This window comes from Manihot esculenta, chromosome 5, assembly GCF_001659605.2.
Source record: "Manihot esculenta cultivar AM560-2 chromosome 5, M.esculenta_v8, whole genome shotgun sequence".
Classification (NCBI taxonomy): Eukaryota; Viridiplantae; Streptophyta; class Magnoliopsida; order Malpighiales; family Euphorbiaceae; genus Manihot; species Manihot esculenta.
In genome coordinates, this window is record NC_035165.2 from 29,500,656 (window position 1) to 29,568,005 (window position 67,350).

Here is a 67,350-nt window from a genome sequence, read left to right on the forward strand (position 1 = left end):
TTAAATTCAATATCATTGATTAAAACTTATTACACTAAATACCCTCTTAAATTAATTTTTGAAATGAATTAAGTCTGTTTTAAATTTAACAGCGAAGAAATATATTTTTTTCATTCTATTTTTTCATATATTAATTATTAAAAATAAATATTAGATAATTTATTTAAACTTGGGTCTTAAATTTTTTTTTTAAATGAAGTGATTTTAATAATTAATTTTGCAATCATAGTTTGTCAAAATTTATTAGAGTAAATGCATTTTTATAGCAATTTCAATAAAAATACAAACAAATAATATAACAAATTCATTTAACTGTCATTAATATAAAAATATGTAGACGATGAGCTTTGTTACATCAATTTCAAAGTCTAACTAGATTGAGCCACGATATTACTAGCCATCTATCTAAAGAATTATTTTGCTCGTGACCATACAAGTCAACAAATCAAATTAAAAAAAAAATCCCTTCTTTCTAATAAAAAATAACAAATTACTAATAGCAAGATCATATACTTGGCGACAATAATAGGACTCAGTTTCCCGGACCACGAGGGCTTGGACCAGAGTGCTTGATCTCTCCATATGTTCGAGAAGCACCAGTAGTGTAGCAGTTCCCCTGGCCAGGACTTGGACCCGAGTGATTGATCCCTCCGAGTGTTCGAGGAGCACTAGAGGTGTAATAGTGACCCTGACCAGGAGTGGATGGACCAGAGTGCTTAATCCCTCCAAGAGTTCGAGAAGAGCCAGTGGTGTAAAAGTGTCCCTGACCAGGAGTTGATGGACCAGAGCTCTTGATCCCTCCAAGACTTTGAGCATTAGTAAACTTGTGCCCTTTTCCTCCAGGGCTAGGACCTCCGCTTTTAATATAGAAACCATCAAATAAGACCTCAGTCTCTTTGTCGCCAAAGGCGTGCGGCTCGGCAACATTCAGAGGACGAGCTTCAGATATTAAAAACGAAGAGCTCAGGAGAAGGAGAACAAAGGAAATGAAACTTGGAGCCATTGCTGCAAAATGATATATGCTGCTGATCGAGAGAGAAAATGTGGATGTTAAGAGAGCTTGCAGGGAGATTTTGTAATGGGGAATGTGTCTGGTCCGCTATATATATATATATAGAGAGAGAGAGAGAGGAAATTGCATGCAACAAGAAGGTGATGTTTACGTGAGATTTGGGATTGAGGATATTGACTAGTAATACATATGATTTGTGTCGCTGTAAGGTGCCGCCGCCAGTTGCCCTTTTGACGGGTAGGACAACGTTAGTGCAGCTGTCTGGGAAGAACGCAATCTATGAACACAACACCTAAAAAGTGAGACGGACACTTCCTAGAATTCGTCTCCTGCCTTTTGGTTTTGGCTTTGGGCTTTTCTGCCTGCGTAACTGCAAGCGTAATCTCTGATTCAAAACGCAACATATTGTAAAGTGCGGGAGCCAAAACCCATTTCCCGTTTACTATTTACTTTAACAATGCTGGTATATGCTATTTGCCTATTTCCGTGAAGTTTAATGCTCTCTCTCTGCTTTTTTTATAGGTCATTGTAGATTTTTTTTAAAAAAAATAATTGTGGTTTTGTTAACTTTATTAAATATAATTAATATAAATTATGGATTGGTAAACTATATTTAATTCCACCCTTGCATAAAATTTACAGATCGAAGGTATATAAATTGTCGAGTCAGCATCGAAGGGATCAAAACTTCAACTTTAACAGATTAAGGTAACTTTACACTTAACGGGCCCACTAGGCCTACAAATCTGAAATCCTAAGTCCAGCACTGATGGAGTCTTCATGGCTTGCACTGATGGAATCCCAACTTTCATGCTTGCCATTTGTTAGAGAGAAATATTTTAAATTTGATTTAAATTATCAAAATTAAAATATTTAATTATATCTCAGTTTTGTGTAAAAGTACGCTATATATATTTTTTCGCTAACCGTTGAATTTTAATTTTTTATTTATTGGGAGGTAAATTTAAACTATTTTTAATTTATTGTCTAAATTAATTTAAAATTTTTTATTTAAATTTAGTTTAATTAATAATATTTTTTTATTTATTAATTTAAATAAAAACATAAAAGAAAGCTGAATTTCTTGATTTGATTACATTTAGCACAAAAGCAATAAATTTAATTTCTTGGTTTTCTTAATTCCTATTAACTTAGATAGAAAAATAAAAATAATTAAACTTTCCAAGGGAAAATTGAACATTAGTCCAATGTTGGTTTGAAACGGTCCAAATGTTCAAATTTTGCGGGGCTGCGGGACGAGGGTCTGCAGCGTGACAACAAAGTATATGAATTATTTTGACCTGCTTGGAATTTTCCTTCCAACAGACAGATGAATTAATTTAAAGCTCGACAAATCAATTAAATAAATCAAAGTAAAATTTATATAGAATTAATAATTTTGTTAAAAATATTATAATTTCCATAATAGTCTAGTGTTATCTCTGAATTTAGTGTGTATTTTATTTTTGATAAAAAAAATTGCAAAATTTTAAATTAAAATAGAAATCTATTGTACTAAAAACCATAAGTTTAGTATGATAGCGAAAGTTGACAACTTTCTATCATCTTATTGCCATACTTTAAAATGAATTTAATAGTAAAAAAAGTTTTTTTTTTTCTTTTTTTTTTTGTATAAACAAAGATATTGCATTATAAGGTTGCAAGGAAAGGCAGCAACACAAAATTACAAAAGTCTGTGCAACTCAGAAAGTTAATAACTAAGCCATCTTTAAGTTAAAAGAACCTTTCGGACAAAACTTAGCACCACATCGTATTAGCAGAACATGGATTATGTATAAGAACAATAGAGGAAAAGTAAGAATTAAGATGTAAAATAATCTTCATCGAGGCCTTAATATTCCAAGACAAGGTAGCATATTGTGCATTAGACAAGGCATAATGTAATAACAAGGACTTTATATTACATTAAATGGAAAGTAAACCCTCAGCGGTAGCCCACTGAGCTACCCATACTTCTCTGGCAAAAGGAGAGGAATACTAAAGTTTTCTAGCAAAACCATAAACTAACTGTCCCATAACATTAAAAGCAATAAAAGTGATAGCAGCTTGGAAGAACTGATTCTTCTAAATAACATCATAATAACATATCATGGTACAAGGTGGAGGAGGACGAGATACCACCTCCTGTAGTCTATCAAAAGAAGACACAGGTGGAGGTACAAGATCAGAAAAAACACCATTTTATGGGAATTGTCAAAGATCAAAGAAGATACAAAGAGAAATAAGAATAAAATCATATTAGGACTTGTCAAATATACATCTGATTCTCTCTTTCCAAATATACCATAAAGTAAGCAATACAACAATTAACAAATAGAAACCATTTGAATCTTATTGGGAGTTGATAATGGTGAGATCTGATGAGGCGTCCAAATGAGGATACCTAGCCAAAAGTCTGATTTGCTAGGTTGATTATCATTCTGTGATCGATCCGTTAGATCCTTATATGTTTATCTTTAAGGAATGGAGCTTATAAGATGAAGAAGACAGTCAAGGGACCACCAGGGAAGTTTCCTGGTGGAGACCCTCCGACGCTCAAGTCAAATCTGAAAACTTCATGGAGTTAAGAGAAGTAAAACAGATAAGAGAAAAAAATGGTGATTCTCCCTATGTACTCGCCAGAGAGAGAGAGAGAGATTCCTTTTTAGAGAAGGAGAGTCCCTTCTTTTAGGGTTAGTTCAGTGTATAAATATATTTGAATAAAGTTGATACCCCTAGTGTCGTGTCATCTTTTGATGGGGTAGGGATGTTTTTATGCAGGTGTGTCAGGTAGTACATTAATAATGGGTTATAGGACAATAAATGCGGAGTTGGCCAGTCGTACCCTCTATATGTGCGCTTACGATCCATGTGTCGTACCAAGGAGGCGACCAGCTCATAGGAGGTCGGCATCTTTACCCTAGTTTCATCAGGTCGTGTCGGGTTCATCCAACCTACATAGACATGAGCTCCTTCCAGTTACAGAGGTCAACCATGTCGGCATTCAAAGCCTTATTATAGTATGAGCTTTTGAAGAGATCAGTCTATCCATTCTTTCTGGTCTTTATGGAGGTCAGTTTGTCCGTTTCAAGCTTGGATAAACTCAAGAGTGTTGCTGGTCTGATTTTTTATACTTAATAGGTTGGGTTTCTTAATGCCCGGTCTGAACAAATGAAAAGACTTTCGATTCACATATACACGTATTACGATCTTGGAGGTCCTATTTTTTATACATTATCAGGTACAATTTAACACAACACTCCACCACATAAAAAACCTAGAAAAAACAACTTCAGATGGTTGATATCCACAAGGGAAAAGAAACAAAATCACACAAACATAAAAACACCGCACCAAAAAAACATACATTTTAAAGTTTCTAGGTGAGAATGACATATATATAAAACAAATAGAACTATCCATAATGCCAAAGAAAAAAATTATAGCTTAAGCGTAACACGAAGAGACCAAACAGAATGCCAAACCTCAGGAGCAAGAACAACAAACAAAAAAGGTCGATCAATGAATACAAGATAAATCCTTTCTCGCATAAGAAACCTATGTCTTGAACAAATTGTGTATTAGCCGTTATTTATAAAGTGCCAAACTCATAAATCAAGTGTGCCAAGGGAAGCCGCGGGTATGGAGAGGATAGCAGAAACATATGAAGGAGAGAATAACCGAAGAACAGGATGATGCTTCTAATCAAAATTACGATAATCAATTAGATCAGTGACTCGCTCAATATTCGCAGGGTAAGGAACTAGTGGAGAAACTCGAAAAATATAAACTTAAGGAATCTATAGATCAGTTCAGACATTAGTGCTAGTACCATCACCAATATTTAATTGAGCCCCCTTAGAAAGAACATCTTTGCCTGCAAACAAACTCTACAAAATCTAGAAATTACGTTGCTTATTAGATGCCTGCTAAAAAGAGGAATGTGGAAAGTAGATACCTTTAAGGAGTCGAACCATAAACTACTAGGGTTATAGAGAAGTCGCCAATACTGTCTAGTAAGACATGCCATATTAAAGCACCTAAAGTCTCGAAATCCCAATTCTCCCCAAAACTTGGAAAGACATAATTTCTGCTAGCTCCCATAGTAATCATCGATGACCTTCATCACCATCCCACCAAAAGTTGGAAATCAAACTATTCAATTAGGTCATAAGCTGTTTGAGATATAAAAAAATAGACATTGAATAAGTCGAAATAACATATAAAACTGACTTAATCATAGTAGTTTGCTAGCCTTTAATAGTAACTTCTACCGTAAGGATTGAGTCTTGAAGCGAATCCCATCCAATATAGCTGAAAGAGCTTACCAATGTGAACATCCCAACAAAATAGGTAGGCCTAAATGACAATCAAAAGTAGTTAACTCGATCATTTTAAATATTTTTAAAATATATTGCTTAAGAGAAATATGAGTGCGCTTACTTAAAAAAATAGAAACTTTTAGCAATTAATAGTTTGTTTTGTGGCTAGCATATAAGTCTAAAGCAAATGAAACAAAGTAGTAGACTCCTGGCTTGTTGCACGGACAAACAACAACTTGGCATATGCAAAGAGAACATCAACAAAAAGGAGGCGTTTCTTGATGCCATGAATAAGACCTTAGAGTTTTAGCTTAAGACAAAAGATAGGATAAAGTTTGAGAAACAAAAAGAAATAAATAAGGAGAAAGAGGGTTTCTTTATCTGATGCCACGATAATGATAAAATGGAGCAGAGGGACATCCATTCTAACGTGCTTTTTCAATTTTGTTAATTGAAAAAAAAAAAGTTGTGTGCTTTTTCAGGGTTTATTATTAAAATAATGTGAATTAAAAAAACTTTTTATAAAATGAATATGGTTTTAAAACAATTTAAAAAATTATTGTTACTTTAAGAAAACGCTATTAAAAAAATTTTTTTGTTATTTAAATATTTTTAAAAATATTATTAAAAATAATATTTTTAAATTTAATTTGATTTGATATGACATAATATTTTTAAAAATATTAGTGAAAATGATATTTTTAAAAATAATTAAATGCTTCTGAAAATGACATTTAATTAACATTTTCAAAAATAAAATAAAATAATTATTTAGTATACACAGTTTAGTAACATTAATTAGTTAATTTTTTTATTAAAAACTATATTAAATATTATATATTATTTCATATCGTTCATTATTTAATCTTTTTATTAATTGAATAGTTAAATAATTATTATTTTTAAATTATAAAAATTAAATAATTATTATTGCGAAATTATACTAATTGAATAATTATATTTTAAAATTATAAGTACTAATTAAAAAATATTTTAATTATTTTACATATGATTAACTTACATACACATAAGGATCATGATTATTTAAAATAAAATAGACTACATGATAAATAATTTAGAAAAAGATAATATCTGTTATATTACGTTATATATGCTGTAATAAAAGTATTAATATTTTATAATATTATTATTTTTTCTCTTTAAAATTTTTTATGTATAATTTAAGTTATCGATGTTTAAGCATTTATATAAAAAAAATACTTTTTTAAGTAATTTTTTTAAAAATAATAATTTAATTCCTATAATTTTAAAATATAATTTTTTAATCTCTATAATTATAAAAAAATAATTATATAATCTCGTAATTTTAAAATAATAATGATTTTGTCTTTATAAATTAAAAATAACAACTATTTAGTTTATAATTAATCCATATAACAACTATTTTCTAAGTAACATTTTTTTAAATCAGTGCTAATTTTATAAATTATTTTAAAATTATATTAAATTTGTAAAAAAAATTTTAATTTATATTATTTTAATAATAAACCCGCTTTTTCATTCTAACAAAAAATTTTCAATTTTTATTAATTTACTCAAAATTATAAAGTTTGAGTCAAATTTCCAGTTGAAATAAATTAATTAAGATAGATTTATAACAATAATAATGTTATATTCTTACTTATTTTGAGTTTTTAACTCTCACCTTCCACACACTCAATATAAAAAAAAAATAAGAAAATAATAATAGAATTCTATTCTTTATTTTTAATTTTAATTATTTTTTAAAATTCATAATATATCAGCAATATATGCCGTTAATTTTTTTTTTAAATTATTAATAATATAACTAATTTATATTGAATTTGGCTAATTTATGTTTAATTATTATGACTTTTATAAATTTGAACGGTGAATAAATCATAATTTAAATTTAAATTTCAATAAGTTAATTATAATTAGTATAAGGATATAAATTCATATTCAACCTTTATATTTTTTCAAAATATGCTTTTAGCTTTCTCATCTAAACCTACTTGAGGTGAATATATACCAATAAAATACTAATTTGAATAGTACTGTCCAAATGGATTTGAGCTCGTGAACGGTTTGAGATTACCTCTATTTTTTTAGATTTGAATAAAAAATTTAAAATTTATTTTTAAAATAGATTTTTTTATCCAATCCATTAACTTAGTATAAGGATATATATTTTGCCAGCACTAATTTTGGGGAGCTTAGCTCCCAAAACTATTGGAATTCTGCTCTCTTCTATTTTGGTGAAAAGAAGGGGGCTTAGCTCCCAAAACTACACAGGAATCTCTCTATTGGACCGTTATTTTTTAAAAAAAAATTGCAAGTATTATATCACAAGGCCAAGGCGGTATTAAAAAGTGATTTGCAACTAATTCCTGGAGGAACAACAGTAACCCAATTAAAGTGAAGCTTGTTGCTAAGACAGTGCTTTGCTGCACAGTCGGCTACTTTGTTACTATTCCGATCAATCCAGTCAAAGACAGCCACAGGCAAACTAAGCATCTTAGTCTGAATTGCCTTCTCTAAGCCAAGAGGATCACAGAGGAAATTATTTGAATTCTTTTTGATACATGTTGAAAATAGGGAATCTTGGATGCTTGACACGTGGATATGAAATTACAAGGGACAAAAAAGGCTACAGTAACTATGGTGGGTTCTCCCTCCTCTAGTAAAACCTTGATGCTTAAGTCAATTCGCGATGATGAGATGGCAAAAATAATATAGAAGATGAGTTAAAAGGAGTTAGGATCCTTGTCATCTAGTTCAAAACTAGAACTTGGTTATTATTGTATGTTAATACCTGTGACCCTATAAACCAATAAAATCAAATTAGAGTGATGTTGATGTTCACGAAATCTGAGAATTTTTTAAAAAATAATGTACAAGGTTTAAAATTCAGAAATGAGGAATTTTTTTAATGGGATATCCTCAAACTGCAGCTTACTAGTAAGGACAAGAAGCAGAAAATGAAGAGCATTAGCATATGATACTCTAGTAGAAGAAATGACCATGATTCAACCTAAAGCACAGGATCAGGTCATGGTTCTTCCCCCAACAAAAAATATATATTCATGTCTCATGTGAAACAACAGTGCTATCCAATATTAAGAATTAGATTAAGAATTCAATTCTACTCTGCTCCTACCAGACACAATGTACACAGGGCTCTATCCACCACAACCAACCATTTTGTTCCCCAACAAGAAAGGAGGCTTCAATTCCAAAATTAACTTACAAATCAAAGGCCAACTTGTATACTAGTGCTCAATCACCTTCTAACTACTACAGAAACGACCGAGCCCGGCTGAGAAACTGCACTCTAAAGTGAGCTCAACCAAGCCAACCTACTAGAATGGTGGGCATACTAAAAAGCAGTAGCAAACAACTTCACCTCCAATAAAATTGGAACCTTTCTGGTTGGAAACTTCAACAAACACTGACTTGCATAGTACACTTGGTTTATGCCTCGAATCACATGTCATGTTTCAAGGCTCAACATTTCGTTAGCCAGAGGGGATAAAAAAAAAAAACACCAGCAAGTTTTCAGGGGAAAATGTAGAGAGAGATACGGAAGAATGAAAAAAATACAGTGTTTCAATTTATGCACATAAAGTCAAGGCAGGCCTCTTAGTTGCCTAAAAGGCTAATGTGCATTTTCTGAAAGGAATAAAGACTCCAAATACGACAATCCAATCCTGTCATAGACGACTTTGGCTTTTAACAGATCTATTCTTCAATAAACCCAATCTCTGTGCCTGTTACAATTAGGCCATGACAGATTGCCAGAAAGAGTAGGCACTAGCAGACATTTATTACAACTGGATCCTTTTGGTTCTGTCTATTTGTGCCTATTCATCCAATCAAATACCCTACCCACTTCCCCTTCCCCTTCTTCTCTCACATTCATATACAAAATTCTTAACCATTAGAGCTAAAAAATGAAACAGAAACAGACTCGGAAACAATCCCAATTACCATTACCAAATTAGACATGAATTTGGCCAACAAGCAAACAATAATTGATTCATTACAATATGATTACATATTACAGATCTAATTAGAAAAACCCATATTAAATACAACAAAAACAAACAAGCAAACAAAATCCCAAGCCAAATTTAGACATACAACAAAAATAAAATCTAAATAAAACCCGAAAAATTAGAGTTAATAAGACATACTCCTATATATTTTAGTTATTAATATCATCTGATAATTCTAATTCATCTCCCTCTGTTACTGAAATTCATCTTTTCATAATACCGTATCGAAAGCAGAGACAGTGAGAGATGCACCTCGTCCTTTCCCCACTTAGCCGGGGGCTTCGAGCCAATCATTGCCGGGAAAGGAGACCAAGACGAGGACGACGAACTTGAAGCCGTGGAACTTGATTGTGGCTTAGAAAGAGGCAATAAATACTGAGAGTGAAGACGACGAAACCCACCAAGAGCTAGAACAACAGATCTCAGTTGTTGGATACCACATCCAATATTAGCAGAGTGTCTAGTACAGATCAACTCCCAAAGCCTCTCATCCTGCGCAGTCCGATGCCACTGCTTGCTCACACAGGCGGCCCTCCCCAGAGTTCTCGCATCCACGTGTTTGAAGACCTCAAAAAGCAAATTCTCATCTAAATTAACAAACCCAGTTCCCGTATTAACTCCATCCTCCATTTTTTCCTCTTCCTCTTCCTGCTGATGCTTTATCTTCTTCATTTTGACATCGTCTCCGACAACCGGAGCAGCGTTTTGGGGTTGAGCATCAAGAGAGCGCTTCATTGGAGAAATTAATCACAGAGAGAGAGAGAGAGGCAGAGGCGATGAGGAGGGGGAGGTTGGAGGTGGAGGGGATGGGTAAATGTGGGAATGGGACCTGGTTTTGGTGGTTATCGAAGAGGACAATAATGGAAATGAATGCGGGTCTGATGCTCTTAGCTTTTTAATATTTAATTGACGAATTTGTCCAGCTTTGTTTTTCTAATTATTTTATTTCCAATTTCGGTGTGCTTTGTACTTAACTACCTAAATGCTTCCCCCTCTACAATTTAATTATTATTATTTTATTTTTATAAAATTCTAATTTTATTTTATTATTTTTTAATTATATAATTCCTTTCAATTTCATAGCTAAATGGAATACTAAAACATATATTAAAAACGATACTTTAAAGAATTAAAATATAAATTAATCAAATATATAATACTCTCTTTCAATAAATATAATTAATGAGATTTGAAAAAGAAATAAAATGGAATAAAAATATATAACAATAAAATAATAATTACTAATTAAATAAAATGAAAAAATCTCAAAGAAAAATGGTCACGTCACGATCACAGCACCATAAGAGAGTTTGGATATATATGAGATTTTATTGTTATAGAGAGTCCGACATCTCTGTTCCCACTACCCTTTCTCTCTGCTTTTCCATCTACCAAAAGCCAGGGAAGGAGTATACAGACAAAAATCATAAATAAAAACTATATTTTTTTAAAAAATTATATTATTAAAATATGCTCAAATAAACTGTTTACTTATTTAATTTTTTATCCTCATTTTTCATTTTTATTTTTTTAAAAAATTATTATTTAATTTTTATAATTTTTTAATTTTAAAAAATCCGTTAAAATATTTTTAATATTTTAAAAAATTTATTATTTAATCATTCTATTAATTTTATAGTTAAATATTTTTATAATTTTAAAATAATTATTAATTTATTTTTAAATTTTTTAAAAATTTTATTAATTAATCACTTCATATTAAAAATATTTTATTTTTTTTATAATATTTAACTGTTAAAATTAATGAATAAATTAATTAATAAATTTTTTAAATATTAAAAATATTTTAATATATTTTTTAAAATTAAAAAATTATTTAGTGAGTTGTTTTATATTATAAAACATAAGTAGTAATTTTTTCTTTAAAAAATTACTATTTAAATATTTTATGTTGTAATAAAATTTATTAATTATTTTTTTAATTTTAAAAAATATATTAAAATGTATTTAATTTTTAAAAAAGATATACTTATTTATTTTTCTGTTAATTTTATTAATTAAATATTAAATAAAAATTTAAAATATTTTCAATTTTGAGAGATTAATTAATAAAATTTTTTATAAAATTTAAGAATTAATTAATAAATTTTTTATACTGTAAAAATTAAATAGTAAAAAATTTAATAATTAAAACTAATAAAATAACTGATTAATAGATTTTAATATTTTAAAAATATTTTAATATATTTTTAAAATAAAAAAAATAAATAATGAATTTCTATATGAGAAAAATTAGATAATTAATTTTCCTTTCATTTTTAATATTATTCCGTGGACAATGTATTTAAAAGGTGTAAAAATCAAACAAATTTGTTTAGTTTTTCATTTCTGAACGCTTAAAATTATTCTAATGTAATTTATTAATTAAAAATTATTTTAATTAAAATGAATTTATATCATATTTGATTTTTAAAAAATTCAATTAAGCAGTAAAAAAGTTTAATATTTTGTAAGAATTATTTTTCCTCTTATAAATAAGAGTAAAATAAAATTGTCTTACTTTGCAATTATTTTAACCGATAAAATTGTATTTAAAAATAAACAATAAAAATTAATTAGATTATATATTTTAAAAATTTATTCTATGCAATGATCTGAGATTCAGAAAATAGAGTTTTACAATGGATTTTGTAAAACTGAAAAAACTTAGACCTAGAGGACTGTATTTCTCCTTTTATCTGTTTCCTTTTGTCCGCTAGTGACGTATAACAGAATGTATGTCATTGGGTCACCTGTCCCTGTCTCGTTGATATGGACGTACGAGAAAATTAGATCGCTATCCCATGCGTAACGGCCTCTGATTCTTTCCGGGCGCGCATGCGGGTGGTCCCCTGTGACGGATGGGTAGACCTCCTTCCTGATCCTGAGCTGAACCGAAAGGTAGAATTAAGACTGAACTCAAAGAGGATCTGTTCGTTGGGCCGACAATGCTGGGCCGGCCTGGTTGAAAAGACTAACTGGAGTTTGGTCTCAAGACTGAGCGGATCGTACCTAGTGCATGTGTGAGGCTTGAGGGCCTCTAGATAATGGGCTGGTATCGTGGGTCTGGTCCAGACCGAAGTGGAGAAATCCAGCGGTCATCACTATATATATACAATTTACAAATCATCCATTTTTAATTTTTTTTGTAATAGTATCAAAACCTAGATCTTATACAACTATTTTTAGTTTTTTTTACATGATCTTTTTCTACATTCTTCTAGTGCTATGTGATTTATTAAGGGTGAAATCATATGAACAAGTTGCTGTTGGAATGAACTTTATGGTTATAATTGTAGCAATGACTTCGTGCAATTTTGATTCATGGAGAAAATCTTTATTATTGCAAGATTCCATTCACAACAAGCAGGATTTCTTAATAGAATTGTCGCTAAGCCTTCTTTTGGAGAATCAAGGTTTCTTTCTTGGATTCAATGTAGCTGGTAGTCCTTATTTCTATCCATCTATACGGGTCCGGGCATTTGTAATTTTTCTTTAATTATAAAATCTTTTCTACTCCAACTTTGTCAAATGGGTTTAGAGTCCAATTAGATTAGCTTAATTTGCGCAAGGGTTGAAGAACCATTAACAAAAGCAAAAGGCAAGTATGTTGGTCTTCATTGGCTAGCTAGTAACAAAGTTTTGAAGCATTGAGGAGAAGAAGCAAAGTAAAAGAAAAATTGGGCAGAGAAAGATTGGCAAAAAAGTTGGGTGGTTGGTATTGATTCGCATAATAGCATTGTGAATTGTTGTTATGCTACGATGATTCCGGGCAATATTTTGAGAATCGGTTTTGAAAGTGACGTTTTTGGCAGTGCTCAACTCAGCCTTATCTCCGACCGGATCTTTTTATTACTTCCTTAAGAAATCAATTAAAGTTTGTTTTATTTGTTGTAGTAATGAAGGCATGCCTTGGATTGGCTTGTATTTTCAGCTTCGCTTTAAATTTCCTTCTTTAATCCCCCAATTCTATCTTAGTATATTTTGCTAAAATATTGTGATAAACATGCCTCCCTATTTTCATGAAAAATCATCAGCACACACACAAAAAAAAAAAAATCCTTCCATTTTAGAATAATAGTCTTTTTTTTTCTCTTTTAATATTTCAAAATAATATTAAACAATTTGATTTTATAAAATATATAAATATTTTTAATTAAGTGATTTTGATAAAAATGTGAATTAGTAAAATTTTAAAAAATTCAAGATCTAATAATAATTATTTTATAAATAAAGTCTCAACATCAACATCATTTTATAGCATCCATTCTAATTTATATCTTTTTTCTCTATTTTTTTAATTTAAAAAATTTATATTTAATTTTAAAATTTTAACTCCACATATTTTAATTAATTTTTTATTTTAACATATTTATAAAATAAATTATTCACTAATTATTTAATTTGTTGATTTAATAGTCAAAATTAATTCATTTAGCATTTGAAATTATAAAAATTATAATAATTAAATATAAATTAATTATTATTAAAAAAATATTAAATTAATTATATATACTGTTAATTCCACTCTAAATTTATTGTATTTTAAATTTTTATAAATTAATAAAATTAAATGATAATAATTTTATTATTTTATAAAATTTAGAGCACAATCAATACTGGTGTAAATATATATTTAATTTATTTTATTTTATACACCACTTTTTTATTATAAAAAAGTAAAGTTATTTTTATTTATCTTTATTTATTTATATAAGTAAAATTATATATTAGATTATTTAAATTTGTAAAATTTTTTTTTTAAGAGTAATAGTTAAATTGTTTAATGAATTTTATGAGCTATTTAGATTTAGAAAAGAAATAAATTATAAATAAAAAGATAAATTTAATAGTTAATAGTTATATTTGAAATTTAAAAATCTTCAATATAGACAAAAAAAATTAAAATTAAATAATAGTTTTTAAAATTTTAACATGTATCTCAATATCGCCATCACTAATGCTGTATCTCCTTAGCCACAAGAAATGAGCTAAAGCCCATTGTTTAGAAAATGGAAACAATGATAATTGGTCTGATATCGTGGATCAATGGGAACCGTTGCTTAATAAATGGAGAAGAGGAAATGTCAAAAATAGAGTGATGTGAGGCTGAAAATTGGCTTTTGTCTAGACATATGGCTAAGCTGGGATCGGTGCTTCCATTTGGGAAGCCTGCTCTTACACTGCCAAACATTTAATTCATTAATTTTTTTTTACGTTTAATAATTTTTATTTATTATTTTAAAATTATTATTATTATTTTTTTACATTATAATAATAAAAAATTAATTATTATAATTATTTTTAATTTTATATTATTTCTTATTTTTTAAATGAATATTCAAAATATTTTTTAATATTTAATATTTTTAAAATAAATTTAATTAAAAATATCTTTAATATATATATAAAAATAAAATAAATAAAAATTATAAAATGAAGGAAGTAATAGAGTATATTTGTGATACTTTTATATAAAAATGATAACTATTAATAAAATCATATCAATATATTAATTAACAAAATTTAATTATTTTCACTATGACATAAAATTAAATATTTTGTATTAACATAATTAAATTTTATTAATTAAATTTGATTATTTAATTATAATTAAATATCCAATATTTATATTTTTTTTAAAAAGATATTTTTATTATTCACGAAAGAGAAAATAGAGACAAAATTCTTATTTGGAATCAAAAAATTTATGAGAATTTAATTTAATTTATTTTTTAAAATTTTTTATTTAAAATGAAAATTTTTAATTTATTTTTCATTTAAAATGACATTTAAAATGAAAATTTTAATTTATTTTTGACATTTTTTATTTAAAATGAAAAATTTTATTTAAAAGGAAAACCCATTTTCAGCCTGCAAAAATTGGAGCATTTCTGCTATAAATTGGGCCTGGCTTCTAGCTATGACAACAAAATCAGTGTTATTGGGCCAATTATTTAATCAGCCCACTATTCTTCACACATTTTTAATTAACTATTATTTTTAAGCGTTATTTATTCACGAGATACTAATTTTAATATAAATTAAATAATAAATTCTGACTAATTGAAAAATCAATAAAATCACATTATATTTATTTGTAACTTTTTCCTTCCTTTAAAATGTCATTACATTTCAATCATCAACTTATTTCCATTCATTTTAGCATTATACCTTCTCTTTCTTTTGTAATAATTCATTTTATAAAAAAGAATTTAAAATAAATTTTTATAAAATTATTCATAATTTTATTTAAATTAAAAAATTGAAAATTTTCAATAATTCAACCAATAAAAAAATTAATTAAATTAAATTTTTAATTTCAAATAAAATTTAAAATTCAATAACTATTTCAATAAGTTCAAAGCTTCCTTTTATTTATTTTTCCACACTAACTTTTCACAGCAATCAATATTCTGCTTTTCTAATCACACTCAATTTTAAATCTCGTATGGATTTTATTCAAATGCAAAATTTTCTTTTCCAACAATGTACAACCTTTAATTTTCAAATGCAATCTTCATCTTCTTTTTTTTTTTTTTCCAAGAACAAGCACTCCTCAATTTTCAATGAAAATTTGCTTTCAAAATCATGTGTCAATCAAATTAATTTCATTAATTATTGTTGTTATACTTTAATTATTTATCCTATAAAATGGAAAATTATTATTATTATTTTTTTAAAAATGAGAATTAAAGATAGTAGAATAGAATTTAAAATTTCTCAGATTTACTCGGATGAACTTACAATTAGGTGCCAAAATAATTAATTTATAAATAAATTTGAATTAAAACATAAAAGGAATGCCTCCATGACGTGGGTCAATGGCATTTATTCTGAAAAGCACGTGTTATGAAAAGGGAAGTTGAAAATGTTAAGCATATACGAAATACGAAGGCTCCTTCCTTTGACAAATGAAACATCCATCAATATTTCAAAAAGGTATCAACACATCCATACATATACAAAAGTCTCTAACAGCGACAGCTAATCGATCTCTGCAATTGCAAACCCATGTCCCCGTTAGAATGCGATATAGCTATTCCATGCTGGTTTTCGTTTATCTTTTTTAAATAATAATAGTGATTTTATCTGTGAAGATTCAAAGCCAACGCATGTAGTAGTCATATCTCCTAGCAAAGTACGTCCTTTTTGTGTCCTTCCCCCCCACCGCCCAACGTGTTAGTTTCTTTAGCATGACAGTTTAACACAGCAAGCTTTAGCTTTAGCTTTTTAGCTATTGATTTCGTTTAAAAGTTTGAACTTGGCATTGTGTAATTGTGGAAACGACTCTAACACTGTTGAAATTAAGCTCATGTATAAACACCGCGTCATACAGATGTTAACACACGCTATTGAATCAGAAACCGTGTGAAACCATGCAAAAGCATGATACGTAGAGAGGTTTCTTCATCATGAGTTCGTGACTTGCCTAATACACACATACATGTAGCAACTTTTGAGAGGCAACGAGGCAGAGGCTGTGTATACAAAGTCAAATTGAAGCAGCACTACACCTTTTCAAAGTAAACTCTCTCTCTATCTCTCTCTATCTCTCTCTATCTTCTCAACTGCTAATTTTGTCTCATAAGGAATTCACCATAAAAGGGAAAAATTGAAAAAAGAGAAAAAAGATGACAAGTCAAATAATCTTGCAAAGGCCCCCACATCCTTAATTCACCGTCCTTAACAAACAAATATCAGTATAAATATATAGCCATGTTGCTTGTCTACTCCCATCACCTACCCATATTCCAAATTACTCAATGGCGAAAGGCAGCTCAATATCATCAATGAAGCGTCATCGTTTTGTTTCATCAGGTCTATTATTGCTACTGCTGGTGCTGCTTTTGTCTGTGCAGATCAGTGTTGTCCATTGCAGAGCTCTTCGTTCGATGACCACTGGTGAAATATCTGGTTGTCAGCAGCAGAAAGATGTAGCTCATCAATCGGCCGGCGGAGTAGCTTCATTCGCCGTTTCTTCCAATAACTCTATCGGCGGTGGTGGAACTTCCGTAAGCTTGATGTTTCAGTTGGCTTCAGGACCTAGCAGAAAAGGCCCTGGACATTGAAGATATAGCACTACATACTCTTAGACTTGTTAATCAATTAACCCATTTCGATACTCTTATTTTTACGTATAAATTTTTATCTTGGATGTGTATTTGTGACAGTTTTGTGAATTTTTTTATCAAGCGAAGATGGTGAAACTTTGTTTCCTTCTTTTTTTTTTTTTTAATTTTGTCCTACAGGAAGGATGAAGATGAATCTATTAGGTTCATACTTGTAATTTGTTAATCAAAGTTGAAACTAAATGAATTAGTAGATACAGTTTTGATGCAATTTGGAATTTTTTTTCTCTGTTTGTTTTGGTCTAGATTGAAGACAATTTAGAGGCTCCAGCAAAGATCATTAATTTCAAAAATTCACTATTCACTTTTTACAAATACATAAGTTTCTCTCATTATAAATATATAAAAAGCAATAATTTTATAATAAGAGTTATATTTTTTATATTTCCAGTCTGTTCTATAATTTTCTCCCCTCACTTTTCACTTTTTAAGACCAAGGTGAATCACAGCCACCCACGAATATAAAAGAAGATGGTCCTATTGGGCCACGAGCCTTGTGGTCAAAAAACGAATAATATAATAAATAAATAAATAAAGATATTGAGGTGGAGACGGATGCTGAAACTTTGACTGGCTTCAGGATGTAATAAGAAAATGTTATTTTGTATTAGATAATGCATGACGTATGAGCTTTTTCCGTATTATTCTTCTTTTTGACAAAGATAGTATCAAGAGAGCAGCTTAAAAAAAACAAAAACAAAAACGCCCCAAAAGCAAAAGGGGCGAGTGAAAAAAAATCTAAAAAACAGTTAAATTTATTATTGAATTATATAAAAAAATAAAAAATATTTAATTTTATTTCTTATTCAAATTTTATTAAAAAATATTTAATAATTTTATTTTATATTAATTTACATAAAATAAGAAAAAAAACTTTTACGGTTAAATTTGAATCAATTTTAATTTACTTTAAACGCTAGCCAAGAAAAGAAGTGTCTCAAATTCTTATAAGGATATATTATATTTATCTCAAATCAGAAAGAAGTGTCTAAGATCCTTATAAGGGATATATTATTCTTATACTAAATTGATATGAAATTCAATACTTCTCACACCCAGAATTATATTAGAACATGATATCATAAAAAAAATCCACAATGAATTGGTATTTTCAGATTGAATATTCATAAAAGAGTACGTCCCTATATATACAGGTAAGAAAATAATCTAATACAAAGAATAATACAATTACCCCTATACTAAACCGATATGTAATTCAATACCCCTTATATTCAAGATTATATTGAAGTGTGATACCATAAAGAAATCCACAATGGATTGGTATTTTCTGATTAAATATTCATAAAAGAATATATCCCTGTATATACTGGTAAGGAAGCAATCTAATACAAAGAATAATGCAATTACAATTATTTAGTCCTGTGATAGTGCTAAGATCTCTATAATTAAGTGTACTTATTTGTACAAAATAATAAAATATTCTTTTATAGGACCTAATTCACGCCAAAAGTTAACTCACGAAAGGAAGATTCTTTAAAACCCTTATAAGGAGTACATTACGGAGGGAAGATTGTTTAAAATCTTTATAAGGGGCACATTACTCCTATTCCAAATCGATGTGGAATTCAACGCCCAAGGGGAATGAGTGCCTAAGGTTCTTATAAGAGGCACATTATCCCTATAGTTCTTATAAGAGACACGTTATTTCTATCCCAAACCTATATGAGATTCAATAACTCTTACGCTCAGAACTATATTAGAGTATGACATATTTATGGGGGATCTTGATACCATGAAGAAATCCACAGTGGAGTGATATTTTCTGATTGAATATCCATAAAAGACTACGTCTCTATATATACAGATAAGGAAGGAATCTAGTATCAAGAATAATGTAATTACAATTATTTAGTTCTATGATAGTGCTAAAATCCAGTGTACTGATTTGTACAAAAAAAAAAAAAAAATACTCACTTTAAAAGCTAATTCAAGGGAAACGAGTACTTAAGACCCTTATGAGGGACACATTACTTCTATTCAAAATCGATGTGAGATTTAATAAATTTATCTTTTAATAATCGTTAAAAACAAAATAAATTCAAATAAAATAAGTATAGCATAGTTTTGAAAAAAAAATATTAAATATAGTGCAGTTTGCCCTTTAAAATATAACAACTTTATTTGGCATTTTATTGATAAGTCATAAATAAATTTGGACAAAAATTATTAATTTATATAGTAAAAAATGAAAGAGAATTTTATTGTAATAATATAAAACTAATGGTAAAAGTGTTAAAATTTAATGGGAGGACTTTTTTAGTGGAGTTCTTAAAATCTTATGGCCTATTTAATGTTAGTTAATTTGTTGGAAAAAATACACAAAATTTGTGCCGTATTTTTATCAATTTTTTATTTTAAACTTTATAATTCAATCGGTGATAAAGTAATATTTTATGATTAATAAAAAATTATAATTTTTAGATGCCATAAAAATATTGATATCATCATTATTAATTTAATATAAATTAAATCACAAATTTTAAAATAAAATTAAGTGAAGTTATAATATATATTTTTATATTTTTATTTTTTAATTAATAATTATATTTTAATTATTATATTAATTTTTTTTAACGGTTTTAAAAAATTATTATATTATATATATTATTTTAACACAAATTAATTTAATATGTTTTCTTATATATGTAGTTTTAATTATTTTTTAGTTTGAAGGATAAGTAATTTAATATGGAATATTAGTGAACCAAAATTGATTAATTCTAAGTGTTGGAATTCAAATAAATGGGCTAAGCATGGAGCAATGATTTCAGCAATGCAATCATAAACTGCTTACAAAGTCTTCATTCAAGTAGTTTGAAAAACGTTGGTAAATTCATTTTCCCATGCGTTATGCGTGCATTATATTAAATAAGAATTCTTTCTTCTTTCTACTCATATTGAGGTACAGTCCAAATGTTCTAAGTTTTAGTCTAGACATTTGCCAATAATAATAAAACAAAAATTGCACAAGAAAGTTAAGCTTTTATTTGTTCGATTGAAAATATTATTTTAATTAAAAAAAATAAATCATTTTTTAAAAAATTATTAAATAAAAAATATAAACATTTTATGGTAATTTATATTAATATCTAAAATTTTATATTTTAAATAGTAAAATTAATTTTGTTTTTCAATTTGCTATAATTATAATCAATGGATTAAATTAAATCCAAAAAGTTTAAATATATATTTTTATTATAATAATATTATTTATCAGTAATCTTATTATTTATTTTTTATTTTCACTTTTATTAATATTATAATTTATTAATAAAACTTAAAATATAAAAATAAAATAAAATTTTACTGTTTAAAACATATAATATTTTATTTTATTTAAAATATTATTTATAAAAAGTAAAATTTTTTAAATGAAAAAAAATATATAATAATGAATATAAATATTTAATGAAACACTTTAATATATATTATTTATATGTGATATTTTATATAATAAAAATTTATTTATAATAAATATTTATTTTATATAATATATTTAATATTATATATACTTTTTTATTTTATTAAAAAATCATTTAAATTATAGGCATTTTTTTTATATTTAAAAATCTTTACTTTCTATCAATAATATTCTAAATAAATTAAAATATTATATATTTTAAACTATAAAATTTTATTTCTTTATTTTAAATTTTTATTAACAATCTATAATATCATATAAAAGTAAAATAAAATTAATATTTAAAAACTATTTTATTAGTCAAATAAAATTTTGAAATTATATTATAATTTATTGTTAATATTTTTAAATTTAATTTGACTCTTTAAACTACAATCGTAACAAATTAAAAAAAATTAACTTTATTATCCAAAATCTAAAATTTTTATATAAATATAAATTATTATATAAATTTAGATTTTTTTATTCAATTAAAAAAAAGTCTTTATCTTCTGAACTTAGAAACTTATTTGTACTATTATATATAATTTCATTAATATTTTTTATTTTTAAATTACAATTAAAAATAAAAATAAATTATATTTTAAAAAATAAATTATTTTTAAAAAATAAAATATTTTCTAAAATATAATTTATACAAAAATATTTTTTGACATAAACAAATAAAATTAAAAGCATTAAGATTTTATTCCTAATTCTAAGTTATAAGGTGCCAAATGTGGTCAAATGAATTAACTAACACCACTGAATATATACTTAAATTATTAATATATTTAACACTTAAATTAAAATTGTAATCTATTCATCACTTAAAATTATAAACATCATAATAAATGAATACAAATTAATTATATTATTTATAAAATTTTAAAAAAATAATAAAAAATTAATTAAACACATTATGCTAACTGTGCTCTACTCTTTTGTAAATTAACAAAATTACAAAAACAAAATTTTATCATTTCATAAAAATTTAAAATTTAAATATCAATTAACAATATATTATATTAAACTATTATTGACTTTTAATATGATTAATTTATATTTTATTATTATTTTTGCAAGTCTAAGTGTTCAATGGACTATAATTTTAATTCAAATGTTTAATAAATTAATATAAAATAATATAAGAGTGTAAGTATAAATTTAATAAAAAAATATTGATATTCTAGTAACTCCTAACGCATTAAAAAAAATCATAGGCATTAAAAGATAAATTGTGGCTGTTAGATATATTTGTAATATGCTTATATGAGAAAGCCATTGTATTAATAAATATGAGAGATTTTAAATTTTATCTGAATTCGTGATTTTATTTTAAAAAAAAAAATAAAGTATATACTAATTTTTAAAACAACGAAACGGATATAGGTTTACACCACGATTATACAGTGGTTACAAGAAAAAGCCCATCAATGCTAAGTATGAACTATTTAACTATAAAGGTTGGGCAAAATGGTTATCGATAAGTAGAATGGAATTTGCACAGTAGTGTTAACAAATTATTTTTATTTCATCAAATTATAAAATATTAAGTGTAAAAAATATTTTTTTGTAGAATTAGGATTTTGGCTTCTTTAGTTTTAAAATTACTATACAATTCCTAAAAAATAGAAATAATTGTTTTTATATTTGGCGAGTTGAAAATGAAGCTAAATCAATTTAAACTGGATTAACCGATCTAAAATTAGTTAAATTTATATTTAACTTGCATTCTGATATCATTTGAAATTAATTGGTTGCTATTAAGTTAAAAACCTAAAGTTTTTTATTTTAAAAAAATTCGGTAACATGTATAAAATTAAATTTGATTAATTTTATAAAATTAATTTAATTTTAAAAGTTTTTATTTATTAAACGATGTGAAATTATTGGTTTAAATTTATTTTTTATTTAAAAAAAATTATTAATAAATGAAATAAGTTTTCCTCTCCATTTGTGACTCGATACTATCGCCTTTTCCTCTTTTTTAAACCTAACTTTTTTTTCCCTTCCCCATGTAAGATGATCTGCGTCAATTGACTATCGATAATTAAGAAAATATTGTTGTCCCTATTAAGAGTTTCAGAGATATGATATTCCGATCATCACTTATGATTTTGTATGATGGGAATGTTTTTCACATACAATCTAATCAATTCTCAGAATATGCAAATCTTTTTAGCATATTTATGGCGGCAATCCTTGGACATTTATTGCATTGAAGGATTTGGTTTCTAATTACAAGTTGGACATTTTATTTTTTATGGAAACAAAAACTCTTAGTTCTCGTATGAAAATTTTTCATAATTTTTTACAATTTGATGGTTGCTTCTCAGTCAATAGACAAGGATTGGGAGTAGACCTTTCGTTAATGTGGAAAAGTCATGAGTCTATTTCTGTGGTTGGCTTTTCTTGAAATTTTATTGATTCGGCTGTTTCGAAAGGTAATGTTCAATGGAGGTTTACTAATTATTATGAGTTTTCGGAATTATAACGACGATATCAGTTTTGAAATCTTATTCGAGTTTTATCTTGTACAAACTCTTATCCGTGGTTTTGTTCGAAAAGTTTTAATGATTTATGCTCGAGAGATGAGAAGAAAGGATGTGTATCTTTGCCAAATTATCTTATACAAGGATTTAGATAGGCACTTGAGGAGCGTTTTTGCTAAATTATTTTATGCAGATTCTAAATGATTGTAAATCTTTATTACACTTTAAAACTGATATTTTTATTAGATAAATTCGTCGTAACGCTACTCTAATTACTCATATGACTAGATAATCTATCAGGCATAATCATCGCTCTATTTGGGATGATGTCTCTTTTTATTTTATAGAATTTTATTAATATTTTTGCTTTAAAAAAATTATTTTTATTTGATTAAAAAACCAATAGAAATGAGTTTTATTTTCTCTAACATAAAGATATTCATTAAACATGCCATTGGAAAGCTCAAATATTATAGAAGAAAAGGCCCATTGCCTATTAGGAAACCACTACAATACTAAAGAGTCTCAAACGCCTAAAAAGGAAAAGCCCAATGTCCCTCAAGCTCTAAGATCCAAACCTGTTTGACCCATCCCCAACTCAGACTAGCTTACAGAATCATCGCCTCTCCTCTAAATTGACTACCACCATTACCGACAAGGAAAATGAACAGTTTACTCTTCCAAAGTAGCAGAAAGCCTTCTCAACTAATTGAAACACAAAGAGTAAAAATGTAGCTAAAGTAGACGCGGGATCAAAACTCCATAAGACAGAGGATTTTGATTCCGTCGATCAAGCACATGCAACGATGATATTCAGTTGGAGACAAAAGCTATTCCCATATATACCTATAAATAGGCCAAGGCTGAAACTCTTGACACAATAAGGAGGCAAAGTCTCTTCCTCTAGGGGAAAATTTTCTTTTAAGTCCAAGGAGAGAGGGAATTGAGCTAGGGGGAGGTTTGGGCTTTTTTTCTGAATTTAAAGGGTTATTTGATTCAATAGGAGTGATTTAAATATTGAGTATGTGAGAGTGAGATTTATTTTCGGAATTACAACGATTGTTCTATACATTTATTTATTTATTTTTCTCTCATAATCACTTAAAGAAAACCAGTCAAGCACTCACTATATCTTCTCCAAGACATTAAGCATAGACTCACGGGCTTTAAACAACGCTTCCAATGGCTGCACCTTAGGTATGGTTAACCCTCTGGTCCTTTCAGCCATATCCACTAGCTCTTCACTGGCTCTCTTCCACTCAAAGCATTGTATCAACGAAGCCAAGGCTAAGCTCATCACTTTATTAGCCAGACCAGCCCCAGGACATCCCCTTCTCCCCAACCCAAATGGAACCAACTTATGAGCCTTATCATCATAACCTTCAAATCTCTCTGGCTTAAAACTTGTTGGGTCGTCCCACGCCTTCGGATCCATATGAATGGCCCATGCATTGACCAGCAACATTGTCCCTCGCGGAACATCATAGCCCCAAATGGTGCAGTCGTCGGATGGTTTCATGGGGAGCTATTATTGGTCCTGCTGTCTTCAGCCGCATCGACTCGTTTATGATGCATTGCAGATATGGCAAGTTGGGGATGTCGGACTCGTCTACTAATCGGTCTTGACCAACAACTTTGGCTATCTCTGCTTCGGCCTTCTTCAGCATTTCTGGATGGTTAAGTAAAAGCGACATCGTCCACTCCATAGTGATTGCTGCTGTATCTGTGGCTGCTACTATAATTGACTGCATAAACAAATTATATGTTACTGTTGATCAAAATCAAACAAATTGATGTATGATTACCCTTTACATAAATCTATATTATGAACAATTGACAAAAAAAAAGTAAAAATTATATATTTTGGTTAAATTTTTATGCAAATTGTCATGTTTAGTTAATTTTGTTTTATAAACCTTGGCCTAATTACAAAAATTAGTGTAAAAAAATGATTTCTATGCCCTCAGCGGTGCTAATTCAGGTGGCCTGCTTTAATAAAAATAATTTCTATGATTCACGTAGGTCCCACTTAAAAAATCATTTCTATGCTGATAAAACAAGTGATTCGAAGTAGATTCCATATTAAAAAAATAATTCCTAAGCTAATTAAACAACAATGTCAACCCTACGTCTTAAGATAGACTAAAATTGAAAAAAAAAATTGAACCAATTGGGTAAAGGTTTTGGTAGCTTATAAAAAAATAATATATAAAAAAACTTGATTTTAAAAAATATATTAAAATATATTTAACGTTTAAAAAATTTATTAATTAATTTTTTTATTAATTTATTATATATTTTTAAAAATTTTAAATATTGCTAATAAAAAAATTAATTAATAAATTTTATAAAAATTTAAAGAATCAATTAACAGAAATTTAAAATATCAATTATCAAAAATTTAAAATATGGCTAATACAAAAAATTAATTAATAAATTTTATAAAAATTTAAAAAATCAACTAATAAAAAGACTGATTAATAAATTTTTATAAGTTAAATAGTAAATTTTAAAATTTTTTATAAAATTCTAGTAATTTTTAAAAACTTTTATTATAATTTTATAAAAAATTTTATAATATAGAAAAATTTATATTTTAATTTTAAAAAATATATTAACATATTTTTAAAATTTTAAATAATTTATTAATTAATTATTTTATTAATTTTAATAATTAAATATTATAAAAAATTAATTTAAAATATTCTCGTTAAAAACTAATTAATAAATAAATATTTTTATAAAACTAAATGATTAATTAATAAATTTTTTTATTTAGTTTCTTTTTTTATAATTGAAACTAAATAGTAAAACATTCCATAATTAAAATTATTAAAATGACTTATTTTTTAAAATTGAGATACAATTAATAGTTTTTCTATAACGTTTGTTTTTGGCTTCTTGGAAAAAAAAAGGGAGATGATACATACCAGTAAGAGGCTTTTGATAATTTCATCAGAATAGTTCTCAGGTTCAGATTCTTGTAAGGACAACAAATTATTAACCATTGTATCACTCCTTCCTTGTCCTTGTGTGCAAGAGTTCTTATGATTTCTATGCTCATCTATCAAACCTTGTGCAAAATCATCGATTTCTTTATGCAATCTCACCATCTTTTTCTTTATTCCCTGGAAATCAATCCACTGTAGAACCGGCAGAAAATCCCCTAGATTTGATGAACCACTCACTTCAAAAACCTCACATATAGCATCACGAATGTGCTTAGACTCCTCCAATCGCTTCCCTGAGATCGTCCACATTATAACATTAAAAGTAAGCTCCGACAGCCTCGACCGCAGTTCGACTTTCTTGAAACTTGTGCTCGAATTTTGAAACAGACCTTTGAGAAAGATTCTCACTTCGTTTTCTCTGACGCCCATGAACATCATGAGTTTGCTTGTTGAGAAAATTTCACATGTTGCAATGCGACGAAAATTGCGCCAATGGTTGTTGTAAGAAGAAAAATTTATGGTGGTATAGTTATAGTTCATGATTTTACCAGACATGAGACGAGGCCTATTAGCTAAGACGATGTCGTTTTTATTGAAGCAATCATCGAGTAAAGCTGAGGACGAGATGATAACAACGTTTCGAAAACCAAACTTGAGGAACATAATTGGACCATACTGATTTGATAAGCTCTGCAATGTTTTGTGGATAGGTTCTTTTAAGAGATGTAGATGGCCAATTATGGGAAGTGCACGGGGGCTCGGCGGGAGGTTTTTTCGCCGTGTTTGTTTCGGTGAAAGGAGCTTCGACAGAAAAAAGATTAAGAAAATGATAGAAATGAAAGGCAACCATAATTCATCCATATTGAACTTATGATTTTTTGATGTTTTAATGAGCTTTTAAGGGTCTATACGGTGAGTTTTATGTAGATTCCGATGTTTCTGATAATTTGTACGTCACTTTTCATGCATGGTTGACACTTGTTTCGAGATTCTTTCTTATCTTTAAAAATGCATGTATGATGATGTGTAATTATGCATATGAGATAATTTGCCATTTTAATAGATTTTTCCATCTATGAAAATAATTTTCTATTCTTTCATATATGGAAAGTTGCATATGTGTTAACCACTTGTAATTCATGCATGAAATAATTTGCCACGTGTAGCCCATGCATGAAAGATTATTGCATTTTGTTCAAAAAGGATTGTCTAGTCTAAATTTACAAAGATTCGTAATATAAAATATTTATAAAACTATTAAAAAAGGATTATCCAGAGCAAATTACTATTATAAAATTATTGTCATTAATTTTTTAATACAAAACTTTAGTTGCAGTTAAAAGAATATTTATAATAATAATAAATATTTATTAATATTTATAATTTTTATTTATTAATATATTTTTTTTATATAATAAAAAATAATTATTAATATTATTGCTATATTTAATATAACAGGAAAATTAATATCGTGTAAAATTTTTTGGTGTAATTATAATATTTATAGAAGAGGGACCATAACCAGCTCTATAATCTAAAGTTCTGGTCCAATTCAAAAATCAAAATCAATTATACAATGTGATTTCAATTCAATTTACATTAAAACTCAAAAAATATTTCACATTTTAAAAATATTAATTACATATACTCACTCAAATTTTTTAAAAAATAATTAATTTGATGTAAAATAAAAATTATTTCCAAAAATGCTTTAAATAATATAATATTTTAATTATAAAATATTATATTTATTTCATAAATAATGTTTATAAATAAGATATGACATTAGAGATAAAAGGAGGGAAATTTTTATAAATTGTATTATCTAAAATAAATAGATATATTGATTTTTTATTATACTACATAAAAAAATTTTAATTTAAAATAATTTAACTAAAATTAATTAATTAGCTATAATTAAAATAATTATATTATAATTGATAAATATTAAAAAAAATTGAATTTTTATTATGTGATTTTTTGAATAAAATATTATTATTTCAATATCATATCAACAATCCCATTATGAATTTTGACTATGAACTAAATTAATTAAAATTTCAAATTAATCTGAAATTGATAAAAAAAAATGACTAAAATTAATAAAAAAAATACTAAAATTTTAAAATTTTGAGATATTTAAGGCAGATTCTTTTCATATCTTGAAAGATGATTCATATATGTTTAAAATATTAAAAAAATTTAATTAACAGAAAAATATGTCATTTCAAAAAAAATGATTTACTCTCTTGAACAGTGAAAATTATTTTCTATGCCTAAAATTTTATTAAAATTTTTATATATAAATTTGTTAATAAATTTGATTTTTTAAATTAAAATTAAATAATATAAAATAAATTATTTCATTGAAAAATATTTTATTATATAAATTATTTTCTTGTAAACAAAACAGAGTATAAGAATAAACAATTATATAGTATGATTATTGAACTTGGCGTTGGATTTTTGCAACTGAGAACCAATTAAATAGTTAAGATGCTATTAAACCAACTAATTTTAAGAGTTTTAAATGTGTAAATATAGACATATTTTAAATGATGTTAAAAATATTAATTTATACATATTATAATAAATTATAATTAATATTTTGAGTCTATAATATAAATAAATAAAGCAAAATTTTTGTGCTAGAAAATTATATTTCTTTATTCAATATTTAATTAGCCTATTTTTAAAAATGATGATAAAATTAATTTTAATTACTAAACTTTATAAAATTATTATTTTTAAATTTGGACGAAAATTTTCAGAGATAAAATTAGTCACTATATTTAAAATTTTTTATAATTTAAATTAAATATAAAAATAATTAAATATTTATATTTAATTTTTTATCAAAAGAATGCTTTTTTAAAATTTTCTTTTCAAAAAAATTAGAGTAGCAATTCGGAATTTTTAGGCAATTGAATGCTTCACATAACTAAAGTGGCAAAAAAGTCTATTTTAATCTTTAAATTTTGGCATATAATTTTAAAAGTCTTTGAATTTTTTATTATATAGAAAAACCCTTTAATTATTAAAATAAATTAAATAAATCTTTTAAATTTTAAAAATAAATTAAATATATCCTTGTAAAATATACAAATCTTTCAAATTTTAAAAATAAATTAAGTATCCGTTCAATTGTTTAAAAAAAAAAAAGGTGTTTTTTAAAGGTACACATCTTGGCCCTTTGTAACGTGCGGAAAGGTCAAATTTAGCCTTATGTTTGATATGAGCTAATAGTAGATGCCAAGGGCAGTTTTGACTTTGATGTTTTTATTTATGAAAAATGATATATTTTTTAAAGGGTATTTGGCCTTCTTTCCCAGTAGGAAATTTGTCTTCATAGAAGAAACTTGATTTAGTTTCTAGAAAGAGTAACGACATCGTATTTTGGAGCAAGGTTCGTTTTCTTGTTCAAATTTACAATTATGTATTTGTTTAAAATTCACTAGTACATTTTAGGATATATACAATATTATTGTAATAATAATTATAAAATTATTATTTTAATATTATTAAATTAAATAGTTTAATAATAATTTAAAATTATTATAAATATAATTTAAATTCTTACTATATATATATATATAAAATAATCAATTTTAATAAATAATTTTTTAATATTTAATAAAACTATAATTTTATAGTTGATCGAATTTCACAGAAAGAAAGAAACCATGCGAGAAGAAACAAACCTACAGCTTCGTGCGCTGCAGCGCTTCATAAGGAGGAGAGTAGGCCGATCATGGCTTTGCGAGGTCTGCACTTTGCTTCCAAAGGAACAGCTCTGGGCATGGTGAGCCCAGTTCCCTCTTTCATGTTGATCTCTTCTTTGCCGAATCTTTCCCACTCAAACGACTGAATCAAGCAACCCAATGTGAGACCTATCACTCGCTTGGCCAGACCAGCCCCTGGACACGCCCGCCTTCCAGCACCAAATGGAAGCAGCTTATACCCTTCTCCTTCTCCACCTTCAAATCTCTCTGGCATGAATTTCGTTGGATCCTCCCAAAGCTTGCGGTTTCTGTTCATGCTCCATATGTTGACCAGTAACATCGTCCCCCGCGGCACATGGAACCCACAAACTGTGCAGTCTGCCGATGATTCGTGTGGTAATAGCAGCGGCGCCGGTGGAAAGAGTCGAAATGTCTCGTTAATTATGTTTTGTAGGTAACTTAGTTTTGATACATCAGTTTCATCGATTAGGTGATCTAGTCCAACAACGGCTTCAATTTCTACAAAAGCCTTATGCAGTGCTTCTGGGTGAGTCAGGAGAAGTGACATCGCCCATTCTAGAGTAGCTGCTGAAGTTTGAGATCCTGCAGTAAGTGCTGACTGGGAATAATTTTTGCAGTGGTTAATAAACACTCATCAATCAAGCCATTAATTCAGTTTAAGTCAGGATCATGAATTTACATACTTACATGTATTACTCCTTTGATGGTTTGATCAGTATAGAATTCTGGTTCTGTCTCTTTGAGCGACAACATAACATCAATCAAAGTCGTGTCCTTCTTCTGTTTGCATGCATCAGACAGATTCTCTGATGAAGATGAAGATGAGTCGCTTCTTGCTTTCCGGTGCTCTTCAATGAGGTCCTGCAAGAATCTGTCCATCTTCTTCATCAATCTCATCATCTTTTTCTCCACTCCTTGGTAATCCACCCACTGTAGTACTGGAAAGTAATCATTTAGATTTGAGCTTCCACGAAGTGCCTCCATTTCTTTAATGATCTCCTGCAACAGTTCTCCTTCTTCATCCCTTACAACTTTCCCATAATAACGTTTTCCGGCAATCATCCTCATAACGTTATTGAAAGTGAGCTCCAAGAACTTTGATGTCAGAGCCACCGTAGCTGACTCTCTTCTCGAGTCCTGAAATAGTTGTTTGATTAACAACTGAACCTCCTCTGCTCGAATACCAGAAAACATTGCGACACGGCTAGAAGAGAAGAGCTCTATAGTCGTGAGGCGCCTGAGATTGCGCCAGTGGTCGCCGTAGGATGAGAAACCCATAGTCGAAGAGTTGTAATTGAGATGCTTCCCAGCAAGAGAGAGAGGACGGTTCGCAAAGATGACATCGTTTTTGGTAAAGCACTCTTCAACTGCAGATGGTGAGGAGATCACTAGGACTCTGCGAGTCCCATACCGGAGAAATAAAATGTCACCATATCTCAGGGACAGTTCATGTAGAGTTTGGTGAACTGGTTGCTTGAGCAAATGGAGGTGACCGATGATCGGACGAGCTGGTGGAGTAGGTGGGAGGTTCTTGCGGTTGCCAAGTCTGCGGAATGTAAACTTCGCTGCAAGCACACAGAGGACCACAACCAGGACTCCCAAGTTCAACCAGGGAGTTGCCTCCATTTTAGGGAATATTTTCCTTCTCGGTTTCGGAGGAGAAATGGAAAACAGCAACTCCAAAGGAGTCATAAAACGAGGGCAGCTCCAGAAATTTTATACATAGTAATAGTATACATTGATTATAATGGATTTTTTATGCTCTTAAATAATTTTTTTATATATATAAATTTATATACTATCAAAAAATTTAATTATAATTATTATAATTTTAATTTAAATGCAATAGCAGCAATCCATGTATTTCATGTCTTTTAAAAAAAATAATTTATCCATGCAAGAGTCGAGAGGCACGTTGATTGAGCAGTGAAGTGGGGTATGAAGATTAATTATTTGAAGTGATGTGACGTAAAGTAGATTAATAATTTTTGTACATAAATTTGTGAATATCTGATTGTATTATTTCCATCTTCATCGAAAATATCGACAAAGTTGAAAACGAAATACAAAGACTAAAACCAATGTTGTATAACGTCAATTTGCGTGGTTAAATTGGCAACAACGTTAATAAGGAAAAAAAAAAAAGAAAAGATAACTGAATGGGCGACATTATCTATCTGCATTTCGGTTTTTGGATGTTTTGTTTCTTGAAAATTAAGATTCAGAGCGGTAATAACTGTTAAAAGGTGAAGCGTTTGCATTTTCCGTTGTTAAAAAAAAAAAAAATTAGAGCTTAATCCATGTTTTTTCTTTTTTCCTACTTATTTTTTGGCCGTCAAAATTGTCCAGTCTTTGAATCAATGGCGCAGCAAGTGATTAAAAAATTTAAGCCTAATAAATTAATCGATCGTCTGTCAACATTTAATTGTAATTTTAAATTTATATATGATAATTAAAAACTCATTAAATCACATAATTAGTAACAAAATACTTTTTAATTTGATTAAATTAATTTTTATCTCACTTAATTATTTTACTTTTAATAATTTTTTTATTTATCTACTGCTAAAAAAGGTAATTAAGAGATATAACAAGAAGATGATAAAAATAAATTTTAAGAAGTTATAGACATAATAATTGTGTTAATATTAGATAAATTAATAATAAATTTAAATTGATTTAATTTATTCATTATTTTTATTATTTTTAAACTAAACATAAATATTATTTTTACAAATAATAATGATTTTTATTATATTTATTGAAAAATTATCATTATTATTATTTTTATAATATTTAAAATCTGAATTTTATATAATTTTTTGCTATTAAAAATATAAAAATTATTTTTTAAAATTAATAAAATAATATAATAATTTTTTAATATTAATTATAAATTTAAATATTAATAATCAATATTAAAATTATTTTAAAGAGTAATTATTAATTAAAAAATAAATTTAAAATTAAAATAAAGAAAAATATAAAGAATAAAAGAAAAAAATAAAAAAGAGTTTCTAAAAGCTATGTAATTTTGATGTAAATAGTTTAAATGAAATTATTTCTTATAAAATTTTAATAATTTTGATAAAAATTATTTTTAATTTAAAATTAATTTTCACAGGAATTTAAGAGAATTGGATTCTTACGGTTTTGCCAAACATAATAATTTAGAAAAAAAAATTAATTTTTTTAAATTTTTTAAAATTAAATATTTTAAACAAGGGACAGTGAAGGATGCGTATACATTCATTACATGAAGTTCAGATGTTTTATTATTTAGAGTACAATTTTTACTTTTTTTTTCCCAATATGTGTATAATTTTTATTTTTTCTAATAAATTATCAATAATATGAATTTGTGTTTAATTATTATAATTATTATAAATTTAGATGTTTAATATGTTTCAATTTTAATTTAAATATTTAATAAGTTAATTTCGATTAATATAAAAATATAATTATATATACAGTCTAATAAATTTATTAGCAATGCAAAATAATACACCATCACTAATATTTTTAGTAAAAAAATTAAATTTATCTTTAAATTATAAAACTGAGATAAAAATATTATTTTTTATTTTTAATTTAAATTTATTTTTAAATTATTTTTAAAATACTAAAATATTTAAATAAAATCAAATAGATTGAATAGAGCGTATCCATTCTCACATCATGACAAGTGATGATCATTTATAATTTTTTTATAATAATAATTCACACAAAAATTATTTAACATTTTTAACTCATACCCATATTTGCTAATTGCATTACAAAACTTTCTTTTTTCTTTTTATTTTCTTCCTAAATAATTGTAAACTAAACTTTCTAAATAAATTCTAATCAAAATTTCCCAAATTATTTTAACTCTTTTTTTCTAATTGAATTTAGAATTTCAATAATCTCCATCTTTAAATCAAATAAATTACATTTTCCAACTTCTAAAAAAGTTAATTTTCTCTTAGATACTTCCATTAATTATTGATATTGCCCCTTAGATATCTGCATTCTTCTAATTAAAGTGCTTATTTTTGCACCAAAATTTTCACCTTTCATCGTCAGCAGACCACCTCAATTGTGAAAATCCCTTCACCATTTGCGTAATTGTTCATGTGGTTTGACAACTTAAAGTCCATTTTGGCCGCCAAATCTAGATTTTTGAGAGTTTGTTCTTTAGTTTAAACTTTCATTCTTTTATCCCAAAATTGCATTCACAAACTCATTTCAAATTTATTTTATTATTACAAGTATAACTAAAATAGCCCATGAATAATAATAATAATAATAAATTCTTGATTTTGTTATGAAATTATAATAAAATTAATGCGACCGAAAAATAAAACTGTGATTGGTTAAACTTAAGAAAAAAGAACGCGAGGTGATGGGTGTCCACGGTAACCACTATAATGCTTAAATTAGTAAGCTTGAAGAGAAGGGGTGACAAAATGAAATTACTTAGAACTTTAGAGTAGTTGTACAAGAAAATTGTATATTTTTGTCTCTATGATCGTTCACCTTTTATATTATAAGAGAATGAAGATAAATATGATAATTTTCTGATAATCCACCGATGATGTGACCGGTCTGCTTGATGAGAGATCTCATCAGATAATATATTGGTGATTTAGCGATTACAGGGTAATGGGGATATGCTAAACTATGTTTGATAACGATAACTTTATGTCGAAATTTTACCTATTTAGGGGAGGATGAGTCTTGATAACGTTTATTTTCTGAGAAGACTTAGCCTTCATCAAGAGAAAGGCTAGAGTCTCATTCTCATCCCTCATTGATTGGACCCATCTTTCTTTAGCTCACGTCTGGTGGCGGATAATGAAAAACTTATTTTTCTACCGTTTTAAGGAAGAAGGTATCCGGTCGAACATTTTCTAGTATTTTTGTCTACTAAAAAATCAAAACTCCTCATTTTTGCGAGTACCCAGCTGGTACAGCTGGGAGAAGAGGGCCACGCTCGGCTCAATATTGTTATTAGATAAAACAAACCAGAAAGCCACCATGTGTCTCTAGTTGTTGGGATTCAACTAGACTACTACAAGTCTGTGAAATCGAAGGACTTCAATAAAAAAATAGGTTCATGGGGAACCGAAAACCCGCCTTCAACTGCTCCTTGAAGACTATGATAGTATCATCTGCAGGAATCAGGTCGCTCACATGAACATTTGAGAAAGGAGTAAAAACACGGAAAGTCTATCAGAAAATCTAGTATTTATCATAAAATCGATCTATATCTCGCTTTCATAGGATGGACGGGGTGTCACCAATCAGGTTCACTTTGCCTTCTTGAACCATCCCTAATGGTACGATAGAAGCTGGGACACGGATGAGGCTGTTAAAAGAAGAGCTTGAAACAAAGTTTTCACTAGGCGTAAGAGAAGAAGATGAGGCATTCCTATTCATTTTAAAAGAAAAAAAAGAAAATTACTATGCAAGGGAGTGTGATCGAGAAAAAAAAAAGTGACTGAGTCTTTCTAAAAGAAAAAGTTATGGATGAGAGCAAAAGTGACACTCGAAGAAAAAGAAGGAACTCTTATAAGATGATTTTGATGGCAAGCTTTAAATGCAACTCAAGAAACGGGAAAGCCATCATTGAAGGGGTAGGTAGGCAAAATGACATGAGTAAGAAAAAACCAATCTCAGTGGATCATGTGTTTCAAATTATGAGAATAATTATCACTTTCGAATCCCAAAAATCGAAAACTAGCAGAGGGTCTCTGATATTACACAACATAACCCAAAATAAATTATGAGCTATTACTGCGAAACAGGATCACGTGACAGGAATATAATAAATAGGCAATATGATTACATATGATAAAAGAAAGACCCAGACTCAATTTTTAAGAATTAAATTAATTTTTTTAAAATAAAATTTAATTCTTTCATCACATTTTAATCTCGTATATTTAAATTGAATAACCTTTTATTGTTTATATTTTAAAAAAATATATATTTTAATTCATTTATTTAATTTTTTTAATAATTAAAATTTTGTTATAAAATGCACTCATAATTCAGCTATAAAAGAAAGACCCAATCCTTTATCCCTTTATAAAAAAATTTTAAAGGCTAAATATTAGTTAAAGCAAAATCTTATAGATTTGTTATATCATACTTTCTTAAATAATTATCTCCAACTAAAATCTGAAAACAAAATTGAGATGCGACTCTATTGCTAATGAACTAAAAATCATTGATAAGCATGTGATATTTTAATTATATATAGGCATTATAAAATTAAAAACTTGAGTAGTAATTATGCTTATAATTAAAAATTATAAGCCTTAAATGTCAATTTTAAAAATGATTTATAATAAAAATTAATTTAAAAATTACATCAATTATAATGAATTAAAATTATATATAAATATATATATAAAATTTTAATTTAACTAATTAAATAACATGTACTTTGAAAGCACTCGATAATTTCTCACTTTTGGAGCCCCAAAAGCAATTTAAGGGACCATTGAGGACAATAATGAGCAATTGTAATGAGAGAAGCCCTAGAAGGTGGCAACTTTCCAAGCCTCTCTAATGATTTATATGATTCTATATCATACAAGAGTGTGAGAGCATTCAAAGATGAAGAAGATAAAGATCAAGGGTCTTACGGTCAACCCTCAAGCCATAAATGGAGATAGTGTCTTATTCACAATCATGCACGTTCAAAGGTGGCCGACAAAATTTCACTCAGCATGTAGTGAGCGGAGATGGAAGATGTAACATGCTTCATTACCATGAGACAAGATTGTTATTGATTTAGCAGTCATAGTAACCGGATCGATGAATATTCAATTCAAATAAAAAAAATTAATTAAATTAAATTAATTTAAAATTTTAATTTAATTTTTTATTTTAATTTGATTTAATTTTTAATTTTAAAAATTTAATTATTTTAATTCGATTCGATTTTAATTAGAAAAAAATTAAAAAATTTAACCGAATATATTAGAGATAATAATATATTATTTTCAATAATATTAAGAGATTAAATTATATTAAAATTAAAATATTTTAATTAAATTTTAAAATATTAAAAATAAAATATAAAAAATAAAAAATTTATTCAATTCCAACTGAATCGAATCGAATCAGACTAATTCAATTCAATTTAAATTTTAACTAAAATCAATTCAATTTAATTTTTATAAATATTAAAATTTTAAATTTTAATTTATTAAATTCAATTTAATTTTAAACCAATTGAATACTCCCTTACAATGAGAGTCTACGTTTAAATTTTGTTTATTTGTGAGAAATAAATTTTATATATTTATAAAATATTTTTATATAAATTTCATTTTAATAAATATTTTTTAATAAATAATTTATTTTTTATTTTTAATTTTAATTTAAAAAATAAAATATATTAATAAATTTATATATAAAAATCATTCTAAAAAAATTAAAAAGATTAATTTTTTATTAAAAAAATATTTTCTAATGAAATTAGTACAATTTTGAATATTATATAATTGTTTTTAATGGAATTGATGCTGATAAAGGAAAATCGCGCAGAAAATGATGATCAAGTCGGAAATGAAAAGGTGAAAGTTTTGACTGAAGAAGCTCTACGGAGCAGACATGGGCCCCCAAATTCAAAGTTGCGTCTGCACTCTCTGTGACGCTTTGCAGGAACACGGGAAAGCCATTTTGCTCTTTGGATTTCCAAGGTGGCCCAGTAATCATTTCATAAGTTCAGACATCCACGTTCATCAAACAGCTCTAATAATCATAACTTAGGAAACATCTTAATTCCTAACAAATCCAAAAAGGGATCATATTAATTAGATTTTTGTTTTCTTTTTCTAATTTTTGTTTTAAGGAAATCACTTATAATGGGAAACGTGTTACTGATTTTGACTAGGGATTCGGAGAAAATTATTAACCCAACTTGCAATTTAGCAATGAGTGCACTTTTGCTTCTAAAGAAGAGAAAACTCATATTCTATCTTTAATGCTTTGTTTGGATAAAATTATGAGAGGAAAAAAAAAAAGGGAAAAGATAAAAAAAAAGAAAATTTTATTTTCCTTTGCATATCCAAATAAAGGAAAGTGGGAATCACACTTTATTTTTCTTTTTGATATTTTCTTTTCTCTTCCCTTTCTATCAATTCAAACAATCCATAAAGGTAAATTGTTAAAAAGACGCAGGAAAGAATTTTCAATCTAGTGATCCGAATGCTAAATTTTAAATCAGATTTTAGCTACATACTCGAAACCAACAACGATCAATTGATCACAAGTGATTTTTTTTTTTTTGGTATTAGTATTATTTGAATTTCCTTTACTAATATCATATACTCAAGTCCACGGTTGCTCGGCAATGAATTAGGACAAAGGTAGCTTAGCCGTGCTTTGTGCCTGACATACAAGCTTGACGACAAATACACGTCGAAAATCAACAAAATGAGATCAGAGCAGCTACACCGAGGATATTTAAAGTTCCTGCAAAGAAAAAAATGTAGATTCTCTGCTGCTACCAAATCCTTTGATTGAGTTGTATGGATTTATCAAATCCATCTAAATTTACATATGGTAAAATTGGAAATTAAAGACTATAGACTCAAAAATAATAATAATAATAATAATAAAATATTCATATTATGCGAGATGGATGACATGCATCCCTTCTCATTCATCGAAAGATAATTTAGCTATTAAATTTCATGTATCAAATAACGTATAAGAAAAATATTCATAATAATAAATAGATACAACTGGTATACAAATTCATTCAAAAGTCCAAAAGAAGAACCCACAAAAGTTGAAAACAAAGGATGCATAATTCGCTCAAGTAGAAAGCAACAACCATCACCATCGTTGACAAAATTGCACAGAAAGAGGACTTTGAAAGTGCTAGCTAGCCTCAGCTATTAGCTGATGAAAATTCTTCCTTTCACACATTATAGCTCTGCCCATTTTTCCCAGAAGTCTTTAGGTTTACTATAGAGGAACTAAGAATAGATTGCAACAGACCTTAGCTCAGCGATTGTGGAGAGGGTCTGAAGCATTTGGAACTTTTCTTTTGTTTGAAAAGAACACATCAAATGAGAAGCTTAAACGTTGATATTGCTGCTTCTCTTTCCTTGTGGGTTGCTGGCTATACGTGTTGTTAACCACCAACTTCTCTTCCTTCTCTCCGGAGACCACAAACAGCGAAACAAGAATCAGAAATATTAGCTTCTGCAGCATACCAACTTGCATTTTCATTTTCCTGGCTGTAAATGAGAGAGATTTTCAAAGTGGGGGATAGAAAACGCAAAAATTCTGGGATAATGGGACCAGCTGGAGAAAGAGCAGAGAAAGCTAAATGGCTTTGATCGGGCAAATGGGAAGAGAAATAGAAGGAAAAAGTGGATGTTGCATGTCATCGAGTACACCCTGCAAACAAGGGACACAACTCACGAAGGAGTTTTTTGTTTTGTTTTCTTTTACAGCATCTTCACGAGAAACTTTTCCTTGCCATCTTTGCTTTTTTATCATGGCATTTAGTCCCGGAAAATAAGCCAAACACTGGGTCCAATTTCTAAGGATATACAGACGCTGGCTTTTGTACTTTTTTTTCCAATTTATTTATTTATTTTTATGGGTAAATTTTGTCGGCTTTGGAAGATAGTCAATTTACTCTTTATAGCCATTTGGTGTAGAGCCAGAAAACGTACTGTTTGCACCTTAAAAAGAGCGAAATCAGAATTCAGAAATGCCTGAGCTACTATCTAATCTTATTCTTTCTTTTCAACTCTCAATGACCTTTTTCTTCTTCATGCAGAGCTAAGGCCCTAGAGATTTATAAATATTTAATGATACGAACGTGGGTTTTAATAATCTTTGCTTAAAGTTTACGTATTCAGTTGCTTGGCATGTAAATCAAATAAAGGCAAAAAATATAAAGAAAGCAGAGTCTTGAGTGGTCAAATCAGTGGTAAAACAAGCCAAACCAACCAGAGATTCTTGTGGGTAACCATTCAGTATATAGCATTCGTATACTGACGAAGAACAAATTCTTTGATACCCCAATGCCATTCGTTGACTTGTGGCTTTTCTTCTTGTTGCCATGACTGCTACTTTGACTAACTTGGAAGCTATAGTGATTGGGTGAGATACCTACTTACTGGTACTCAGTTCTCAGCTTCAATGCTCAGTGGACTTCCTGATTTGGGTTAGCAGGCATGGCTCAAATCCAATTTGAAAATTAATCTTTCGATTTTTGAAAAAAATTACTATCAAATTCCTAAAAATTCTGAAAAAATTACTACATTGACAATTATTTGCACCCTCCTAAGACAACCTTAGAGACTTGCACCTCCACCTAAAGTTCTATCCTTACCATGATCAATACCTTGCGGCATGGAACAATTCCAAACAATCATTGAACTTCTCAGTAGTTACCACCTTTGTCAATATATCTGCAATATTTTTTGCCGTCTCTGCTTTTTCAATAAAATCTCCCTTTGAAATCAACTTTTTTACGGGTTCATATAATTATTAAATTTATTGTTATTAATTATATATAAAATTTATTAAATAAAAAATATTAAAATATATTATTATATATAATAAAAAATTAAATCTTCTTCTTATAAAAATTTAAACTATCATAACTTCTTATAAATTCTTAAGAAATTTAAGATGATATCTTAAAAAATCTCTATGCTAAACATGTGCTAGCTTCATTTTACAATCTAATTATGTTATTGGAATAAAAGGGTGGAAAAGTGAGCAAGAGAACCATCTCCTTCTTGATAATAGTTTGTTCCTCTTGGTGGTTTCATCTCATATGATTAAGGAATATGCCTAATTTCCATCTCTGCCACCCAACTCACCACTAAGTTAATAGAGATAGATATAGATATGACTAGACAACTTTCTGTTTCATCATTCAAACTCAGCCATCCACTACCAAGTTCTTGCTCTCATATGGTAGCTTCTCTTGTCTGCTTCTTACCAGCACATGTAACAGAGAACTGCTTATGTCCACTTGGATCAAATCCTAAGGAGGAATGTTTTAATTTAAATTATTATTTTTCTAATATTACTATTTTAATGTCTAAAAACATAAAAAGGCAATTTAAAAAAATATTTGCAGCTACTATTGATAATATATAAAATTATTCAAGTTAAATGATAACTAACAAAAAATATACTAAAGAATATTTACACATTCACACAAAAGAATATTTGATAAGGTAAAAAGGAGACTTTTATCCAGCTCATGCTCCTCTTCTTCTTTTTTCCTATGCTTTTCTTGACAACTTTGAATGAAATAAACTTTCACCATAAAATTTTTAAGTTAAATTTGAGTATCATAGGTTTTCACCGGAGCATTCCAGTAAATCTCTAATTCTTTTTCTTTATTTTGTAAACTTCCATTTCAAAATTCACATAGTAAGATGGCTCATTTAATAAAAAAAACTCTTCCTCAACTAGAATAAAGATATCATCTTCTATAATTGTATTTTAATAATTTCTTCAAGTATTAAGAACTTAGATGGTTGAAATGAGAATTAAAATTTATTAACATTTTAATGAGTTTCTAAAAATACACAATTTGTTTTTTTTACACTCTACCATGAAAAAACAGCCAGGCTAAATACAAGAAAAGTTGATTATCAAACACTGTCATATCCATTTTGTCTACATGTTCAACATTCTTAAGCCAAAAGAGAAATGATTTGCTGTTGAAATACTGGGGGTGAAAAAATTCAGAACAAGAATTTATTTTTTAAGATTGATGCTCATTTGGTTCTCAAAGGTAGTGTTTACCTACAGTTAGGATTCCTCTTCACCGAATTGTTGCTTTAATTAATATATCTCATCAAAAGATTTAATCCTTTATTTGGATAGATGAGGACTCCATATGACTAAACAATTTCATCAACAAGAACTTTCACTTATACATTACATCGAATGGCAAGAAGCATCTATTGAACAGATTGCTAAACTACACAACTTTGCAAAATGTGATTCAAATCATGTGCCTTTTGTATCAAAAACAACAATCAGAACCCATCAAGCTCTGAAATAATTACCAAACATTCAGGAAAGTAACTTGAAATCATGGCAGGCAACTGGGATAATTTTGATAATGATATGACAATGATGGAATTGTTACAGGATTGCAAAATCGGAATCACAATTGCTTCAAATCAGGTAAATGTGGAAAGAGGAATATGAACTTATAGCAACTTGTAATGCCAAACTTTAGCAAAATGACAATTGACATGAGTAGTGAGTAGTGACAGTGAAAGAGTAAAATGCCAAAAACAGTATGTAGGGTCAATGGAGGGAGATGCAAGATTATAAATTCCTGAGATGCCCATTGCCACCTTCAGTTTCCTTGAGATGCATACCTGAATCCAATCGGCTTCGATTCCACAGTATGTACTAGCCAAGCCTCTCTGTCATCACCCACAAGTAACATACCTGCTGTCTGCAGAGCCTCTAATCCTGTAGCTTCCTTAACACGAGCAGCCTCCAGAGGTTAATATGATATTCCAAAGCAAGATAACTGGAATCTCACCCATTAAAAAGAATAACAAACTCTTTGGAGACCGTTATTTTGGAGGTAATGAGGGAGGTAACTCGAATGAATGGTTGAACTCGAGCATCAGTCAGCCAGGGGATTTAGTAGATATAGAAGCAGTTTCCCTGTCAAATTCAATTCCCAACAAGATTTTCTCATGTAATTTCTGCAAGAGAAAGTTCCGGAGTTCGCAAGCATTGGGTGGCCACCAGAATGCCCACAAGAGGGAAAGAGGAGCAATCATAAGGTGCCAATATGGGAGACAAATATCAGCAAATGGTATGTTTGATAGTAAAACAGTGGCTTTGTCATTTGGTATTCAATTTCAGGTCCATTCACTTGTCCACAAACCATATAAAGAACGGAATGCTATGGTTGCAAGATTCAACAATGTTAACCAGAGATGCATGGGAGGATGGAAATCAACCTTGCCTGAAGAGGCAACAATGGCAAATTGGCCGGGAAGTTCTCGCATACCCGCAGAACAGAACAGTCAGCCATCAGACTTGCTTAAAGTTGACCTGACTCTGCGGCTTTAAGACTTCCATGTTCCATCCAATTTGTCTGCCGGTCAACTTGAATTCTAATGCTACCTGTGCAAATACCTGCTGCATTATTTGATCAGCAGCGGTTAACAGCCAAGTAATTTGTTTGAAACACATTTAAGAGAGGCTTCCTAGCATGATGAAATTGAATGCCAAAAAATTTTCTTCCAATTATTAGAAAGGCTGGTTAAGTCAAAACTCAGTTTTGTAAAGCAATTGTAAGTGCTTCTCTCACGTAAAGCTTTTCTAACGTAAGGCAGTTAAAGTATTAAACATCAAAAAGCTCAAGCACTCAATTGGATTAAACAAAAATACTATTAGTCAATGGTTATCATATGGTGAGAATCCATCTAAACTAATTTAAATGGAATTAAAATGAACAAGAATGACTACATAACATTTCAAAGTACAAAGGTTTTTACACCATGTGCATATTTGAAATAAAAGAAAAAACATGTCATAAAAGAAATGAACATTTACAATATTTTTTAAAGTGTCCTAACAATCAAAAGATTTGCCTTGCCTCAGGCGCAATTAGCAGCTAAGTGTGTTAGTGAGTGCTATTCATGCTGATTGTTAAATCCCAAGCATCAGATTCACAAGCACCAGCAAGGACAGAATCACAGCAGATCATGGCAAAAACTTCCGCTCTACCAATCAAGATTAAGCTGGAACATTTAAAATGCCTTTGTCTCTGATGCAGGGGTTCCTCTTCTAGGAATTGCAAAGGTCAGTCCATTCTCATTCACTTGTAACCTCCCCACATCTTTAGATGCCAAAAGAGTCATTCTTTAAGGTCTTCAAAGAAAGAAACAGGTACCTCTGGAGGTGAAGGCATACTTGCAACACGTTTGAACTGTCCCCAGAAAGTACGTTTATACATGATTGCCATTTTGGTTGTCAAAAATCAAATTGAAACCTGAATATGCTGAACTAAATCATACCTTATGCTGTTTGTATTTTTCTCTTACAGCTTGTAACCCACCTCCTCTTCTACTTAAATACAAGTCATGTATGATAAGAACACATTCCTTCAAGTCAGAAGGCTTGTATCCAGAATACTGTTGCAGGGTTAAAGTCTGTACAAACATCAAATTAGTATAGTTGTTCTCCATGTGTAATTATGCCTGAATTTAATATTATCTGAAATGAGATTCTTACCCAGGGATGCATCTTTGGTGTAATTATGAATCTTGCCAGAAAGATAACAGTTGCAGCTACCAATGAAGGTAAAAATTTCACACAATTATAATCCAACAAGCTTAACTCAGCAAGGTAGTACCCCAGGAACTCAAGCTGCAAACTCAAGATCTGCACAAGGCACAAAAATAATATCATTCAACAACAGACAGCCAACAGCAGTACCTGGACCTACACTAGAAATTGATATTCAGTAATGCAAATTCAAACTATTTAGAAGTGAAATCTCACCTTGCAATCCTCTTGTGCAACTCTGGTAAATCTCCTGCAATCCAACAGAACCATAAACACAAAAATTCTAGTTGAATAAATTGTTGTGCTTTACAATTCAGATCACTTATAGATACCAATATATGAGCAAAAAAGAGATTATATAACAGTGCTCTTACCTTAGGAATGTCTTTATTGTAGGACTACCCAATTCAAACTTCAGGGAGTTGAGTATGTCAGACTCAGTCTTCACCACCTTCAGAATCGATGAAAAATTGTCATTAATTAAACTAAAAAATGAACAGCAGTCCACAAGATGAAACAGAAAGCAGGGAATACACTAGATAAAAGAGAGGTAGGGGAAAAAAACTTTACCTCTTCTTTGGTGTATGTATTATCAGTTATATAGCAAAAGTCTTCCACATTTGGAGGGTTGATTTCTTCATATTTTCTGCATATTGCACAATAAAGAAATTTAAGCAAACTGTGCAAACAATCAATTGAACAATAAATCTTAAACCAAAAATATAAACAAAATGAAAGAACTCCAGTTCTTACGATGCAATGAGCATTGAGGAAACACCCAGTAGTTGAAGTTTCTGTCTGTTAAGAACATTCAAAGACAGGAATCTGTCTATGTAAGTAATAGTGAGATATAGAGTATCAGAGACAAGCTTGTACTCCTCTGCAACCTCCACCAACCAATCCACCAGAATCCCTCGCATGTTGGGGCTAACATCCTTTTGAACTTTCTCAATGTAATCAGGCAATGGTCTTCTCTTTGGATCCACCTAAAAGTTAAACCCATCATCAAAACTAAACCCAGCTGACAGAAACAAAAGACTTTTTATTTTTATTACAGCTTGTTTAATTAAACCTAAAGATGAAAATCAAATACCCAAAACCCAATTAAAATCCCAACAAAAAAAACTCAAAAATGGAGATTTTTAGGTCAGACCTATATGCCAATACACTTTATCAATTTAAGCCCTCAATTGAAGCATTGAGGAGCTGACATTACTTAAACTCTTGGCTTTGCAAATATAAGAGAAAAAATCTAATCTGAAATTGATGCATCCACAGATCTAGAGTTCATTTACTAATAATGCAGGACCACTCACCTCCAATTTATGAAGATACTCATAAATGTCAGATGCATATGGTCCACACATCTGGGGATCATCAGACATTCCATCAATATACTCCTTTGGAGCTTCATCCTCCTTGAGTATGATAGCCTTTTTAGCCTTTGGTTTTGGCTTAATTTTCTGCTTCCTAGGTAAATCCCCAGCACTCTTATTAATGGGAACTACAATGTTTGATAAGTTAGGCAGCTCCCCCAACACCACTCTCTTCTTGAGCACTGGCTGCTCCTCCACAATGGGCATCTCCGCCGCCCTCTTTTTGGCTGTGCGAGTGAGGCGAACACAATTCTCTTGTTCTGCCATTGAACAGGGCCTTCAGTTACCGTCTCTGTTTCCTTGGGTGGTGGCTTATGAGTTGAACAGATAGGGAGGGGTGAGCTGGAAGGCAGTGAGGAGTTGAGAGGAATAAGTAATGGTGGAGAGAGATGAAGAGTAAGAGCTGAAATAAAAGAGGGAGGGACATTTTCCAATTTGAAAAGCTTTGTGTTGGCGGTTTGGTTTTGCTGTTTTGGGTGGAGGCTTTGAAATTTGGTTTTTAGTTTTTAAGTTTTGGGTTAAATTTTAAAAATCCATCGAAAATCCCAACTTTTTTTAGTTCAATCAATTGATGATTTGGCGGGTCTCTTCTTATTTGCTAGTGTGGGCCCAACATAATATTCTCCCTTGGGTCTTAGATTAAATTTTCTTTGTTTATTTTCTTATTTAATAACAATAAGATTAAAATCGTAAACGGATGGAATATTTATAAAAATTAAAACACTCAGATTTTAAATTTATTTATATTTTTGAATTTATTTAAAATTAATAAAAAATTAATATAAATTACTCAAATTCATCTCAAATTTAATTATTATTATTCAAATAAAATCTCAATGCATTTAATTTCATATTTTTTATTAATAATTTATATAAAAAAATATTTTTTATTAATAATTTTTATTTAAAAAATTTAATATTTATAAAAAAATTTTAATTTAAAATTTTAATTTTTAAATAAAAATATATAAAATTTTTTATAAATATTATTATAAAATATATATTTTTATATTAAATTATTTATTTATATAAATAAATTTGAATCGTGGATATTCTATAAATAAAATTTGACTTCAATTTAAAATCGTCCCGAGTATTATTTATTAAATTTGAATATGTTCAAATATGATTATAATTATATAAATTATTCTATTAAGATTTAATTGAATCGAATACTTAACCATATCTAAATTATTATCATTCTTGAATATGATAGTTTCTATTTTTCACAGTGATATTTTTTGCGATTGTAATTGAATGTTGTTTTTGATATTTTTTCTTTTTTTTACATATTTAATTTCTTGAAGATGACTAATTCAGTCTCATAGCTCCTTTATAGTTCAGTGTAATATAATTAAAAGTATCAATTTTTATCTATTGATGTTGCTATGATCATAATTTTCACACAAATTTAGTTCATGATAGTGTTAAGTCTATGTCAAATTTTTGAGGAGAGGCAAAAGTATTATTAATGATACAACGATTGGCAGCTTTTTTTTAAATTTGTACGTGAAATATATTTATAAATTTTGTATAATATTTTTTATAATCCTCCATGTATTATAAAATATTAAAGTAATTATAACGTATTTTTGTATAATTTACTATTTTTTAATTAATTTATTGTAAACTATTTATTGGGTTTGTAGTTTTAAAATACAAGTTACTTGTTGATAAAAAAAATAGTAACAGTTGGATGGTAAAGACATATTATACCATGTCATTGATTTGTAATTTAGAGGTCACAACCATGCTTTTTTTTAAAAAAAAAATCACTATTTTAGATGGTGATAAAAAATAATTTAAGAAAATTTATTTTGTTATTTTTATATTTTGATTAAATTATATTAAACATAATTACAAATTATTTTTTAATATTTTCTAAATAATACTTTTAATAAAATAATTTTCTCAATAAGCAATTCAAACACCAAAGCTAAGCAGCCTCATTTTATTTCTCTATCCCCTAAAAGCTAAGCAGCCTCATTTGAATTTTCTCTTGTATATGGGGCCTAAAGACCCTTTTAATGTTTACGGACTTTTTGTATTGATTTTGAATCTTTTTCTAATTAACGAAGTTTTATCTATTGAAAAAAAAAGTTCTGCATTAATATATGTTTTAGTAAAATATTTAGATACTATAAAAGTAAAATATAATTTATTAATTTATTTTTTTATTAATAAAATAATCATTCAATTAAATTTATTAAAATTATAAAAATAAAATTATTATAAATATTAAAACTATAAATATAAAATTATTATAAATACTAAAATCAAAGTGATTAAATTGTTATAATCATTCAACACACTGCCTCACGCCCAAAATTTTTACTAGTGGGTGGCATATTTATGGGGCGTCCAATATTGGATGGGGAGGTTCTAATACCATGTTAAATTTGGACCATACCTAACTCACCTCAAAAGCTAGCTCAAGGGGAGGAGTGTCTATGGCCCATATAAGGGGCAAATTATCCATTTCCACAATATGGGATTCAACATTTTCTATTAATTTTATCTACTTAATAAAAGAACATGTAATTAAAATACAGTAATTACGTATATAAGCGATGATGAATCCAGAAAAAAGTGAAAAATTTTATGATCTAACAATAAATTCTTATAAAATATATAATTTAAAATAATTAAATTAGTATGATCTTACAATAAATTTCAGCATAATTATTATTTTGTTAATAAAATAAAATTATTTTTAATTAAAAAATAGAACTAAATTATGTTTTTTATTAATTTTAGAGATTACACTATAATTTATTTAAAATTTTATAAGAAAAATTACTATTTAATTTTTATAATATAGAAAAATTCGTTAATTAATCTTTGAATTTTTTAAAATATAATAAAATACTTTTTATATTTAAAAATTATTATTTAATCTTTTATTGCTAGAAGTCATTCAAATTTGATAAAAAGTAAAAAATGTCCTATAAAATTTAGATTAATAACTTAATTAATTAAAAAAAAACCCTAAATCTCAAAATCAAATGAGGCCGCTCTAACCTTTTCTTGCCAAGAAGGAGCGCTATAAAGGAGCATAATTGTCCAAGTGAGGGAGCGACTAATAGTTTCATGCCGAACAAAGAAACGGTTTTGGATTCATCCATAATCAATTGTAGATTCAAATTGAAACACTCATTTCTTCTTTGCTTTCGCGTCTCATTCAGAAGCATTCCTAACAAAATCATTACCTTATTATGAAGTGCTCGGTCCACGTAATCTTATGTGTTTTATGTGATCTCTAATTCTCTATTAGACTATTTCTAATACTATACTGAATTTTATTTTTGGTACTGTATATGGCGTGACACGATAATAATATTATTTATTTTTTATTAATTTATAATATAATCTAAAATTTTATATTTTTTTCATAAAAGTCTTTCTCTACTATTTGAGTATTTAAAAATTTTCAATTAGATCCTTATCTTTTTCACTCTCATAATATATTATATTTTTAATTTATTTTATATTTTTATAATTATAAAAATTTAATTTAAATTAATATATTTTTAATTATAAATAGTATTTATGATAAATTAATTTATTTTTAATATATTATATAGAATAAGTGGAGTGATATATATATTATAATTGAACAATATATATTAATTAAAAATACAATCAGTAACAACACACTAAATATTTAATATTCTAGTAGGTCAGATCCAGATTCAACAATATCATTGAGATATTGACCGTATACATTAGAGGCGGATGACGGTGGTGGTTGTTAACATTGAGCTCTTTTATTTGATATTTGAATTTTTTCTTGACGAAAGTTTCACGAGCAATTAGATCGAAAATAGAATTTAAATCGAGCAGTAAAATTTGATTTTCTTCTTTAAATTCCTTTAAAATGATATGAAATTTTTGAGTGAAATGGATAAATAAGATTAAAGTAAAATAAATAATATAATATTAAAAAAGGAAAAGAATACAAATAAAATATTCTTTTTGGTATTAAAAATGGTCCAAAAGATTGGAGATAATATTGCTCCATTTTAATATTTTGTACTAAAATAGTGCAAAAAATGGTGTATAGCATTTGGAGATGGCCTTAGCAGTCTCGCTGCCTCCATTTTCAGTGATTTTATTCATGTGTCCTATTTATTAAGAAAGAACTTGTATAAAGTACATTTAAGGAAGAATTAGTAGTGGAGGGTGGGTAATGGAGAGAAGATTTTAGTAGCTTCAGCTCCTCCCTAGATTTCTAAGGAGAATACCTTTTTTGCGGATGATGGCCCCGATTTTATTAAACCACATTTGCGTGTTTGTGTTCTTTTTAAAGGCAATGGGAGGGTTTGGACATTGCTCTTTTAATAGAGTTTTTTTCTTCAAGAGATATCAGAGCTATTATTAGTATTCGTATTAGTATTATTAATAAAGAAGATTCCTTATTGTGGCACTTTGATAAAAGAGGTGTGTATACGGTGAATTCTGCATACTTTGTGTGTATGGACTTGCTAGGAAGATCATTTTTTAATGTGAGGGGTGAGTTGTGGACTAGTTTGTGGAATGTTTTGATCCCTTCAAAAGTGAAGGATTTCTGTTTGAGAGCTTGTAGAAATATATTGCCTACAAAGGATAACTTAAGGCAAAAGGGTGTGGATGTGGATGCCAGATGTCCTTGTGCCAAGAAGATGAAAGTATCAATAATATTTTGTTGCATTGTCCTGTGTCCAAAAAAGTTTAGAGGTTAGGGAGAGTGGAAGATTTGCAGCCTAATGATAATTTTTTTAATTTTTTACTGCAGATTTTGAAGTTCCAAGACAAAGTTTCAAAAAATATTTGTAATGGTTTATGCATGGAGATTATGGTCAGTAAGTAACTTATTATTATGGAACCAGGTATGAAATTCAGCAGCTCACCTTGTGGAAGACGTCATGCATCATATCTTGGATTGGAAAGCTGCTCAACGTGCTAGTGCTTTGCATGGAAATACCACTGCTACTTTATATCAGGGCAGGAACTTGTTTTATTCCTTCAACCCTACTCGTGATCCTGAAGTCATTCCTCTCCAAATTCGTGCGTTATCTTCAAATTTGGACAATTGTAGTTAGCTTTGTCAAGTTGATGGAGCTTTGTTTAAAGTTTAAGATTTTATTGGTTAGGGTTTTTTTGTAGAAAACTCTGATAATATATTTCAATGTGGTGTTTCTGGTTTCTCGAAAGGCAATGGTACGCCGATAATTGTTGAAGGTTTAACTCTCCGTCACTGTTTACTCTTTGCGACTGAATTTTTACCTCTTAATGGTTGCATTTTTATGGACTGTTTACAGGTGGTTCAAGTTCTTCAGTCTCTACATTTAGACATTTCTGAACTAGGTTTGATTTTGAATAATTGTAAATCTTTGTTAGACTCTATTTCTTTTAAATGGGTTAGTCGTAATGCCACTCTAACTGCTCATACTTTGGCTAGATAATCTATTAGATATTATGATCTCTCTATTTGGGATGATATCCCTCTTTGTTTGATAAAATTTTATTAATACAAGAAGTAGTTTTGCTTTAAAAAAAAAAAAAAAAGAAGAATTAGTAGTGAATCTTATAAAGAAGAGAGAAAACTATTAAATAATAGGTATTTCTCTAAAAATTGAAGGGTTTTAAACATTAATGGGAGGCTATCATTGAAAGAAAAATTTCTTGCTCTTCCTTAATGTTAATATTAACTACATTGGTAGGAAAAGTAACTCACACTCATCAATCTACCATCATAGATTGCATTTTCTCTTTAATTGATTGTTCAATCTGAAGCAACCATTTACACCTTTTGATTTAGTTTTGCCCATATAATATTACCTTGATCATTGTACGGTGCTTGGACCTAGCTCATTGTGGTTGATGAAGTTCTTTGTTTGTAGTTTGAAGCATGGATGGTAGTAAGAAAGGGGTTATTCTATATGTAATCTTTGATTTTGGAAACTAATTGGATCACATCTAATAATATGATTGCTGAATCTTATGGAAGTGACATAAACATCTTTGAATTTCTTCAAAATAATTGAGTTAAATTTTGGTAGTTCTCTTCAGGGATTCCCTCTTTCGAATAAAGGTATAAGATTGCGTACTATATGGAAAACTCAAACAAATAGTTTAGATCAACTTTAAGTGGTTTTGATAAAAGGTAATCAAGGGTTGTTGAATTTCACAAAGTAGCAATGGCTCATTTTGAATTACAATTAACCTATGCAACCCTTAGATATACCTCTTCATTTCCTTTTCCTTTTCTTTCTCTTCTAGTGTTTTAGACCCTTTGTTCCATCGGCCTCCACTGCATGCCTATTTCCTCTCCCAACACGGTTATGGATTTTCTCTCTCCATAGTCAGGTTGGATTGTGAATTTTTTTTTCAGGTTTTGGCTTTTATTAGTGTTTGTGCTTATTTGTAAGGGTTATATGTGGCTGCCTTGTTTTAGCTCCTTTTCCTTTCAGTTCCATTGTTTGCTTCATTTTGGATTATTTTTTCAAATAGAACCGATTAGACTCCATTGGAGTTTTAACTAATAACATTTATTTAAAACGAAATTTAGAAAATGAAAAATTAGAAGTCAAAATTTATTATTAAATTCTTTAAAATTGAAAAAATATATGAAAAATCATAAAAAAATATAAACAAATAATAAAAATATAAAATTGACCCTTAAACAATAAAATTTTTATCTTGAATTTTATGACAGGCTTATAACTCTTGACACACGTTTAGTGTGTCTCAAAATTTCCTTTTTACTCAGTTTTTTAGGGTTAGCTATTTGGTTGGGTTTGTTTGTAAGGGCCTTGGCCCTTTGAGTTTTTGGACTGAGTTTAGGTCTTAATCAGAAGGCTTTTCTGTTGGGCTTGCACCTTGTAAGACTATAAACTATCTTGACCTGGACTTTAAGCCATCATTAATTAACTATCTTGACCTGGACTATATATAAATTTATTAATATCTTTTATTTTTGACATGAGAAACTAATGACCTATTCACTTACAAAAAATTGGAGCAGTTTTCTGAAAATTTTTCCAGAAAAAAAATGAAAAATACAGTATTGTATTTACATGTGTTAATTTTCTAAATAGAAAATTATAAAACCAGTTTTCCAAGTTTTTAACATATAACTATGATTTGGAAAATAAATCGAAGTTGTCTTCCTTTATAATAAAAATTTTGTTTTAGTTGTTTTCCAAATACAAAATAATAACTCTTTATTATATATTATAATATTTTTATGATTAAAATTAAATAATTATTTAAAAAATATCTGAAATTAGTTATATTACTAGAAAATGAATTATTAACATAGTAAAAATAAAACTAATTAAATTTTCAAATAGTTTATTTTTTAATTATAAAAATTATGGTTGTTTTTAATTATTTTAAATTTGAAAAATGAGTTTTTTAATTAATAACAAGTGAACACATTTTTCTATATTTTTACTTATTTTTCATTGAAAATGAAAATTATAGTTTTCTTAGAAAGTGGAAAATAAAAACTTATTTTCCATAAATAAACAGTTTTTTTTTTTAAATTCTCCAAATATAGTTTTTTTTTTTAAATAAATCCTGAGCAATATCTAATTTAAATTGAAAGGATTAATCGAATGAAATAAATTTAGAATTTTAATTCAATTTTATTTTGATAACCTCCAAATCTTTCCTAGCCCAGGAATAAGGTCGGGTCCAAAAGAATACAACAGGTCCAAAGCCCATCAGATCATACACTCGAGAGGCGGCTCGACTTCACGAGCCTGGGCCGGCAACCCAGGATGATCCGGGTCAGATATGAGCACAAGCTCCATAAGGGAGTAGGCCCAATCACTCACCAGCTCTACCCGCATGCTCTCTGGAGAGCATTAAATGGCCGTTACGCATGGAGCAGGTGCCTGACACGCCCGTACGTACGGGCCTGAGTGACAAGGACAGGAAGCACTATATACTGGGGGGTCTTCTCTTGCAAGGGGGTATCTTCTTCTTTTTCCTCTCCTGCCTGGACTCCATTTTTATACTATCTGCAACTCTTGCCTGAATACACTCCTCTAATTCATGAAACCTGACTTAAACGTCGGAGGGTCTCCGCCGGGGCATCCTCAATGGACCCCTGACCCTTTTTCCTTATTTTACAGGTCCTTTCCTCAAAGAGAACATGGAGAGACCCATTCGATGAACCCATATGATGGGCCAAGAAGAAAGTCAGATCTATCATGGACCAGGAGGAGGAAAAGATTCATCAAATGGCGCCGTCTGTGGAAAACGAAGGAGATCTTTTTGTCACCGGAGTTCCTAAATCCACCCATTGAGATCCACATGAAGGTATGAAAGCTTATGCGAAAAGAAAGCTGGAGATTTATAATAACCCAGCTGAAAAGAAAGATCCAACTGGTTCAAGAATATCTTGACAGTCTTTTAGATAGTTTATTTTAACATTTATTGAGTTTTATTACTACTAACCTTTTCTTTGAGATCTGGCGAAGTGAAACTTCAGATGATGTATATATTTATTGAAATTGTGAGGTCGGCCGTGTATATGTTGTAAATATGAGATGTGCAGGTCGGCTGTAAAGTCCCAGATCAGCAAGTTAGAGAAAAAATTAATAAATAAAAATAAGCGAGGTTGGACTAGCATTTCAGGTCGAGTAGGGCATAATCCGTGGTCATCTAACTTGATTACACAGCAGCGCCCCTCAAATACCGGGATAACATGGAGACAATAAGAAATGATCAAATGCCCGGGCTGATCGAGGTGGATGAACTTGGACTCTGTATGTCAGCCCCACTTGAAGACGAGGACCATCAACGGTTTCACTTGATCAAAGCATCGAGGGATCTACGTGGTCAAGCCCGTAGATCAGACACTCAAGATCTGGACAGGTCAGTTGGGTTACGAGGTCGGCGATCCTTGAACAGGCCTGCTTTAACACCAGGACGCTTGATCGAGGCATCGAGGAATCTGTATGGTCAAGCCCGTAGGTCGAAAAATCAAGAGCTCAACAGGTCAGTCAGGGTACCAGGTTGGCAAGCCTTTAACCAGGACGTCAAGCATTCAAAAGTGAATTGTACAAGCTGACAATGCTACCCGATCGGCAGATCTCAAGAGAAGGCTAAACAGGTTGGGTCCTCGACAACCATTTTGCTAAAGCCCTAATAAAAAAAAAAAAAAAGAAAAGAGAGAGAGAAGAAGAAGAAGAGGAAGAAGAGAAATAGAAGAAAACTACAACCAGCCACCAGCCAAGCCAGGTGATGTGGGCTCGTAACCCAAGGGGGTGGGTCCAAAAGGGAGGCCCGCTCAAGCAAGTTCTGCAAAGTAAGCAGCGTCAACGCTCGGCCAGCCTATAACCCTTCCACAAATTCATGCACACAATTGATTTAGTGGCGCGGCAAGCGACTCTCACCGCCCGAAGAGAGGGAATTTCTTTCTCTCTCTGAGTAAAAATCGGGATGGTGGGCTCGGCTAAATTGCTGACACGCCCATTCTCCAGACCTGGAGTTTGAATCAGGGTATTCAAGCGCTCGTACAGTGGAAGATTCCGCATGAGGATGGCCTCACAGAGTGGCTACCTGGGTCTGCACAATCAGATGGGAAACTTTGGACCACTAGATCTGAAGAATGGCCTCCATGATGAACTGGGTCTTTTGAATAATTGAAAATCCATTGATCAGACACCATGAGTGGATCGGCGTGAACCCACACATCATGGATTAGCGCGAATCGGCACTCACTCGATCTTCGAGAACCTGCACTCATCTGAAGTGCTGCTTACCACATTTTGAATAATCATGCCAATTAATGTTGAAATAAGGTACACATAACTTGCCACGTGTCATTATCATATTGGAAAAAATTTACAAGCCCTTAATTACTTATTTTAAATGCCCATGATATATATGTTCTAGGACCCAAATGGCATGCTTCGCATGTAAATAGTAAGACTAAATTTAATTAAAATATATCTCTATGAGTTTAGATATCCTAATAATTACTCACATTGTATAGATTGAAAAATCATGGAGAAACTTACACATGCAAAAGTGTTCGTTGCATCTCTAAAATTGCATGAGTTAATACTTGCATGCATCTAAAAAATGAAACCAAGTGACATGTGCGGCATATTATTTATTGATGGATATTATTGAATTAACAACGAGCATCCTCGTTATATGTGCTCTGTGCAAGTTCTTATTTTGCAGACAAATCTTGAATCTTTCAGAAGACCCTGAGACATAGAGACCTCAGAGGTATAAGGCTGGCGGATCTCAAAAGATCTCCCAAAACAAAAAACAGCCGGTGGGGCCCCGAGGTCACCCCGGAGCAAAGAAGACCGAGATCCCCTAGAACTCCCGGGAAAACAAAACAAAAAACAGCCGGCGGGGCCCCGAGGTCACCCCGGAACAGAAACGGCCAGGATCCCGTAAGATCTCCTGGAGCAAAAACAGCCGGTGGGGCCCCGAGGTCATCCCCGGGAAAACAAAGAAGACCGGGATTCCCTAGAACTCCCGGGAAAACAAAGAAGACCGGGATCCCCTAGAACTCCCGGGAAAACAAAACAAAAACGGCCGGCGAGAATCTCAAAAAAGATCTCCCGGAGAAAAAACGGCCGACAAAGATCTCCAAGATCTCTCGGAGCAACAAAGACCTCAGTGAGGTCCTGGCAAAAGAAGACCTCACTGAGACAAAAGAAGACCTTAGTGAGGTCCTGGCAAAAGAAGACCTCACTGAGCCATAGAAGACCTCAGTGAGGTCCTGGCAAAGGAAGACCTCACTGAGACATAGAAGACCTCAGTGAGGTCTTGGCAAAAGAAGACCTCACTGAGACAAAAGAAGACCTCAGTGAGGTCCTGGCAAAAGAAGACCTCACTGAGCCATAGAAGACCTCAGTGAGGTCCTGGCAAAAGAAGACCTCACTGAGCCATAGAAGACCTCAATGAGGTCCTGGCAAAAGAAGACCTCACTGAGACATAGAAGACCTCAGTGAGGTCCTGGCAAAAGAAGACCTCACTGAGCCATAAAAGACCTCAGTGAGGTCCTGGCAAAGGAAGACCTCACTGAGACATAGAAGACCTCAGTGAGGTCCTGGCAAAAGAAGACCTCACTGAGACAAAAGAAGACCTCAGTGAGGTCCTGGCAAAAGAAGACCTCACTGAGCCATAGAAGACCTCAGTGAGGTCCTGGCAAAAGAAGACCTCATTGAGCCATAGAGGACCTCAATGAGGTCCTGGCAAAAGAAGACCTCACTGAGACATAGAAGACCTCAGTGAGGTCCTAGCAAAAGAAGACCTCACTGAGGCAGAAGACCTCAGAAGACCTCAATGGGGCAGAAGACCTCACTGAGGCAGAAGACCTCAGAAGACCTCAAAGGGGCAGAAGACCTCATTGAGGCAGAAGACCTCACTGAGGCAGAAGACCTCAGAAGACCTCAATGGGGCAGAAAACCTCACTGAGGCAGAAGACCTCACTGAGGCGGAAGACTTCACTGAGGCAGAAGACCTCAATGAGGCAGAAGACCTCGCTGAGGCAGAAAACCTCACTGAGGCAGAAGACCTCACTGAGGCAGAAGACCTCACTGAGGCAGAAGACCTCAATGGGGCAGAAGACCTCAATGGGGCAGAAGACCTCACTGAGGCAGAAGACCTCACTGAGGCAGAAGACCTCACTGAGGCAGAAGACCTTAGAAGACCTCACTGAGACAGAAGACCTCAATGAGGCAGAAGACCTCAATGAGGCAGAAGACCTCACTGAGGCAGAAGACCTCAGAAGACCTTAATGGGGCAGAAGACCTCACTGAGACAGAAGACCTCACTGAGACAGAAGACCTCACTGAGGCAGAAGACCTCACTGAGGCAGAAGACCTCAATGAGGCAGAAGACCTCAATGAGGTAAAAGACCTCAATGAGGCAGAAGACCTCACTCTGAGGTAGAAGACCTCACTGAGGCAGAAGACCTCACTGAGGCAGAAGACCTCACTGAGGCAGAAGACCTCACTGAGAGGTAGAAGACCTCACTGAGGTAGAAGACCTCACTGAGAGGTAGAAGACCTCACTGAGGTAGAAAACCGGCGAAGATCTCAAAGATCTCCCGGAGCAAAAATGGCCGGAATCCCCAAGATCATCCGGTGCTACAAGCAAAAACAACTCATAAGAACATAGTTCTGATCTCACATAAAAAATTGGGGCACGAGACCATAAATGAAAAGCTAAACTCCGACCTCCCAAAGGAGCTCGAGTCATCAGGTAAAGAGACTTTAATCTCACACAACAGCCAAAAGTGTCAAAACACCATGACGATCTCAAGAAAATGAGCTCGGTACTGGTAAACACAATAGGCAGCCCGAATAAGGCTCAACAAGAGAGTAAGAAATTAAGTCTGACTTCACAAAAGAGCTCGGGGCATCAAAGTGAAGAAAGTGAAATTTCAAACTTCGGAGCTCGCGATATAGACACCATCACAGGCTATAGGCACAAAAGCCTAACGAAAAGCAAAGAACCGAGCTCCCAGCTCGAATGAACTCGCAATAGGAAAACACTCAAGTAGAATAAAGCTAAATACAGAAGAAATAACAGAGAACCGAGCTCCCTCTACGAAAAGGCCCACAAATGCAGGAACGCATAAAAGGATAAACGAAGGCGAAGGACCATGCTCACAGCTCGGATCAACTCACAATAAACAGACGTTCAGCAAGAATAACCCAGGAAGAGGAAAACAACAAAAGAACGAGTACTCTATCCCAGTGGAGCTATTAGCTCAAACCACACCGACTACCAGAAGGTTATCTCAAGAGGAACAAGGTATTATATTCCTGAGCTCGCAACAATGACGAGATCGTGAGCCAAAAACAGAAATGCCCTCATGAGAATAAGAAAAACTCGCAAGTTAGAAGCTTAACCAGACTCCGAACTCTTAGCCCGGATCGGTTCGACCAGTAACGACCCAGTAGAGCCGGCCTGGTCATTAGTGGAGCCTAAGTATTTACCCTCTCACCAGTCATGGATATAACTGCTGAGGAGGTAAAGGGGCAATTGATAACCTCCAGATCTTTCCTAGCCCAGGAATAAGGTCGGGTCCAAAAGAAGGCCACAGGTCCAAAGCCCATCAGATCATACGCTCGAGAGGCGGCTCGACTTCACGAGCCTGGGCCTGCAACCCAGGATGATCCGGATCAGATATGAGCACAAGCCCCATAAGGGAGTAGGCCCAATCACTCACCAGCTCTACCCGCATGCTCTCTGGAGAGCATTAAATGGCCGTTACGCATGGAGCAGGTGCCTGACACGCCCGTATGTACAGGCCTGAGTGACAAGGACAGGAAGCACTATATATTGGGGGGTCTTCTCTTGCAAGGGGGTATCTTCTTCTTCTTTTTCCTCTCCTGCCTGGACTCCATTTTTATACTATCTGCAACTCTTGCCTGAATACACTCCTCTAATTCATGAAACCTGACTTAAACGTCGGAGGGTCTCCGCCGGGGCATCCTCGGTGGACCCCTGACCCTTTTTCCTTATTTTACAGGTCCTTTCCTCAAAGAGAACATGGAGAGACCCATTCGATGAACCCATATGATGGGCCAAGAAGAAAGTCAGATCTATCATGGATCAGGAGGAGGAAAAGATTCATCATATTTTATTTTCAATCCTGAGCAATATCTTTGGGTGAGGGGGTCGAGATAGAGACGAGAGTTGGAAGTGGTTCCTACTGGGTTACGTACCATTCAGGCATTCACTAATTTGTGCTAGGTAGAGAAACTCTCTCATCCATTTCTTTATTTTTCTACGGCTTTGTCCACTGGTTCCTACTGCTCCATGTGGTGGTTGGTTCTCTGTATTTGCAGGTGTGGATTTATTACTCCTGCATGTGCTGAGAGTGAAGGATCAGGAGAGACGAGCGTGGTACCCTTTATGAAGCCTCTTCTTCCTTGGTTTTAAATATGGTTTCCGTTTGCATGCTTTCAGTTGGAGTTTATTCAACTTTTTAGCTTGTGAAGTGTTGTTTCTTAATGTTGATGCAGCAGTCAATTCTTTAGGCTAAAATACTGACAAGCTCTTCCCTACATCCTCTTTATAACCCAAACGAATCTCTTGCCTTGGAGGTTCTTATATATTTTTGCTTCTGTTCTAAAGATACTAAAAATTTTAGTTCAAAGGACTATCAAAATCGTCCCCTAACCTTAAAAATCGTCTCCTTTAGGGGACGATTAGTGAGCATCTCCAAGTGTTTAGAAGACAATTTTAAGAGTTATCCCCACTGTTTGAACTTCTCTATGTTTTGGCCTTTTTGCATTTTCAGTTGGCTTCCTATTATCTTTGGAAACCTCTATGCTCATTCTTTTCGGTAACTTCAGCTTACGGCACAAGGAGAGAAATTTATATATTTTATATATATATAGTTTTTAAAAATTATACATATTTAAATATATAAATATAATTATTAAAAATTATATTTTATTTATGTAAAATTTATCTGTACTTGTGTTTTTCATTTTAGAAAATTATATAGAAAACATAGAAAATAATTATTCAGTATTTTTTATTTTTTATTTTATAAAATTTAAAAAACAGAAAATTTATTTTATATTTTTTAATTAGAATAAAAAAGTTAAAATGAGCATATTTTTTAATTTTTTAAAAAATAAAAAAATCTTTTGATAAATAGATATATTTTCTGTAACTAAATATGTTCTTAATTTTTTTAAAAAATTATTTTCTACTATTTTTCATCATAACAAAATTTTGTTTCCATGACTTGCTTTATAATAAAAACACTATATGGTTTTCATAATGATAATTACTAAACTATTATTTAATTAAATTCAAATATAATAAATAAATACACAATAAATTTAAAAATAAAATAAAATTCCAGATATATTTTATTGCAAATTGTGAATACATATTTTGCATTAGAATTTTATTTTTTCCTATTAATTAATGAACACATTGTTCATTTTTTGTATAATTTCATAAAAACAAAAATTGCATTTTTCTCATAAAATAAAAAATTAAAAATGATTTTCTATAATTATAAAAAGTTAAATTATATAACTTGGTTGCCAAGTTTCCCTCTATGGTCTCTCTGTGATTGGATGCTCTCGCATTTTCCTTTTTCTTAAACTTAATTTCTTCTTTTTCCTTCCTCATGGAAGACGATCTGTGTCAATTGACTATAGAAGCAGCTCATCCCATCAAAGGTCAGGATAGCCGAAAGCAATGATCATCCTGTATTGGAACTGCCGAGGACCCGGCAATCCTCAAACAGTTAATGCATTGAAGGATTTGGTTACTAGTCACAAGCCAAACATTTTATTTTTTATGGAAACAAAAGCTTTTAGTTCTCGTATGAATTTTTTTCATAGTTTTTTTACATTTTGATGGTTGCTTCTCAGTCAATAGACAAGGGTTGAAAGGAGGCCTTTCGTTAATGTGGAAAAGTCATATGTCTGTTTTTGTAGTTGGCTTTTTTTCAAATTTTATTGATTCGATTGTTTCGGAAGATAATGTTCAATGGAAGTTTACTGGTTATTATGGGTTTCCGGAATCACAACGACGACGTCAGTCTTGAAATCTTATTCGATCTTTATCTCGTGGAAACTCTCTTCCGTGACTTTGTTCGGGAGACTTTAATGATTTATACTCGAGAGATGAGAAAGAAGGAGGAGCAACTTTGCCAAATTATCTTATGCAGGGGTTTAGACAGGCACTTGAAGACATTAATCTTATTCAAATACCCACTGTTGGCTCTTTCTTCACATGGGAGAAGGGCAAGCAGTCGAATAATCTGGTTAGAGAGAAGCTTGATAGAGCCCTTGCTACTGAGGACTGGGCTCGTAAATTCACTAATGTTGTCTGCTCTGTTGTTCATGTTCCTAGATCGGATCACAAACCATTGGTGATTAATACAGCTCCTAAGGATAATAAGGGAGATAGAAGGAGATTTCGATTTGATAAAGCATGGTTATGTGATGAGGTTTGGCTGAGGTTGTTAAAGGAGTTTGGGTTAATTCTATACCATACAACCTTTTGATGAAACGTGATGATTTAGTTTCTGCTCTTTCGTTGTGGGGTAGGAGTAGAAATAGAGAATTTTGGCAAGAGAAGAAGACTATACAGAGATTATTAGATAATGGGCCCAATACCGTTTCTCACGCCTCTTTAAAGGAAGATTGGAATCGTCTACTTGAGCAGGAAGAAGCTAGATTTAAACAGCAGGCAAAGAGCTTTTGGCTTAAAAATGGGGACCGAAATACAAAATTTTTTCATGCACAAATTAATGGTAGACGATGTAACAGCCCGCTTACCGGACCATCACCGGCACTAGGATCCAGATCGGCTTAAGGCCGCCGGGACCCGTAGTAAGCCACCTGTAAACTCTGTGTACCTGATAAATCCCATACATGATCACACTTAAAACTTAAAACTGTTACTTACTCTTCTCTATTATTTTCTTTTTTTCTTTCTTTGCTTGACTATCTTTTCTTTTCTTGAAACTTTTCTCATCAACTAAGCCTGGACTATGCATGCTCTGTCTGTATGCACTCGAAGAGTGATACCTGCTATGGTACCATACAGTAACTACAGAGGTAGAAATACTACCATGCACCAAGCCTAGCTCATCATACATTATCTCAATCATAAAAGGATCATGTACAAAGGGATAAACATACACTAGGGCCAAGCACAAAACTCTAATACTCTATATAACTTGCTTTTACATCAATTCTATACATTACATAAACTCTGTACTGTACATCATTATCATGTCCACTATTCTACTATTACATATGCCTTTACCCTTGCTTTCTCTTTCTCTTTCTCTTCTCTGAGGCCCTGAAAAATGGGGTTAGGGAGAGGGATGAGCTACTAAAGCCCAGTGAGCGGAAACCATAAAAACATTTAAAATATGCTATAATGAAATGCATCACTGCACAAACATTTCACATCTCAGATTGGACATGACCCCAAAACTCCCTCTGTCGGTGCCCGGCCCCCAAAGGAGCTCACACAGGTCTTTCACTAACTACTCATGGTGCCCGACCCTATAAGGGCTCTCACAGGACTCATCCAAGTTAAATGCCCGGCCCCAAAGGAGCTCACACAGGACATACAATAATGACAGACTTATGGGCTATTGGAGTCGCCTCGGTCCAATCCACATAAACAAATAATAATGCAATGCCTCAACTTGGTGAATACTAATGCAAAGCATCCTACATAAACATGGCAGTAATGATGCATGAATCATGCTAAAACATTCATTAACTTAAAACAAAGTTCTGTTCCACTCACCTCTGTCAACTGCTGGGCAGTCTCTGTAACTCTAACTCTGTGGGCCTCCTTGGTCTCTCGGGTCCGTACCTACACAGGTGGACTCAAATGAGGACCAAACTGACTTAAACAGAATTCTTAATATCTCCCCAAAACCCCTCTAAAACATCATAGGCATGCATGGAACAATGGGCAAAAGAAGGCTGGACAGAGCACCTTCGGCGGCACTTTCGGCGGCCGAAACCCCTCTCCAGAGACGAAACTCATGCATGTTCGGCGGCACCTTCGGCGGCCGAAAGCCTCGTCCAGAGACGAAACTCATGCACTTTCGGCGGCCGAACGCCCTCTTTCGGCGGCCGAAAGTCCCTTTCTCACCCAAAAGCCTAGCTTTCGGGGGCAAGGTTTGGCAGCCGAAACTGCCTCCACAAGGGGTTCGGCGGCCGAACCTTGCTTCGGCGGCCGAACCTGGATTCTCCAGAAAGGCAGAATCCCGACCCAACTCAGGGTTCCAGCCTCCAAAAACCTATAAAACACCCATAACATGCATACCAACACTTCTCAACTAGCACATAACATATCTCATGCATATAGGGGTCTATAAACTAACTCAAACCCCTAAAACAACATCAAATAGCATATGCTCAACATATGCTCAACTCAAAGCTCCACCAACAACTAACCCATAAAACCCTCTAAAAACTCTTAAAACTTACTTTAAACATAAGGGGAGGTGAGGATCCATGCTTACCTCTTGAAGAACGAGAGGATTGCTGGTCCAAACTTGGAGATGTGGTGGAAAACTACTCAAAGTCTCCAAGTACTCAACTTTGCTTCCTTTTGCTCAAAACTCTAAAACATAGCTCAAATCAAGTTAAAACATGCAAGATTTGAGAAAAACATGAGAAATCACACCAAGGAGAGCTTGAACCTACCTTTGACCCAAAAACAGAGTGTTTAACACTCAAGTCTCGGGCAAAGGGGCTTTTGTAGTGGCCAACCGACTCTTCCTTCGGCGGCCTAACGTGCATGCGAAACCATGCAACTTTCGGCGGCCGAACTTCACCTTCGGCGGCCGAACCTGGCTTTTGTCCCCTTGGCCTTTTCATTTCAAAACTCAATGTTCTTAACTCAAAACATGCAAACATGATAAAAACACTTAAAAACATCTTAAAAACCTTTCTTATACCCTTAGGGCAAGCTCCGACATCCTCGAATCCCGACTTCCAACGGAAAATCCGCCGGAACGTAGGAATTCCGATACCGGGGTCTAGCCGGGTATTACATTCTCCCCCCCTTAAGAACATTCGTCCCCGAATGTTCCTCTCTAACGCAAAACAGAAGAAAAACATAACATAAAGCACATAAAGAACAAAAGAAGCTAACACTAACCTCAAAAGAGATGGGGGTACTGTTGGAGCATAGACTCCCGTGTCTCCCAGGTGCACTCTTCTATGTTATGGTGGTTCCAGAGGACTTTCACCATCGGGATCTCCTTGTTCCTTAGCTTTCTGATCTGGGTGTCAATGATCCGCACTGGTTGTTCTACATACGTGAGATCACCTAGGATCTCCACATCTGGTTCGCTGAGAACCTTATTCGGATCTGACACAAACTTCCTTAGCATCGAAACATGGAAGACTGGATGGATTCTTTCCATAGACATAGGCAAATCAAGCTTATACGACACATTTCCGACCTTCTGCAAAATCTCAAAAGGTCCAATGTACCGCGGAGCCAACTTACCTTTCCTCCCAAAACGAACCACCCCTTTCATTGGAGACACCTTCAACAAGACCAGATCCCCCTCCTCAAACTCTATGTGCTTTCTGCGAACGTCTGCATAGCTCTTCTGCCGACTAACAGCAGTCTTGAGCCTCTCTCTGATAATGGGCACCACCCTGTTCGTGATCTCTACTAACTCAGGCCCTGCTAGGGACCTTTCTCCAACTTCTTCCCAACAAACTGGTGACCTGCACTTCCTCCCATACAGAGCTTCATATGGGGCCATCCCTATGCTAGCATGATGGCTATTGTTGTAGGCAAACTCCACTAAGGGTAGATGCTGCCTCCAAGATCCGCCAAAATCTAGCACACACATTCGAAGCATATCTTCTATGGTCTGGATGGTCCTCTCTGACTGTCCGTCAGTCTGTGGATGGAAAGCAGTGCTGAAGTCTAATCTTGTGCCCATAGCCTCTTGCAGACTTCGCCAAAACCTGGAGGTAAACTGGGGTCCTCTGTCAGACACTATAGAAACAGGCGCCCCATGCAACCTCACAACTTCCTCAAGATACACCTGCGCTAGCTTGTCCACAGAGTAGCCACTCCTGACAGGAATGAAGTGAGCAGATTTAGTCAGTCTATCCACAATCACCCATATGGAGTCTAGTCTGTTGGACGTCGCCGGTAACCCCACTACAAAATCCATCGCTATGTTCTCCCATTTCCATTCTGGAATCGGCAGTGGGTTAAGCATTCCAGCCGGCTTCTGGTGCTCTAGCTTCACCCTTTGACATATCTCGCAGGCTGACACAAACTGTGCCACTTCTCTCTTCATTGCTGGCCACCAATAAACTTTCTTCAGATCTTGATACATCTTGGTGGCTCCAGGGTGAATGCTATATCTCGCATTATGAGCTTCTCTCATAATGTCTCCTTTCAAACTGATGTCGTCTGGTACACATAGTCTATGCCCGTAGCGGAGAATCCCTTGGTCGTCGAATCTGAACTCTTCGCTCTTGCCTGACTGAACAGTCCTGGCAATCTTGACCAACACTGGATCCTCATGTTGTTTCTGAGCCACCTGCTCCAGAAACACGGGTGTAACTCTCATCTGTGCAATCAAAGCACCTGTACCAGTTACCTCTAACTGTAGCCCTTCCTCAACTAACCTGTAGAAGTCCTTCACCACCGGCCTCCTCTCTGCTGTAATGTGAGATAAACTACCTAGTGATTTCCGGCTTAAGGCATCGGCTACAACATTTGCCTTTCCCGGATGATACTGGATTCTGCAATCATAATCACTAAGCAATTCCACCCACCGTCTCTGCCTCAAATTTAACTCTCTCTGACTCAGGATGTGCTGTAGGCTCTTATGATCTGTAAAGATCTCACATTTCACCCCATAGAGGTAATGCCTCCACATCTTGAGTGCAAAGATAACAGCTGCCATCTCAAGATCGTGTGTTGGATAGTTCAGCTCGTGCTTCTTCAGCTGTCTAGAAGCATAAGCTATTACTCTGTCATTCTGCATTAACACACAACCTAATCCCACTCGGGACGCATCACAGAACACTGTGAAGTCTTCATCACTAGTAGGCAGAGCTAACACCGGGGCTGAAGTTAATCTTCTCTTTAACTCTTCGAAACTCTCTTCACATTGGTCAGACCATGTGAATCTCTGGTTCTTTCTGGTTAATCTGGTCATAGGAGCCGCTATCTTGGAGAAGTCCTGAACGAACCTCCTGTAGTAGCCTGCCAAACCCAAGAAACTTTTAACCTCTGTCACTGTGGTGGGTCTAGGCCAGTTGGCTACAGCTTCTATCTTCTTGGGGTCCACTGCTATACCTTGATCTGACACTACATGCCCCAAGAATGAAATGCTCCTTAGCCAGAACTCACACTTGGAGAACTTGGCATATAAACCATGCTCTCTCAAGGTCTGCAGGACTATCCTCAGATGATGGGCATGCTCCTCTGCATTCCTGGAATACACCAAGATATCATCTATGAAGACAATAACAAAGTGATCCAGGTACTCTCTGAAAACTCGGTTCATGAGATCCATGAATGCTGCAGGGGCGTTAGTTAACCCGAACGGCATCACTAAGAACTCATAATGCCCATATCTGGTCCTGAAAGCTGTCTTAGGTACATCCTCTTCCCTGATTCTCAGCTGATGATAGCCCGATCTCAGATCTATCTTAGAAAAACAACCTGCTCCTGCTAGCTGGTCGAATAGATCATCGATCCTGGGTAGAGGATACTTATTCTTGGTAGTGACTTTGTTCAACTGCCTGTAGTCGATACAAAGTCTAAGGGATCCATCCTTCTTCTTGACAAACAACACTGGAGCACCCCAGGGTGAGGTACTTGGACGGATGAAACCCTTATCTACCAACTCCTGTAGCTGCTCTTTCAACTCTTTCAGCTCTGCTGGTGCCATCCTGTAGGGAGGAATAGAGATCGGTCTGGTACCAGGCACTAACTCTATCTCGAACTCTATTTCCCTCACAGGTGGTAGTCCTGGAAGCTCATCTGGAAACACATCTGGGAACTCTCTGACCACGGGCACTGAA

At 31.4% G+C, this 67,350-nt stretch overlaps 6 protein-coding genes and 1 pseudogene across 6 annotated transcripts in view; 2 read left to right on the forward strand and 5 right to left on the reverse strand.

Moving 5' to 3' along the window:
• The window catches only part of LOC110615432, a 3,600-nt gene extending 2,597 nt beyond the window's left edge, over positions 1–1,003 (reverse strand). Inside the window, 1 exon segment of the mRNA XM_021757271.1 lies at positions 547–1,003. Within this exon segment, the coding sequence (XP_021612963.1) occupies positions 547–1,003 (457 nt within the window).
• An 8,324-nt stretch (positions 1,004–9,327) lies between these two features.
• LOC110614516 (F-box protein GID2) lies at positions 9,328–10,229 on the reverse strand. The gene has a single exon (XM_021756068.2). The coding sequence runs from the start codon at positions 10,107–10,109 to the stop codon at positions 9,555–9,557; it is 555 nt and encodes a 184-aa protein (XP_021611760.1). The 5' UTR covers positions 10,110–10,229; the 3' UTR covers positions 9,328–9,554.
• A 6,872-nt stretch (positions 10,230–17,101) lies between these two features.
• On the forward strand, positions 17,102–17,728 carry LOC110616235. The gene has a single exon (XM_021758592.2). The coding sequence runs from the start codon at positions 17,141–17,143 to the stop codon at positions 17,444–17,446; it is 306 nt and encodes a 101-aa protein (XP_021614284.1). The 5' UTR covers positions 17,102–17,140; the 3' UTR covers positions 17,447–17,728.
• Positions 17,729–24,438: 6,710 nt separating this feature from the next.
• LOC110614289 lies at positions 24,439–27,646 on the reverse strand (annotated as a pseudogene).
• Positions 27,647–29,998: 2,352 nt separating this feature from the next.
• On the reverse strand, positions 29,999–31,852 carry LOC110614648 (cytochrome P450 81Q32). The gene is made up of 2 exons (XM_021756253.2): positions 30,804–31,852; positions 29,999–30,714 (listed from the first exon to the last, which is right to left on the reverse strand). Exons 1-2 carry the CDS (start codon positions 31,806–31,808, stop codon positions 30,100–30,102), a joined length of 1,620 nt encoding a protein of 539 aa, XP_021611945.1. The 5' UTR covers positions 31,809–31,852; the 3' UTR covers positions 29,999–30,099.
• Positions 31,853–42,493: 10,641 nt separating this feature from the next.
• LOC110615020 (zinc finger protein 7) lies at positions 42,494–43,473 on the forward strand. Its single transcript, XM_021756723.2, has one exon. It carries the CDS (start codon positions 42,630–42,632, stop codon positions 43,203–43,205), a length of 576 nt encoding a protein of 191 aa, XP_021612415.1. The 5' UTR covers positions 42,494–42,629; the 3' UTR covers positions 43,206–43,473.
• Positions 43,474–43,587: 114 nt separating this feature from the next.
• LOC110615019 (putative cyclin-A3-1) lies at positions 43,588–46,289 on the reverse strand. The gene is made up of 8 exons (XM_021756722.2): positions 45,743–46,289; positions 45,180–45,412; positions 44,997–45,072; positions 44,801–44,877; positions 44,643–44,676; positions 44,373–44,522; positions 44,156–44,290; positions 43,588–44,067 (listed from the first exon to the last, which is right to left on the reverse strand). Exons 1-8 carry the CDS (start codon positions 46,067–46,069, stop codon positions 43,996–43,998), a joined length of 1,104 nt encoding a protein of 367 aa, XP_021612414.1. The 5' UTR covers positions 46,070–46,289; the 3' UTR covers positions 43,588–43,995.
• Between the last annotated feature and the right edge of the window lie 21,061 nt (positions 46,290–67,350).

Coding starts and splice junctions, on each gene's coding strand:
- LOC110614516 (XM_021756068.2), bottom strand. CDS start 10,109: ATGAAGCGCTCTCTTGATGCTCAACCCCAAAACGCTGCTCCGGTTGTC.
- LOC110614648 (XM_021756253.2), bottom strand. CDS start 31,808: ATGACTCCTTTGGAGTTGCTGTTTTCCATTTCTCCTCCGAAACCGAGA. Junction 30,715..30,803: donor CCATCAAAGGAGTAATACAT/GTAAGTATGTAA, acceptor AATTATTCCCAG/TCAGCACTTACTGCAGGATC.
- LOC110615019 (XM_021756722.2), bottom strand. CDS start 46,069: ATGGCAGAACAAGAGAATTGTGTTCGCCTCACTCGCACAGCCAAAAAG. Junction 45,073..45,179: donor TCCTCAATGCTCATTGCATC/GTAAGAACTGGA, acceptor TGCAATATGCAG/AAAATATGAAGAAATCAACC. Junction 44,291..44,372: donor CACCAAAGATGCATCCCTGG/GTAAGAATCTCA, acceptor ATGTTTGTACAG/ACTTTAACCCTGCAACAGTA.
- LOC110615020 (XM_021756723.2), top strand. CDS start 42,630: ATGATATTCCAAAGCAAGATAACTGGAATCTCACCCATTAAAAAGAAT.
- LOC110616235 (XM_021758592.2), top strand. CDS start 17,141: ATGGCGAAAGGCAGCTCAATATCATCAATGAAGCGTCATCGTTTTGTT.